Source organism: Hypanus sabinus, chromosome 13, assembly GCF_030144855.1.
Source record: "Hypanus sabinus isolate sHypSab1 chromosome 13, sHypSab1.hap1, whole genome shotgun sequence".
In the NCBI taxonomy this organism is placed as follows: Eukaryota; Metazoa; Chordata; class Chondrichthyes; order Myliobatiformes; family Dasyatidae; genus Hypanus; species Hypanus sabinus.
In genome coordinates this window covers 107,080,232-107,143,052 of record NC_082718.1, presented here as the reverse complement: position 1 = coordinate 107,143,052, position 62,821 = coordinate 107,080,232, and the positions used below count along the sequence as shown (strand labels likewise).

At 41.3% G+C, this 62,821-nt stretch overlaps 2 protein-coding genes across 5 annotated transcripts; both read right to left on the bottom strand.

Moving 5' to 3' along the window:
• Positions 1-2,121: 2,121 nt before the first annotated feature.
• Positions 2,122-34,366, bottom strand: LOC132404254 (solute carrier family 2, facilitated glucose transporter member 11-like). Of its 4 annotated transcripts, XM_059988376.1 has the most exons (13): positions 34,177-34,366; positions 29,431-29,564; positions 28,953-29,051; positions 28,707-28,867; positions 26,273-26,397; positions 24,904-25,033; positions 21,491-21,639; positions 19,603-19,790; positions 10,838-10,948; positions 8,453-8,554; positions 4,800-4,875; positions 3,877-4,004; positions 2,457-3,636 (listed from the first exon to the last, which is right to left on the bottom strand). In XM_059988376.1, the coding sequence occupies exons 3-13, from the start codon at positions 28,953-28,955 to the stop codon at positions 3,340-3,342; spliced, it is 1,470 nt and encodes a 489-aa protein (XP_059844359.1). In that variant the 5' UTR covers positions 28,956-29,051; positions 29,431-29,564; positions 34,177-34,366; the 3' UTR covers positions 2,457-3,339. The 4 variants fall into 4 exon arrangements, 3 of the variants coding, with proteins under 3 accessions (XP_059844360.1, XP_059844359.1, XP_059844358.1); XM_059988377.1 differs by lacking the exons at positions 2,457-3,636; positions 29,431-29,564 and adding an exon at positions 2,122-2,450 and having other exon boundaries at positions 34,177-34,365; XM_059988375.1 differs by lacking the exon at positions 29,431-29,564.
• An 18,057-nt stretch (positions 34,367-52,423) lies between these two features.
• LOC132403421 (phospholipase A2, minor isoenzyme-like) lies at positions 52,424-57,754 on the bottom strand. Its single transcript, XM_059986827.1, has 4 exons — positions 57,721-57,754; positions 57,465-57,624; positions 56,658-56,782; positions 52,424-52,539 (listed from the first exon to the last, which is right to left on the bottom strand). The coding sequence occupies exons 1-4, from the start codon at positions 57,752-57,754 to the stop codon at positions 52,424-52,426; spliced, it is 435 nt and encodes a 144-aa protein (XP_059842810.1).
• Positions 57,755-62,821: the final 5,067 nt, after the last annotated feature.

Below are 62,821 nucleotides of genomic sequence, written 5' to 3'. Positions count from 1 at the left end.
TTACTGCCTCTCCAGCATCATTTTACAGAGGTCTGACATCCACTCTTGTCTCTCTTTTACTCTTTAAATATCTGAAAAAAAATGTTGGTATTCTCTTTTATATTATTGGCAAGTTTACCTTCATATTTCACCTTTTCTTTCCTTAGTACTTTCTAGTTGCCATTTGTTTGTTTTTAAACGCATCCCAATCCTTAAGTTTCCCTCTAATTTTTGTTCTTTATATGCCCTCTCTTTTGCTTCTATGCTGCCTTTCACTTCCCTTGTCACCAATGGTTGCCTCATCTTCCCTTCAGAATGCTCTTTCTTCTTTGGGATGTATCTATCCTGTGACTTCTGAATTGTTCCCAGAAACTCCAGCTGTTGCTGCTCCGCTGTCATCCCTCCTAATGTCCCCTTCCAATCAATTTTGTCCAGCTCTTTGCTAATGTCTCTGTAGTTCCCTTCAGTCCACTGTAATAGTGATACATCAGATTTTAGCATTTCCTTCTCAGAGTGTAGGCTGAATTCAATCACATTAAGGTCATTAACTCCTAAGGGTCCCTTTACCTTATCCTCCCTAATGAAATCTGGTTCATTGCACAACACTGAATCCAGGGTTACCTTTAACTAGTGGGTTCAACTGCAATTCACAGGCTTTCAGCAAATTCCCCTCTTGGGATCCAGCACCAACCTGATTTCCACGATCTACCTGCCTATTGAAATCCCCCAAGGCTATCATGACATTGCCTTTTTACATTCAGTCACTTTTATGGATTTAGTTTAATTTGTTAGCAACAGAACCACCACACCCCCTCTGCCTAACCGTCAACCCTTATGAGTCCTGACGAAGGGTCTCGGCCCAAAACATTGACCGCTCATTTCTACGGATGTTGCCTGACCTGCTGAGTTCCTCCAGCTTTTTGTATGTGTTGCGTATCCTTATGATACACTGTTTATCCTTGGATGTTGAGCACCCAACTGTGATCTTCTTTCAGCAACAACTCAGTGATGCTCACAACATCATCCTGCCAATTTCTAACTGCAAGACAATTTTTAATTTGTTCTGGGGACTTTTGTAACCTCTCCTGCACTCTCCTTCCCTTTTATTTAATCTCATTTTTCCAAACTGTTGAACTGTTGATCCTTTTATTCAGTTTAAAGGTACTCTCCAGCCCTTCCCACCGACTGCAATATCGCTCTATCATCTGCCTGTTCTTCCTCACAGTCTCACTACACACGGCATCTACTTGTAAACTGACTGTTCCATCCTCAGCCCTATCTCTCTAGTTCACATCCCTCTGCCAAATTAGTTTATACCCTCCCCAACAACTCAAGCAAATCTACTCACAATGATATTGATTCTTCTCAAGTTCAGGTGCAACCCATCCTTTAGCACAGGTCATACCTTCCCTAGATGAGATCCTTACGTTCCAGAAATCTGAAACCCTGCCCCGTGCACCAGTTCCTCAGCCACACATTCATCTGCCAAGTCGTCCTATTCTTACCCTCACTGGCACAAGTTGCAGGTCACAAACCAGAGATGACTCCCTTGAGCTGCTGCTTTTCAGCTTTCAACCACGCTCCCTGTATTCTCTTTTCAGATCCTCATCCCTTTTCTGACCTGTGTTGTTGGTATCAATAAGTACCATGGCTTCTGGCTGTTTTCCCTCCCCTTTTAGAACACTGTGGACCCAATCCAAGACACCCCTGACCCTGGCACCTGTACCCCTGCTTGTCCACTGTACAGCTAAGTCACTCACAGAACCATGGACTCTGCATGTGCACAGTGAACATCCATTTCAGCCCACAAGAGATTACCACTGTTATTTTATTAGGATTCCCTAATCTGCCCTCCAGCTTGAAGCTCAGATCATTAACAATGTCAACTGTGTCAGAAGTTCTTGGGCCCATTGCTGTAAGTGGAGCATAGATCACTGATGACCTTCCATCTCCATCATCCTCTGTTCTGAGCCAGTTTCTCAAAGGTGTCTGAAGATACCAGAATCAGATTTGCAAAGTGGAGATTTTTTTTTTATTATTGAACTAAATGGTTACATTTTGTTGATCATTTTGCATAATTAATGTTCTCCTCAACCAGTCCTGAAGCGACAGCTTCCTAACATCAACGTGGAAAAAATGCAAAACATTTCAATATTCATTTATTTTCTCCCATGCAAGTGAAGAAAAGCAGACATTAAAAAGAAAAAAGAGGCTAGTTGACAAAGGGTGTTACACCATGATACAATTAATACAGTTATCTGTTTTGTGCTCATGACGTTATTTTTCTCTCTTGGCTTTCAGGAACTTGCTGATGATTCTTCCAGTTGAGTCTTAAAGTTGCGCTTGTGAAATATCTGAGAAATTTCCAGAAAGGTTTTCCCTTTTGTTTCTGGCAGGAAACATCCAATGAAAATAGCTGCAAATAAGCTGAATGAAAGAAATGGCATATAGCAGAAACTGCCCAGACCTTCCTGAAAGACAGTAAGACAGAGTCAGTGCCCTTTGGTAGTGTACTGTTTAAATGCATTTGCCATTACATATTTGACTTGCAATGTCCATACTTTCAACTAATCTTAAACACAAGAGATTCCACAATGCTGGAAATCTGGAGCAACACACACAAAATGCTGGAGGAACTCACCAGGTTAGGTGGCATCTACAGCATAGAGAGGAATAACGGGTCAACGTTTCAGGCCGAGACTATTTATTCCTTTCTATCGATGTTTCCTAAGTTTCTCTAGCATTTTGTGTGTTACATATCTAATCTTGTTCCACATCTCCTAAAGATAATTGGTTTGAAATGTTTATGTTTTTCACTTTCCGTGGATGCTGCCTGACGTGCTGAGATCTTGGAACACTCTGTTTATTTTTTCATATTTCATGTTATTCTTCAAGTGCAACTTCAAAGTTCTTGCCTGGACCCTCAGCAGAAGCTGATAGAGCTTCCAGTACAACACTCGCAAGTTGGTTGACCTCGGCTTATAGTTGAGTGGAAGCTGACATGTCAACTGTGATTTACTCCATATGGTCTACAGGTGATGAAATTGAACTGGCTGCCACTTCCATGCTGGAAGATGTGGCTCTGAATTCTACACAACACCATGTACATGCTAGGATCTGGACTCTGTCCACATTTACACTGCAGTCCTGCTTTATAGCATTGTGCATACTCATCTGTGGTCTATTTCTTCAGTCTCAAAAGTCCTCTATGGTAGGACTTTTGTGTAGCTCTGCCCTCTTGCAAAGCCTGAGCTAACCTTTCTGTTGTTATGGCTTCTGACCTGCTGATGGCTGGAGACTGTGTGTGCCAGTCCCACTGCCAGACAAGTCTCTACAATATGCAAGATCCCTGTATTTCAACTAGTGACTAAGAGTGTGACACTGGGTGACCAGTTGCCAGTGACTGGGTGAGTCTTCAATAGAATGGCAACTGGGTGAGTCTTCAATGGAATGGTGACTGGGTGAGTCTTCAATAGAATGGTGACTGGGTGAGTCTTCAATGGAATGGTGACTGGGTGAGTCTTCAATACAATGGTGACTGGGTGAGTCTTCAATAGAATGGTGACTGGGTGAATCTTCAATGGAATGGTGACTGGGTGAATCTTCAATCCTCCAGAGTGTGTGTGGGAAGGTGGAAGGTGCAGATTTAAACTGTGCCTATGGGTAGTAAGAACAGAACTAAGGAGAGGTGGACATCATTAAAGCATGTCACTTCAGCAAAACTTCCAACAGAGTGAATCAATAATACAGCTCACAAAGTACAAGATAGAAAAAATTCAAATTAGTGAATAATTATATGCAAGAAACTTCCAAAAAGGACATGTGCTGCAACCTAGAATATTTAACAAAATCTCTATAGTTTGTGCCAGAAAATTCAATTGCATTCAGGAAACTTACAACAAGAAATGGAAAAGCCAGACCAACTATAATGAGGTTTATCCAGAACAGGGAGCCAATGATCATGTAGGCGGCTGGCCGTGCAGTCTGGTCAAAGATTTCCATCGGGATGACTGCAGACACACCAGCTAAGATATGGAAAAGAAAAAGAATTTACAAGTTGAGTGGAACTAAAATACATGATATTGAAATATAGTGAAACATTCTTCATGGATAGTCAACGGGGAAGAGTACACCTTGCAAACTATATTTTTACAACTGAACGTACTGTATGTATATTGGACGTGGAACTGCATCAAATGGGGCAAGGACAGCATTATAGTTGTGAAGTAAAGTGGGTTGGAATGGCAGATGCAATATGAGGATGTCTCTAACCCTGGGTTCTACTGGAATATGGGAGTCTAGTGAAAATAAGCAAGTCCACTTGGGGCTACACAACTGAAAAACCCATTTTCCACACATGTTTAACTTCCAACTGCTCCATGCCCCTCCTGTTTCTGGGAAGTTCAAAGCACCTGTTTCACTTTTCTTAGGCACTTCTCATCCCTCCAGCTGACATGAAGTTCAACAATGTCCCTTGGTGATCTGGCTATTCCCGTTTATATCTTTCTTGAACCATTCATTTTATTTCTACCCCATTTTAGGCATCTAATCTTTTGCCATCTTCACTATTATAGTTTAATTCCTTTCATGCTATATCTTTACCCTTGTTTAGAGCTTGTCTTACTTACTGTTATGATGAAGATCATCAAGTAGAAACATTAATTCTGTTTCTCGGTCACTTTCTCTCCACAGACGCTGCCTGACCCAGTGAATACTCCCAGCATTTTTTAGCTTCTACATCAGATATTTTGTAATTGCCTTGTTCTCTTTTGATTTTGTTTCTCTCTGTGTAAGATAAAAAGTTTAATAGCAATAATAACCTGGGCCAATTCCAAAGCCTAAGATCGATGCAAAGATACAGGCCATGCTGAGGAACGGCGCCCAGCTGATCTTGTCCTAGGTCAGTAAAGAGGGAGAATCGATTAGACAGGTAAGGCACAGTACTCTTCCAAATTGTGACATCTTGTCAAGATTAGTAAGGCTAATTTGATACTCATCTCGCAATTCAAAAGTCATGCTTTACTTGTCACTTCATGTCAAAACGGCAAACCAGAGCTCTACGTTGCAGCATAGTCCATTATTCCTCCCAATCGAAACATACATGGTTGCAGATTTTTAACCTCAATGTAAATTGGCTAACTAATATATATTGTATCTTGTATGTCTCACTTAAATCAATCCAGCAACTCAAGCACAACATCTTCCACTGAGAACAAATCACAAACCTGGCCTTGGATCTGATTGTTCCTCAGGGTGGATTATAAAAGTTTATGCTATGCTCAGCACTATACAAGTCCATCAATATTTTGGTCTGTCAATGCCCACTTTTACACACAGCAATAACTGTCTGCATTTATGTATTTAACACTTCACTGGGGCCATTATGAAACAGAAAAAGTTGACTACAAATGATCGAAGGAAGTATTAAGGCAGGTGATGAAATCTTTGGTCAAAGAGCATCTTGATGGATGGCAGAAAGAAACAGAAGATTTGAGGAGCTTATTTCATATAAAGAACATCATTTAATATAAATACCAGTAGTGGAAAAGTTAAATCCAGAGCTGAGCTAACAGGCTGAATTAAAGGATCCCCAATTTCCAAGAGATTTACAGGACTGTGAAAGGTTAAAGATAGAGGGGAACTCAAGGTCATGTAGGGATTTCAAAGTAAGGATGAAAATTTTAGAATGTATATAAGGCTTAACTTGGTGCTGGTGCATGTCAGTACCAAGAGCAATGGATGGGTGGCACAGTGGGAGTAACAATATTGGCATGGTGTTTTTTTAATGACCTTAGAGAATAGAAGAATAAAGGTCAGTCAGGATTATATTGTAATAATAGAGCCTACAATTCACTATACTTTAATGAGAGTTTTATCAGCAGCTTAAAGTAAATTAGGCAGTGAAATAAAGATCAAGAATAGGCCATTCAATTTGTCACACCGATTCCTTTGAGTATTTTATCCCTTCCATTCTAGTTTTTAACTTCACTCCCCTCCCCCCACCCAATAGCTATTGTTCTGACAACCCGTAGGGAAATGTGGCCCACTTTGGGTAAAATTATTTTTGATGATCAAATAGGATTTTTAAAGGGTCGTTATTCCTTTTCAGATGTTCGGAGATTATTTAATATTATATATTCATCTTCTTTTAAAATTCCACAATGCGTCATCTCTTTGGATGCTGAAAAAGCGTTTGATCAAGTCGAATGAGACCATTCATAAGATTTTTCTTTATGCTGATGATTTACTGGTTTATATATCTAATCCTGAGGACTCTATCCCTGCCTTGCTAAAATTATTCAATGAATTTGGAGATTTTTCAGGATGTAAAATTAATTTTAATAAAAGTGAACTGTTTCCTTTAAATGAATCTGTTTCTATATATGATAATTCTCCTTTCAAAGTTATGGATTCCTTTAGATATCTAGGCATTATAATCACTAAAAAATATAAGGATCTTTATAAAGGTAATTTTGTTCCCTCAGTAGATTCTATGAAATATTTATTTAGCAGATGGAACCCACTTACGTTTTCCCTTGCTGGCCGCATCCATATAGTCAAAATGCTGATTTTACCAAAATTCTTATATTTATTTCAGAATATCCGTTTTTTTGACTAAGAAGTTTTTTGATCGAATTGATTCTATTATCTCATCTTTTATTTGGAATGATAAAAGACCAAGAATTGCTAAATGCCACTTACAAAAATTGAAAAAGGACAGAGGTCATGCTTTGCCTAATTTAAGAATGTATTACTGGGCTGTTAATGTGCAATGTATGTCCTTTTGGTTATACTGGGTTGATAAGAATGAGCGGCCAATTTGGGTACATTTGGAATTGAAAGCTGTGAAACAGTTTTATTTAACCTCGTTATTGGGAGCTGCTCTACCTATACAATTAGCTAAAGTTGCTAATTTAAATTTTATACCCTGTGATTAAGTATTCTTTACAAATTTGGCTCCAGTTCTGTAATTATTTTAAACTTAAAAACTTTAAACTTTGTAATTTAATTTATTAAAACTTTTTTAAGCCTTCTTTGAGTGATCCAATTTTTTCATTTTGAAAAACTAAAGGTATTAATTCTTTTTTTGGATCTATTTAAAGAAGATAGACTGATGTCTTTTGAACAATTAAGTTGATAAATACTCTCTTTCATATTCACACTTCTTACAATATCTTCAAGTTAGACATTTCTTACAAAAATATTTAAGTAATTTTCCTTGCATATTATAGGCCGACCTGTTGGATACTATTGAGTATGAACCCTTTGATGAAGGGTTCCATTGGAAGAATTTAAAATTTATTATTACAATGGGATAAGTGCCCTTTTCTTTAAGATTAAACAAGATTGGGAAAAGGAACTTAATCTGACTTTTATAATGGAGGACTGGATGCAGATCTTGAAGTTGGTTAACTCTTCCTCGATTTGTGTTAGCCATTCATTGATTCATTTTAAAATTGTACATCGTTTCTATTTGACGAAGGAGAGATTGTCTAAAATGAATAGTCTAAAATAAAATGCTGATAGTCATTGTGATAGATGTAAAACTGAGACAGCTACACTGACACACATGTTTTGGTCTTGTTCTATACTGGAACAGTTTTGGAAGTCAGTTTTTTCTACAATTTCTAAAGCACTTAAAATTAATTTACAACCTAACAAATGAACTGTGCTCTTTGGAATAATTCCTCAAAAATATCTGTGGTATTTCTTTGTGTGACCAACATGTTATTGCGTTTGTTACATTGACAGCTAGTAGGTCCATTCTGTTGAAGTGGAAGGATACGTTGGCTCCCACTCTGTCACAATGGTTCTCTCAAGTGACGTTATGTCTTAGTTTGGAGAAAATTAGAAGTTGAACTTTCAAACCTATGTTTGATTTTGAGAAAAGATGGGGTTCACTTGCTTATTATTACCATTTGAGTTAATTGATAGATTTCCTCCACGATCTAATTGTACATTTTGGTATAATTTTTCTTGCTGGCAGTTTGATGTTTATCTTTAGAAGCTTTTTGTATGATGCATGGTTCCGGGGTTGAACACCTAATGGGTTCTTTTCTTTTTCCCATTTTTTTCTTGCTTCAATAGGGTTTTTTTTTTCTTCTCTTTTTTTTTGTGTCACCGTATTTTTCAATCCTTAATATTGTTTTGTTTCTCTTTTGATACATTGTAAGTGTTACTTACTTCAATGTACACTTGTTATTTTGGATAATAATAATAATAATAATAATAATAATAAGATTTGAAAAGGAAAGGAAATGTGGCCCATTGATAGGTTGGAGTTTTAACCTATCATCCAAGAGCACAAAATTGAGCAAAGGTTCCCATAGTTGGGAATTCTTAAAACATGACCTTCATATGTATATGAACACACCAGATAAATGTGTTCCAGTTAGTGGAAACTTAACAGGAAAACAGTTGAAATGCAACATGACTTGTCCCTTTTACCAGTGTGGAAGAAGCTATGACATACCTGAAGAGTCAAGGAGATGGTGAACAATATTCCGCAAGTAGCCATCAGACTATAACCTCCCATAAGCAGCACCTTGCGTCCAGTCCGGTCAATGAACAGATTCTAACGGAGGAAAATTAATGTTGTCATTGGTTGCTGCTTGAACTGATCACCCTTCGAAGGCTTACCATGCAGATCAAGGCATCAGTGTGCAATGCACGAGGGGATCTGAAGAGCACAGAACTACAGTTACAGTAAAAGTTTTCATAATTCAGAGGATTGACAGGAACTACTTAAAGCTCTTTAAAAGTTGTTTTTCTAGTGTTTCCAGTTGCAACAGCCAGAGATTGGAGAGAAAGAGTCATCAGTATTTTGGCAGGCACAGTTCGAAGATGCGATATGGAATAAACAGGACAATCCTTGAGGATTCATGTGCATGTATCTCTGATATGTGACATTTCTACAACTGTACCACGGAGAGCATACTGACTAGTTACATCTCCGGTTTAGCATGGAAGCCCTGGTAAAAAAAACTGCAGAGGGTTGTGAACTCAGCCAACATGGCACTTGCCTCCCCACCATCGAGGGTATCTCCAATAGCGATGCCTCAGGATCCTCACCATCCAGGACCTGTCCTCTTCTCATTGCTATCATGAGGGAAAAGGGTCTGGAAGGAGTCTGAGATAAACACTCAATGTTACAGGAACAGTTTCTTTCCAGCTGCCATCAGATTTCTAAACAGACTATGAACACATACCCCATTTTCGGTTTCAATAGATACATTTAATGTCAGAGAAATGTATGCAATATACATCCTGAAATTCTTTCTCCTCGCAAACATCCACGAAAACAGAGGAGTGCCCCGTACTTCCATATTTATTTTTTTAAATATTTCTTATTATAACTTATTGTTTTTTATCTATTGCACTATACTGCTGCCAGAAAACACCAAATTTCATGGAATATGTGAATGATAATAAAGCTGATTCAGATTCTAAGGTATTAGGATATATTAAATGGATATTTTCTTCATGGATCTTAGTAAGGTATTTGAGAAGGTCCCTCATGGACGCTCATCCAGAAGATTGAGATATGTAGGATAAATGAAAATATTTAAAGAGGAGTTAATAAAACATACAAGATCTTAGGCTTTGTCATACATGAACAAGGCAAAGTTCTTCAGAAACAGAATACCATACTGATGCTGAAAATCCAAAATAAAAGCAGAAAATGTTGAAAATACTCAACAGGTTTTAGGAGAGGAAGAAGCAGCTTCGTAATTGTTCAAATTGAAATGAGGGAAGACAGAAATCAACCAAGTTTGTTGAAGAGAAAGGTGGACGCTAATGAAGTGAATATCTGTTATAAGCTGGAAAGCAAGAGAGACAGAACAGCACGAGTCACGAAATAAATCCCATCGACCTCCACTCTCTACCTTCTATGGGCAAGCTGATCCTAAATTTGAGGGACAGAACAAATAAAGTGGCGAGTGGGGATGTTAAAGGCTTGTTAATTCTAGAAGATGTGTCTGGAGAGACCTCTTTCTGCCTTATTTGGGAGAGTGAGAGAGCCAGTGGTATGTCGAATGCCGGGTGAACAATGTAGTCTTTGGGGTAACTACAAGTCTGTGTCTTTCCTGTTGCTTTGCTCACGCTTGAGTGCCGGGTGCCGATGCTTTTTTTTTCCTGGTGGGGGGGGGGGGGATTGTTCTTGCTGCCGCTTATGCGCGGGAGGGAGGGTAGTGGGAGGGAGGAACTTTTGTGGTTCTACCATTTAACTGTCATTCATTCTTTGGGGCACTCCTCTGTTTTTGGGGATGTCTGTGAAAAGAAGCATTTCAGGATGTATGGTGTATACATTTTTCTGACATTAATGTACCTTTGAAACCTTTGGAAGTGGATTTGTAAGAAGAAGTGAGTGAAAATAGCCATTTGTTTCAGTTGATCAGAGGAATTTCTAAGCCATTATGTTTCACTTAGTAGGAAATATTGTCTTCCTTCAAGGCATAGTGCCATGTACAGGCTGGGTTGTCAGACTCATAATTGCTCTAGTGGTCTCCAAATTAGGTATTTTGATGTATAATATTTAATCTGCTCAGGTCTCTAGTATATTTTAAAATATTTTATCCAGCCCATGTTGATGTTATCCAGCATGTATCTCACCTCTGCACTATCTTTAAGCAGCATGAATCAACCTGTGTATAATTTTAGTGACAGGGAGAATCAATGACTTATGTAAATTCAGAGGACACTGTGGAAAGATGGCAGAACAGCCAACACTGGTGCAACTCAGTCCTGCGATTAAAGTCAAAAAAATGTGAGAGTTGGAAATTAGATTTGATGGAGATTGTCATAACCTAACAACAGAATTGTGAGGAAAATTGGTTCATAGTGAAAGAGTACGTACACTTGTCAATGAGGTAGTGAACTCACAGCACCCAGTTCCAATGGTGACATACTGGATCCTTTCATCAGGAATTCCTGCAGCACGGAACACATATACAGCGTAGTAATACATCTGTCCGAAAAAAAAAGAAATTAGACTCTGAATCCAGCAAAATATAGACTGAATAATGCATTGGACAGGCAGTAAATTCATGTAATTTAGTTTTCTTTACAAAAATACATTTATTATAAATTCAATCATGGCAATGCTATTACACAATCACATTATGAACAAAAAACAGACAGGTCATGTCTAACAGACTTAACAAACACATTCCTCTCCTCATCGAGGATGGGAACCCACATGTGCTCTTGGTGAGATGCGAACTCACAGCCTCAGCATTTCTCCATAATGTGCTGTGTGCTGATTGTGCCACTGGTAACCAATTCAGGTTGTGACAGTGAAGTGGGGGAGTCAGTTATTCCATTGTTTAACTCTACAATCTACAGCACCTAACCACTGGTTGTTTGAGTCTGTGTGAATGTTCCAGACAGTGTGACTGACCATGAAGCATTGTGAGTGCAACAACATTGTGCAGGTCCACACAGCAGCTAACCTGGAGGTTGAACGGATGTCTCAGTAAAGCATTTGGTGGGAACAGTATGAAATAAGGGTTCAAGCCTTTCAGTAACCACCATCCCCCAACCCCATTCAAGACCATATATTTTGGAGATATACCTCAAGAATGGTTGAAAAGAGATAAATATTTAATGAATATACTGTTGGTGGCTGGTAAAAAGACTCTTACTAGGAAATGGTTATCACAGGAGAGCCCAACTTTAAATGCATGGATTGAAATTACAATGGACACCTACAAAATGGAGAAGATAACAGCATCTGTTAATCATAAGCTGGAACAATTTGATTCATACAGGGAAAAATGGTTTAACTACATAATGCCTCATAGGCCTGATTTTATTCTCACAAATCAATGAATCTGTTGTAAAACAAAAAGATCACTCCCTACTTGTACATAGCTCTTTCCTTTTGCTTGTTTTTTTTTCTTTCCACTCTTTTCTATGAGTGTATACCTCAGATAAATACTTTGTGGAGATTTGTGATATATATGATTATATGATATATATGTACAATGTCAGAAATACGTCTTATGGAAATGTTTGTTTGATGATGAACTTCAATAAAAAAATACATTACTAAAAAAGATGGTGACTGTTCTCTTGCTTGCAATGTCAATCAATCTCTGTCTTGGATGTATTAAGTGTCCAAGCCTTCACAGACCTCTTGGGTGGGGAATTATGAAAGTTTAATATGTCCATTCTACTGGAAAAGGGGAATAAATGAGATGGGGCTTGGAAATACAAGATTTATAACATCTGAAAAAGACAAAATAAACACCTGTGGTACTGGGACAATAGATGTAAGTGACCATGCACCTATATATTTATCTGTTGATTTTGACCTACAACCAAAGAATACTATTTGGAAACTAAATTCAAGTCTACTCAATGATCAGTACTTTAAGGAACAAATTAAAAAAGAAATTGGTCTCTACTTAGAATTTAACGATAATGGCGAGGTTTCACCTCCCATTTTATGGGATACTCTGAAGACTGTCTTAAGAGGGAAAATTATAGTGATATCTTCATATAAGAAAAAAATAAGGAATAAAACATTAGAGGAATTACAAAATAGGCTGAAGGAACTAAAGAAAAAATACAAATTGAATTTGGCACAGGATACATTAGGGGAAATTAAAAGAATTAGGAATGAAATTAATAGTTTGGCTACGCAAGAAATCAGGAAAAATTTAATGTTTCTGAAACAGAGACATTATGAAAGTGGATCAAAATCTATGAAAATACTGGCGTGGAAACTGAAAAAAAGGATAGCAGAAAATACAATTCATAGAATTAGGGACCCAAGAACGAAAATGATAAAAAAAAAGCTAAGTGAAATTCAATAAACTTTTGAAGTGTTTTACAAAACTCTACATTCCAAAGTTCCAGGGGGAAGCATAACCCAAATTGACACCTTCTTGAATTCTCTAGATTTACCCACTTTAAGAAAAGAACAAAATAGAACGATGACTGCTGACATAACTGAAGTTGAATTAAAAGCTGCAATTAATAGGCTTAAATTAAGCAAGTCACCAGGATCAGATGGGTATATGGCAGAGTGGTACAAAGAATTTAAAAATGAGTTATTCCTGTTTTACTCCCCACACTGAACTGGGCTCTAAAAAAGGCACAAATGCCACCCAGTTGGAAGGAAGCGAAAATCTCAGCTATATGGAAAGAAGGCAAGGATAAAATAGAATGTGGCTCATTTAGAGCAATATCTGTTCTTAATGTAGATAATGGATTATTTACCTCCATCATGGCCAAACGATTAGAGGAGTTTCTACCCATACTGATATGTAACAATCAGACAGGTTTTATACGACAACACCAGACACAAGACAATATACAAAGGACACTTCACATTATGGATCATATACAAAAAAATAAAATTGAAGCAATAGTGATAAGCATGGACACTGAAAAGGTATTTGATTCAGTTAATTGGAATTTTCTTTACAGAGTTTTACATAGATTTGGTTTCCAAGACACAATTATTAAAACTATACAGACACTATATGACAACCCTACTGTTCGGATTAAAATCAATGGATATTTATCAAATAGCCTTACCCTAGAAAGGGGCATGAGACAGGGTTGTGCATGGTCACTGCTACTTTTCGTGTTATATCTAGAACCATTAGCTCAATACATCAGACAAAATGAAGATATCTGGGGAATTACTATTAAAGGGACAGAGCTTAAATTGGCTTGTTATGCGGATGACATTTTGGTCTATCTAGGGCAACCAACATACTCTTTACCTAAATTGATGCAATCCTTTGAACAATATGAACAATCAGGATAGAAGATCAACATAGATAAAACCCAATTACTTTCATATTACTATAGCCCACCAAGAGAAATTGAAAGTAGATATCCCTGGGCATGGCACACAGAGTCTATCAAATATTTAGGCATCATTATGCCAAAAGATTTGAAAAAATTATCAGAATATAATTATCAGCCTTTATATAAAAATTAAGGAAGATATGGCAAGATGGAACCTGACTCCTTTTTTCAGTCTCAGTTCAAGGATTGAGTCTATTAAAATGAATATACTGCCCAGACTGTTATATCTCTTTCAGACCCTACCAATAATCAAAATCAATTCAATGAATGGAACAGGATGTTATCAAGGTATATTTGGCAGGGTAAAAGGCCTAGAGTTTGTCTCAAAACTTTGCAATTAGCAAAGGAAAAGGGGGGATGGGGCCTACCTTCTCTTAGAGATTACTATTTTGCAGCACAGCCGAGAGCTGTGATATGTTGGTGCAACCCATCATATGACGCTCAATGGAAAAACATTGAGGAGTGGGTACTTCCCATCTCCATACAAGCAATTTTGGTTGGTAACAACTTGCAAAGATACATAAATACTATTGATAACCCATGGGTGAAATTGACTCTTAAAATATGGAAAACTACTATAAAAGAATATAATCTAGAGGGAGATATTGCAATTCTTAAATGGTGTGCATATGACTCGGATTTTACACCAAATAAATTGGATGCTAGATTTAAGGACTGGACAGCTAAAGGAATAACAGTTCTTTGCAACATAATGAAAGAAGGAACACTGTCTAGTTTTGAAATGCTTAAAGAGAAACACTAATTAGAAAAACAAGATTTTTATCAGTATTTACAGATGTGACAATATGTTAATAAGATGCTTAAAATGTAACCAAGGCAAGTACATGCTTGATAGAGCTATTTAGAAAAGCATATAATTCAGATAACGGTAGTAGAATCATTTCAAGCATGTATAAGGGACTGTCAAATCTTAAACCACATTCAACTTCATAGATTAAAACAAAATGAGGGAAGGAAGGAGGGATAATTATATCTGAGGAAGAATGGACAACAATATGGAGATATCAATGGAAGTGTACCAGTTCACAGAAATGGAGGGCGTTTGGATGGAAAAACTTGATAAGATATTTTATTACATCCTCTCAGGAATCCCATTATGATAGTAACCTCCCTGTTTGCTGGAGAAATTGTGGAAATCAAAATGCAAATCATTATTATATTTTTTGGGACTTCCCTCTTATCAAAGACTATTGGAGGGGGATACACAACGCCCTACAAGACATCTTTAAATGTGAAATACCCTTAGAGAGTAAGACCATATACTTTGGGTATAAACCTCAGGAATGGATGAAAAGAAATGAATATTTAATAAATATACTTCTGGTGGCTGGTAAAAAAAACTCTTACTAGGAAATGGTTATCACAGGAGAGCCCAACTTTAAATGCTTGGATGGACGTTACAATGGACATTTACAAAATGGAGAAGATAACAGCATCTGTTAATCATAAGCTGGAACAATTTGATTCATACTTGGAAAAATGGTTCAACTACATAATGCCTCATAGGCCTGATTTTATTCTCACAAATCAATGAATCTGTTGTAAAACAAAAAGATCACTCCCTACTTGTACATAGTTCTTTCCTTTTGCTTGTTTTTTTATTCTTTCCACTCTTTTCTATGAGTGTATACCTCAGACAAATACTTTGTGGAGATTTGTGATATATATGATTATATGATATATATGTACAATGTCTGAAATACATCTTATGGAAATGTTTGTTTGATGATGAACTTCAATAAAAAACAAATTACAAAAAAAAGGAAATACAAGATCTAGTGGTTAACTTCCTGGTTCAGTAATCCAGCAGCCTAGATGAATGACCTGTAGGCACAAATCCAGTCTTTCGGGCTGGAGAACACAGAACTATGGGGCACAGCCTGATGGAATGCCAGATAGAGGAAATGTCTTCATTCAGAGACAGGTGGATCTGTGCAATTCTCCAGCACAGAGGCAGCAGAAACAAACTCATCAAGGCACTATGTTTAACATTAAAATAGAAGAAGGTACACAGAGGGGGGCATGTGTATTGTTGTGGAGTGAGAACAGGGTGCAGATGTCTATTACCTACTCCTGCTCTTAATTACTTCATATCTGTCTTCAAATGCCATTGTAGCTGGGAAATCTAAAGCATTTACCTAAATTAATCTGGAACTAAAACCTGGAATCAGAATTGCCAAACAAGAAACTAAAGATAAGTGAGATCAGCTTTATTTGTCAAGTGTATATCGAAACATACTGTAAAATATATCTTTTCCATCAAATCAGGTCAGTGAGGATTATGCTGGGAAGCCCACAAGTGTCGCTGAGCTCCCAGCGCCATGCCCACAACTCACTAGCCCTACTTTGTACATCTCCGGAAAGTGAGAGGAAACCGGAGCACTGTAAGAGAAGTTTGTGGTCACAGGGAGAACGAACAAACTCCTCACAGCTGGTGGCAGGAACTGAACTCAGATCTTACAACAGGCCACTGTAAGAGATTGTGCTAAACACTACACTACCCTGCCATCCCAGAACTACTGGATTATCACAAAGCCAAGGGGTCATGGATACCTCATTCCCTGTTCCCACCTTCTCCCCATATTTCTTAATCCCTTTTCATATTAAACGTATTCAAGAAGTTGGATGTTTTTCATGATGATTTGTTCTCTACTACCTTGCCTGAAACTGTACTTCAGTCCCACAACAACCACAACCCCACACAACATGCTGGAGGGACCGGCAGGTCAGGAAGCATCTATGGAAATGAGTAGATAGTTGACGTTTCGGGCCGTGACCCTTTGACTCATAGATAGTGTAGCATGCTACTCAATTCAAAGATAATTTCGGATGTGGAAAGACAATCAAAGCCACAACTCAGCTCTTAAGAACTTCTGGTCTATCTTAGAGAGTTGAAGTGACAGTTTAGAAGAACCATCATCTTTGGATAAGCTGACAAGGTTTATCCATTCTTTCAAGAGGAATGAAACAGGAAGCAGTGGGTTGCTGGCTGAGTTCTATGAGGCTGCATGCCTCCAGTCTGCTGGACGTGTAGACCTCCATGTGTCCATGGCTAAGAGTATCACCTACAAAGGACGGGGAGGAAATCAGGAATGGGTGAATCACCTCACTTCAGAGATTACAAGGTTCTGTTCCAGCCATTGTCATTCGAGTCAAGTCTGTCCTTGGGCTTTGTCAGGAGTGGAGAAATTAAACAATCACCATATACCCTTCTTGAGTCCATGACACCCACTTACACCCATGTGACCAATTAACCTACTCCTGGAACGTGGGAGGAAACCATAGAACCCAGAGGAAACCCTCACGGTCACGGGGGAGAACGTACAAACTCCTTACAGACAACAGAGGGAATTGGACCCAAGTCGTGGGCGGTAGTGATTAGCATCATAGCATTACACTAATTACAATGCTACCGTGCTGCCCCCTCCCAGCAGATCGTGCAGGCCAAGCCATTGGGTATATTTAAAGCAGAGTTTGATAGGTTCTTAATTGGTAAAGGTATCAAAGGTTATGTAGAAGAGGCAGGATAATGGGGTTGAGATGGTAAATGAGTCAGCCATGGTCAAATGACAGACCAGACTCAATGTGCCCAATTGCCTAACTCTGCTTCCATGGTCTGAAGGTTCATGGAAAAAAAACATTAAACTATCAGACATAAGAGCAGAATTAGGCCATTTGGCCCATTGACTCTGCTCCACCATTTCATCATGGCTGATCCAATGCTCCTCTCAATTCCAATCTCCTGCCTTCTCCCCATATCCCTTCTCGCCCTGACCAGTCCAGAATCTATCAACCTCTGCCTTAAGAGTACGTAAAGACTTGTCCCCCACAGCCACATGTGGCAAAAAATTCCATAGATTCACTACTCTTTCACTAAAGAAATTCTTGCTCATCTCTGTTCTAAAAGAACACAGCTCTATTCTGAGGCTATGTCCTCTAGTCTTAGACTCTCCCAACATAAGGAACATCTTCTCCACATCCACTTTATCAAAGCCTTTTACAATTTGATATGTTTCGATGAGATCATCCCTCATTCTTCTGAATTCTAGTGAATACAGGCCCTAAGCCATCAAATGCTTTTCATATGACAAGCCATTCAATCCAGGAATCATTTTTGTGAACCTCCTTTGAATCCTCTTCAGTTTCAGCACATTATTTCAAAAACAAGGGGCCCAAAACTGCTCACAATACTCCAAGTGAGGCCCAAATAAAGTCTCAACATTACATCCTTGCTTTTATATTCTAGTCCTCTTGAAATGAAATGCAAAACTTAAGCGATATAAAAGAGAATCAAGGCTCTTGTGAGAATGAGGAACTGAAGGAATTAACTATTACTGGAAAATAGACTAGAAAAGCTGGTGAGCTTGGAAGCTGATAAGTCCCAAGGACCTGATGATTCACAACACAGAGTTTTTAATGAGATGGCCATGCAGATGGCCAGGCCTCTAAAACTCTAGAACTGTTCATGTGGATTGGGGGTAGCACATGTGTTCCCACTATTAAGGAAAGAAGAGAGATATAGAGAACAAAAACAGGAAACTATCAGTCTGTATATTGACAGAGATATTAACTGAGTGGCAGGTAAAGAACAGTAGGACTGAACAGAGTTAACAGGGATTTATGGAAGGGAAATAATGTTTTAGCAATCCATTGGAGTTCTTTGCAGATGTGAACATAGAACAGTACAGAAACAGGAACAGGCCATTCGGCCCACAATGTTGTGCCGAACCAGCTAAAAATCAAATCAAAAACACCCAAACACTAATCCCTCTTCTCCCTACACAATGCCCATACCCTGCACCTTCCTTACATCCACGTGTCTACCAAACATCTCTTAAAAGCCTCAAACATTTTTTCCTCTGCCTCCACACCAGACAGCACATTCCAGGTATTCACGATTCTCTGAGTAAAAAACTTACTCCTCACATCCCCCTTGAACCTACCCCCTCTCACCTTCAATGCTTGCCCTCTGGTATTGGACAGTTCAACCCTGGGAAACAGATACTCTTTGTCCACTATGCCTCTCATAATCTTGTAAACCTCTATCAGATCTACCCCCCCCCCCACCTTCTGCTGCAGAGAAAACAGCCCAAGTTTATCCAGCCTCTTGTGATAGCACGTGCCCTCTAAACCGGGCAGCATCCTGTAGTTGTGTGTCCAGAGCTGTATGATTAGAATGGATGAAGGAAGGTGCTTTGGGGCTAATGATGGAATGCAGAGACGAGGGAGAAGTAGTGTGCAGCATAGCAGCAGCCTGCTGAACTCAGGTTCAGGTTGCCTCGAGCACCAGTGCACAGTGTAGATCCTTCTGTTCAGCCCCTAAGGCCCATCCCACCGGAGTAATCCCATCAATCTCATTCCTGACCTCGGAGAGGCACGGCACAGCAGACGCTGGAACCCGAAGCTGCAAGCAAGCCGCTGGAGGAGCTCTGCGGATCTGAGGCAAAGAGGGATTGTCAATGTTTCTTGAGGCAGGGTTTTCATCTGAAGTATCGTCAGCTCCCTTCCTTCCATGGGTGCTGTTGTACCCACTGAGTTCCTCAGCAGATCATTGGTTACTCCCATCTCACTCTTTTCTCCTTGCTCTCTCTCACAATCACAGTTTTCAGCCCTTTAATTATTCTAGCCTAACTAGAGGAAATTAAGTTGCCAGCACCTCTTTAGGTTTCAGGAGGGAGCAAACTGCACACAAACAGCAGCTGAGGTGAGGGCTGTACTCATACTGCCAGAGCTTTGGGGCAGCCACACTGCAGTGACTAGCTTAATCCTACTTACAGCATCGTTGCCACATAACTGGAAGGCGCTGCCCAGCAGAAAGGTTATGATCATCTGCCACCGGACGGCTCCATCCTGGAACAGCTCCCAGATTCTCTTTGTACTTTGACCTTCAAGCACAGCCTGCTCTTCCAGCATTTCGTCCATTTCTGCGGTGATGTCGATATTACCGTGCAGCCTTTTCAGAGCTGAGAAAACAGAAAGGGTGACGCCATTGGTTACCAGATCGATAATGATTCAGCTCCTCCTTTCCACTACACTGTGACCATCTAAATCTTTAAAAATATGAAGATCTTGGTGACAAAATAAACATCTGCTGTCTGAAGTGAGTTCATTAGGAGGCAACCCCCTTGAAAACCCCTGTACGAATGAACATTACGATCCACAGCAGAGCAAGCTATTGGGATTGTGTGGGGTGGTGGGGGGTGGGGGGGGGTTGGTGGAGAAGGACTCACACTAGATTATTGAGAGAATAAATCAGATTTATGGATGTCTGTTTCAGATTCAGATATATTTATCACTTGTACAGTGAAATGTGTCATTTGCATTGACAACCAACAGACCTAGGGATGTGCAGGTTGCAGCCCTAAGTATGGCCACACATTCCAGCGTCAACATAGCATGTCTACAATGTTCAACAGAACAACACAGAGCACAACAAGCAACAAAACAAGCCCCTTTCCTACCTCCCACTCACCCACCCACACGGACTGTTCCACTCTAGCGGAGGACTCGAGTCTCCAGACTTCAGCCATCAGGCATTGAATTCTGGACTTCCAATTGACCTATGGGCTCGATCTTTAGCATTGGCCCCTGGACAAGCCAATGATGAAACTCAAACTCTGGGCACACTGATCGCCTCGCCCTTGTGCCTCCTGCTCACACCGACATCCACTCCCATAGATCTACGACATTCCGACATCCACAGATGTCCAATGCTCCGGCAGAGAACGCAGAGACACAGGATGTTCTTCACCTCGCATCCACGTTCCTGGCCTTCTGGCCAATGCGGATTATTATTTAAAATGCCCGCATTTCTCTAAGTATGAGCTCTTCATGCAGCCTAGAGGCAGGGTGAAGAATGCTTTGTCAATGTTCAGTGGAGTCGGGAACTGTTAGGTGCCTGGAACTGGAGATGGTTCCTTGATTGCCATTACTGTGTCATAAGTCGTATTATTGAAGCTCTCTGTTCAAAGTGAGATAGCCACGTTTCACTTCGTTGTGCTAGGTACTAACCAGCTGCTCTCCGTAAGGAGTTTGTGTGTTCTTCCCACGGGCAGCGTGGCTTTCATCTGACTGCTCCAGTTTTCTCCCACAGTCCAAAGACATAGCACTTGGTTGGTTATTTGCTCATTGTAAATTGTGCTGTGACTAGGGTTAAATCAGGGGTTGCTGGGTGGCGTCTGTCTTTCAATTAATAAATAAATAAAAATGATTTACAAATTCTCAAGATTCCCAAGCCTTCGTATAACAAAGGCAAAATCTTCACTTTGAGAGCGCTGAACTCAACTCTTCCATGCAGCAAAAACAAAAGGAACTCCACTCCCTCCAGCCGGGTACGTCCAAAGCCAGGGAATGGAAATGGTGAATCCCCAGAATCGTGACAGCAGCGGCTACAGTGAGTGTCCTCAGCACCTGAAGGATGTGATGAGGACAGAGGAAGGAGAAAAGGAGAGAGTGGATAGGAGAGGAGGGTGAAGGAAAGTGTAGTGAGCACAGATGGAGGAATGGAACGTGAATGGGGAACCCACTGATGGAAAAGAGAAAGTGAGAATGCTTTTCCATTCACTTGAGAACATTAACTGCCTCTGGGTCTATTAATGTCTTTTCCCTCTTGCCTTCCCACAGTCAACAAGAAGAATTACCTGCCTCCCTAGGCACCGCTTACCCTTCATGCAGGAGTTCTTATCTTTCCGGTCGATGAGCAGATACCTGGGACTCTCCGGGCACCATGGAAGCATGGCGAGCTGGATCAGGGCTGGTACGGCACAGGATGCCAGCAGCAGGGGCCACCATTCATCCGAGCCCAAAATCTCTCTGCAAGTCACATCACAACACACATTCACTTGTGTTCACCTTTTGAATTGTGTGTATACTGAGACGGAACAACAGCGGAACGCTGTTCCTGCGACTGTTCCTCAGTTGCCAGAGATTTACTTAAAAATGTATATTGGATCTGAACGGTATAAATGACCCAAACAATATTACTTCATGCTTTGACAATAATCATTAAAGTCTCCCTATTGCCTACCTCTTGCGCTACTATGAACTTCTCTGTTTTTTTGCACAAATGCTTTGCACACTCTTTTCTTCATGTCTTGAATAGTTATGTACTATTGTCTGAATCCCTGTGCCTGTGATTCTGCTACAAACAGGTTTCCCACTGTAATTGTAATCCCACCATACCTGTGCATGTGAAAATAAACTTGACTCAACTTGACAGTTTGGCCTTCAATACCTGGTATCAAGGAGAGGGTGTAGTTAAGCTCCAGATACCATGACGATATGATGCGACTTGGGATAAATGTAGGGTACTTTCCTTCGTTAATGTCACCATATAAATGCTGGCAAATTATTGTTGGTGGGACAGATGATTACATTGAGGATTATGGGTCCATGTGAGGAGGAGACTGGGTTATTTAGGATAATGAAAGAGCAGATTATTATTTGAATGGTAAAAAAAAGGGACTTGAGAGTGCTTGTGCATGAATCACAAAAGGTGGGTTAATGGGATGTTGGCCTTCATTGTCAGAGGGATTGAATTTAAGAGCAGGGAGGTCATGCTGCAGCTGTAAGGGGTGCTGGCAAGCCCGCACCTGGAGTACTGCGTGCAATTCTGGTCTCATTACTTGAGGAAGGATATACTAACTTTGGAGGCAGTGCAGAGGAGGTTCACCAGGTTGATTCCAGAGATGAGGGGGTTAGACTATGAGGAGAGATTGAGTCGCCTGGGACTGTACTCACTGGAATTCAGAGGAATGAGAGGAGATCTTATAGAAATATATAAAATGATGAAAGGAATAGATAGATAGAGGTAGGAAAGTTGTTTCCACTGGTAGGTGAGACTAGAACTAGGGGACATAGCCTCAAGATTCAGCACAGTAGATTTAGGATGGAGATGAGGAGGAACTGCTTTTCCCAGAGGGTGGTGAATATCTGGAATTCTCTGCCCAATGAAGCAGTGGAGGCTACCTCAATAAGTATATTTAAGACAAGGTGGGATAGATTTTTGCATAGATGGGGAATTAGGGGTTATGGGGAAATGGCAGGTAGGTGGAGATGAGTCCATGGCCAGATCAGCCATGATCTTATTGAATGGTGGGGCAGGCTCGACGGGCCAGATGGCCTACTCCTGTTCCTATTTCTTATGTTCATATACATATCTAGGGTTGTAGGGAACCAAAGAATAAATCCACAGAATAATTAAAAAGTGGGTTCACAAGCTACGCAGGGCCAGTGACTAGGAGAGCAGTATTGGTGGAACGGTGGAGGAGTCGAATTATTGTGTGCAAGTGTGTCAGGTTGTGACGATCACGGGACTGCGGCATGGGTGGGTGCAGGCACAGGAGGGACGGATTGCAGAGACAAAGTAATCCCTGGGTGGGCTCCAACTGGCTTTTCTGTAGGGCTGGGGATTTCAGGATGAGCCCAAGATATTGTGGTGCTGATGTGCCAGCTCCGCTGGAATTGGGACCTGGAGGGAATCTTGGATGGAGGTTGAGTCCAAGGGGCTGTCAGGTGTGTACCAGAGGTGAAGAACTATGGGGCCTAAGTGAGTGTTACCTTGGAGAGGAGGCAAGTAGGGTAGGAGAGCCAGCTAATGGTTCATAGCCCTCGCATTGTCTGTGAGGTGTGTACTGGGAGTTACAGAGAAAGATTTGAAGCACAGCCCTGGTCTGCGAGTGTTGGACTGCTCTGATGCTTTGAGCTGCTTCTCTGAACTGATTCTAAGACATGCAGATGAGCTTTCAAGGCCTCGTGCTCTCAGTACAATTGTTATTTTCACAGTTTCTCTTCTTTTGGGCATTATTGTCTGTCAGTCTTTGTTTATGTACAGTTTTGTAGTAACATCCTATTGTATTTCCTGCAATAAAATTAATCTCAGGGTAGTATATGGTGACCTATGTACTTTGAAGCTTGAGGTGTTTGAGAGAACGGAAGGCTGACCTCACATGAGGTGCAGCACATAGAATACGGGACAGAAGTTCCCGTCCAAGCGGATGGAGGTCTGGGAATACTGAACAATACGGGTCAGGCTGACCTCTTGGTGGGACAAGGGTGTTTGGGAGTCTCACATGCTAAGAGAAGGTGGGCAGGTCTGGCTATTGGGTTTAGTAATCAAGGTGGTAACAAGTAGAAGGGTGGGCACAATGCGGAGTGCACATCAAATTTAATGTCTACTTCAAGTCAAGTCAAGCTTACTGTCACTTAACTGTAGTACGTGTATAATGTATATATAATTATATAATGTATATGGAAATGAGACAATACTTTCCAAAGCAGGGTGTAAAGCACAGTAGTATGCAAAACACACAATAGCTTATGAAGGTAAGGATAAAATCTACAGACGAATCATGCATAAATAATGAACTAAGGTGCATAAATTAAATGCTGTAAGGTACAGAACAGATTAGCCAGTGGCACTTCGAATACAATGCAACAGGGAGTTCAGAAGCCTAACGGCCCGGGTGAAGAAACTGTTTCTCATCCTGACCGTTCTTGTTTTTATGCATCAGAGTCTCCTGCCTGATGGTAGACAGTCAAAGAGGATGCTGGATGGACGGGTGGGATCCTTAATAATACTAAAGACCCTGCGTACACAGCGCTCCTGATAAATGTCCTTGATGGATGTAGGGAGACACCTATGATCCTCTCAGCTGTCCTCACAGTCCTTTTTAGGGACTTCCAGTCCAATGCTCGGCTGCTCCCATACCAGATGGAGATGCAACTTGTCAGGATCAAGAACTTGTCTCAATGGTGCTCCTGCAAAATGCACCTAAAACGGGAGCACAGTTAAGATGGTGAAGATTTCATTATGTGTGTGATCTTGCTGTAGTGCAGTTATAGGATGTTGCGCCGACCTTTTAACCTATTCTCATGTCTAACTAACCCTTCCCTCAAATAGCCTTCTATTTTTCTATCATCCGTGTGCCTGTCTAAGAGTTTCTTAAATGCCCCTAATGTATTTGCCTCTGTCAAAAATGACCTTGATTTTGTCTCCTACGTCTCGATATAATTGTCTAGTCTGAAACATCTACCCAACACGCAGGGATGGAAGAAACATAAAACCCTAGAACCCACCTCAGTCCTATGAACTGTCCCACCACCAATCCTCCTGCAGTAAATGGAGCAAACGAGAGGGCCACTGTGCCACGGATCTCCTTTGGAGCACTTTCACCAAGGTACAAGGGATTAATGTTAAATCCCACACCTGAAGAGCAAAGGGGAATGAAAATACTATTCAGTCATACACTTATTGAATGTTTATCACATTTGACATTCAACTTGCAAGTTCGTGTACTTGGTATTAGGTGCAGCACTGAAATTTTGGCATTGCATTATAAAGATCCATACCATGCAAAGAAGCCACACAGTGCATACAACCAATGAGCCCCCCTTCTTTGCTCTTCCCCGAGGGAATTCAATCCCTTGCATTGAATAAGCAAAAAAGACCGTGCCAGCTTGAGCATTCACTCGGAAGATGGATTGCCAAATCATCAAGGATATTCTGTAAGGTTAGTCAGTTGAAAGGAAAAGATCTATGGGGAGCTCAGTTTTACGACGATTTGTAAAGGAAATTGGAACTCTCGACATTGATTCTGACAAGGGTGAAAATGGAGTTAATGGCAACAGGGAATGGATAGGAAGGATAAAAAATGAGTTAAGAATAATTACAGGAGTAGGGGTTACCAGCCGTTTGTGGACTTTGAGGTCTGCTTTTATTGGAGTCACTCTGCTCTTCAAGACCAAGGTGAGTCCTTTCTGCATCAGTTGTGCCTGTCACAATTCTTTGAAGTAATGATCAGTCAATGTACATATATTTCCACCTTAATTACATTTGTAAATAAAACAGAACGTAATAACCTGAGAATATTTTACAGGACAAGATCCTACTTTATCTTATGATCAGACTGTGTCGATACAGTACATGAGTGAACATGGAGTAAAATGGCTGAATGTACAGAGTAACACATTTTAAACTACTGAATCATATGTGGTATTTGTACCTGATACTTGTGTACATTAAAGAGTTCTGTAACAAGTGAGAGATTACTTCAGACAGTGTGTATTAAAAACAGGGTGGTATCCCCACTGGACAAGGCCAGAATGGGAACTTATTGTTATTTTTTATTTAGTTAGAGATACAGCACAGTAGCGGTCCCTTCTTGTCTAGGAGCCCACACTGCTCAATTACACCCATATGACCCATTAACCCAGCATCCATATGGCTTTGGAATGTGGAAGGGATCCGGAGCATCTAGAGGAATGAACAATCTCTGCATTCATAAGCAGAATGCACAGACTCCTCACAGACAGTGACTGGAGTTGAACCTGGGTCACTGGCACCAGAATAGCATTAAGCTAAGTGCAACGCTATCGTTTCTCCCCAATATGTTATGCCATTTTCCAAGGCCATTTCCTACTCCCTGCTTTGAAAGAAAATAGATACCTGAGTTTACTCCAGAAAAGAATCTTCCAATTATGATCATCTCAAAAGATTTGGCTGTTCTGCTCAGACCCATCAGCAACGCACCAACGAGCACAAAAACATTGCTCAGTAGCAGTGAATTCCTCCTGTGTAGGAAAAATCTGACAGTCAGACAGTATCACGCGATGTCCATATTTTCATAACAATGTAATTATGAGATCTAATCTGATCTGGATTTGAACGTACAAAGTCAGAAAAGTGCTCTGAACAAGTTTATATACCAGTGCATCCGAGTGCATTTGGGTGTATCACAGCTCAGTGACCACAAGAAACTGCAGAGAGTTGTGCGTTATTGGGTTTGCTGACTGTGAAGTTCAAACCTGAAGTGAAGACCTTGAGCCCTATCGGATATAAATGGCCACGAGTACTCTCACTGAAGGGAGATCCCACTGCAACTACCCGAACTTCAAAGAATAGTTCACTTCCCTGTTTATTCTCCATGCTGAGTTTAGCTGCCAATACCCACTAGTCGAATGGTGGGTCCCCTCTCCCTACCAGCTGAAGATACTTCCGGCTAACAAAGCAGGTTAAAACATATTCAGTGATACATGTTTAAATCCAAGTAATTTTCTTAACACATTTAAAGCTCAGAGATGATTTCTATCTTAAACATTTCCAAACTATGAACCATTTCTAAAACACAAAGCACATAGCATTTCTAAATCATAAAAGCTAAAGGATTTCCAAAACACACGTACAATTCCTATAAACTAAAATGACAGACCACGGTACAGACAAACAAGTTGCCCGATGCAGAAACCAAAGCTGAAGGAATGGATTCCGGTTCACCCTGTGTTTCTTTGACATTTCCTCTTCATGTTCCTGACCACGTTCCTGATAAGACTGAACTGCTTTCTACATTTAAATCCTTTTCTCCACTTGGGTGATTTCTTTTAACACAAATGGTCTAAAACCATCTTAGAGGTATGGATCTCAATTAATACTGAAAATGCTCTGAAGCTAACATTCTTGAGTACATAAAATCTTTGAATTATAGACACATCAGTTTTAGATAAGCTAAATTGTATTAGCCATCTATTTTGCAAGCTAAGCAATATAAAAGTCAGGTTGTTTGTTTGAAACAGCCAAATTAAACAGCCCATTATCTTATATTACACCTTGAGCAGTAATAAAGCAGGTACCTTGAGCTACCAATGTGCTACATAGACAGAGCTTGTTTGTAAAGCCCAGGCATTCTCTCTTCTCCCATCTTCATCAGACACAAGGTACAAAGTCGGAAAGTATGTGCCACCAGGCTCAAGAACAGCTTCTGTCCCACCGAATGGTTCCCTAGTTCGACAAGGTAGACTCGTGACCTCACAGTCTACCTCATCTACCTGCTACCTGCATGGAACATTCTCTGTAACACTTCATTCCGCATTCTGTTATTGTTTTAATCTGTGCTACCTCAATGGACTATTGTTAATGAATTGATCTGTATGAATGGTATGCAAGGCAAGTTTTTCACTATATCTTGATAATGTGACAATAATAAACCAATTTCCCAAGTTAACTTTGCATCATTCCATAACCTGCAAGTATATCGGTTCCTCTACCTTCTCATAATTATTGAGAGGCCTGTAGTCTAACTCCATTGGTAACCCCAATGATTCCACATTTAAACTTTGCCATTTTTAAATTTAACAATTTAAGAGAACGTTTAGTGAAATTCTCAGCAATAAATATTTTAATATCTCGGAGCCTGTATGATTAGAAAAGGATGTTTTCTCATTGACCAATTTAACCTTATCAGCTGATAGAACAACAGCCAAATTAACCTCGGATCCCAGAAGTCAAAATTTAATCAGATGTCATCTTACCAGAATTCCAGATTTCAGGAAATTGAAAGAATGGGGCAGGAGGTTAATGAAGGGGAGAGTGACAGAGGATGGATGGATGGAGGGAGTAGATGGGAAAGGAAAGAAGGGATAGCTGGAGGAAGAGCATTGGGAAGGGTGAGGATGCAAATGCAGGATGGAAGATGAGGAAGCTAGGTTGACAGGACTAATGATATAGGGAAATAATGAAGAGAAAGGTAATAGGTGGAAAATCAAAAAGGGAATTGAGATAAAGTGTGGCAGCACACTGGAAGTGGAGAATTCAGAGGGAGATGGAAACACTGAAGAGGGGGAAAAGACAGAGGATTGCAGTCGAGAGGATCACATTGTAAAGATGGAAGAAGGAGGATAGAAGATAGAGTAAGGGTGAATGGAGAAAAGGATGCAGTGAGGAGATATCATGGTGGGAGAAAGATGCAGGAGTGAAATCAAATCTTTGTTTGGGAGTTGGAAATTACAAATAACCGCAACAAGTCTTAACCCCTAATAAATGCAAATAGAAGTGGATATATCTGGATATCAGAATTCAACAAGCACATTTTTTTCATGATTCACACCTTCCAAATATTACAGCCATGGGTCCAGCAATAAGAGCCCCAACCAGTCCTCCAACAGAATAAGTGGCCACGATAAGGGTCCAGAAGAATGTAATGACTCTGTTCTCCAGCTGTGTGTTGTAGCGTTCAATCCAGGTCTCATTGATGAACTTCTGGACAAACTGATTAAAAGTTACAGATTTAGTTTTGGTTCTACAAATCTAGAGAAAACCAATGTTCTTTTGTTGACCATAACTGTGAACTCACCATTGTTGGTGCATTAATGATTGTCAGGTTCAAACCATACTGGAAGGTGCCACCAATACTGGCAGCAAAGATGGTCAAGAGGAGACCTCGAATCTGCAGCTAAAGGAACAAAAAGAAAGCAAGGAGGATTATTTTTTGTAGGCACCATTTATACTGAAAGGAAGATAAAAGCAGACATTCATACAAGGCTTTCACATCCTAAAACGAACAGCCAATGTTTTACTGCAGATACAACCAAGAAATTCAATCATTTTTCTGTTTTGTTGGGCAAACTTCATTTGTCTGAATTTTATAGTAATTTGTTGATGCTATTCAGGAGCGACTCGCTTTTACATTATGGAATTCTTTTCAACACCGTTTATTCCAATATTGTATCGTTCAGCTGATTGCTGATCTGAGAAATCCAAGTGTTCAGGAAGGCAATTGCTTTGATAGGATTGGGAAGGATATTTCAGTTGTATGAAATCATGAGGTTTACCTAAATGGAACTTGGAGCTTTGAGCAGCAGCAAATCGGAGGTGATAAGCCTGAGAAAACAGTTCACTTAGGTTCACCGAATCAGTGACTAGGCAGTATGGAGCTTTGAGCAGCAGCGAATTGAAGATCGGAAGCCTGGAATGACATAGTTCACTCAGATTTGCAATTGAATAGAAAAAGTAGCAAATTGTGTCAGTTTCGTGCTTTGTTCAGATGCCAATCAGAATTTGGGATTGATTGGCAACATCAAATTACAGAAAGGCAGAGGCAAGCAGAGCAACCATTGTTGGAGAGGTCAGTGTTGGAGTGGAGATTTTTTAGGCTTTAATTCTTTGAGGCTTCAGTGAGAGAAGGCAAAAAAGCTGTAGGTAAAGTTCCCCTACCTCCACAGTTTATTGTTCTTCCTACTTCATATTTGATCAATTAGAACAGGATAGTGAAAATGCTCTTCTTGGGGGATGTGGGAAGACAGGAAGACCTTCAGTATCTCTGACCACTATGCCTGTAAGAAGTGCATCCAGTTGTGGCTTCTAACCATGCGTATTAAGGAGTTGGTGCTGGAACTGGATGGACTCTAGATGATGCAGAGGAGAGGATGAGGGGGTGATAGATAAGGCATATAGAGAGGTGCAGAATACAGGAAGCTGGGTGACTGTCAGGAAGGGGAAAGGGATTAAACAGCCAATGCAGAACACTCAAGTGGCCATTCCCCTCAACAACAGATATACCACTATGGATACTGTTGTGGGGGTGGGGGGGGGAGGTGGGGAATAGCCTAGTAGAGGAAAGTAACAGAAGTTGGCTCTCTGGCTTTGAATTTGACTCTGAGATTCAGAAGTGGAAGGAGGAGAAGAGGTGAGCTGTGGTGAAAGGGATTTGTTAGGGGAGCAGAAAGGAGGTTCTGTGGACAAGAACAAAATTCCCAGATGGGATGTTGCCTCTAGGGTGCCAAGGTCCATGATATCTCAGATTGAGTCCTCAGTAATCTTAAGTGGGAGGGTGAACAGCCAGAGTCCTATAGTCCTTAAGTAAATTTTTCTCCTACCTATCTGTTCCTGCTATGCTCCTCCTTTTGATTCTTAACCAGGGCCTCAATTTCTCTTGAAAACCAAGGTTCCATGCACATCTTTACTTTTTATTCTGACATGCACATACAAGATCTGTACTCTCAAAATTTCACTTTTGAAGGCCTCCCACTTTCCAAGAGTGTCTTTGCTAGAAAATAGCCTGTCCCAATCCACACTTGCCAGATAATTTCTGATAGATAGATAAATAAATAGATACTTTATTCATCCCCAAGGGGAAATACAACATTTTTCCAGTGTCCCATACACTTATTCTAGCAAAACTAATTACATAAGTATTTAACTCAATATAAATATGATATGCATCTAAAATCACCCTCCCAAAAAGCATTAATAAATAGCTTTTAAAAAGTTCTTAAATAGTTTACTAAAGTGCATTGAGTGGTAACTTAAGCTCAGTCCTAACCCCGGCACTTTAACATGTCTTGCCCCTGGTGGTTGAATTGTAGAGCCGAATGGCGTTGGGGAGTAATGATCTCTTCATCCTGTCTGAGGAGCAATGTATTGACAGCAACCTGCCGCTGAAGTTTGATACCATCAAACTTGGACTTTCTCCGATTTAGAATCGCAATCCATGGACCAAACTTACCTTCTTGCATATTTACTTTGAAAGTAACGATGTGCATGGAACCTTGGTTTTCAAGAGAAATTGAGGCTCTGGTTAAGAATCAAAAGGAGGAGCATAGCAGGAACAGATAGGTAGGAGAAAAATTTACTTACGGACTATAGGAAATACAAGCGAATACGTATGAAAGAAATTAGGAGGGCTGAAAGAAGGGATGAAGTTGCTCCAGAGACAAGGTGAAGCAGAACCTTAAGGGATTCTACAGTTATGTTAAGAGCAAAAGGGTTACAAGGGACAAAATTGGTCCACTGAAAAAATCAGAATGGTAATCTATATATGGAGCCAAAAGAGATGGGGAAGATATTAAATGATGTTTTTTTACATCTGTGTATACCCAGGAGATAGACACAGAGTTTAAAGAAGTGAGGCAAAGTGATATCAACTTCATGGAGCCTGTACAGATTACAGAGGAGGAGGTGTTTTGTTGTCCTGAGGCAAATCAAGATGGATAAATCCCCAGGCCCTGACAACCTGCTCCCTCGGACCCTGTGGGAGGCAAGTGCAGATATTGCCAGGGCCATAGCAGAGATATTTAAATCATCCTTATTTACAGGTAAGTACTGAAGGATTGGAGTGTAGTCAACATTGTTCCACTGCTTAAGAAAAGCTCTAAAAATAAATCAAGAAGTTATAAACTGTTGCGCCTGACATCAGTCATGGGAAAGTTATTGGAAGATACTCTAAGGGAGCAAATGCAAAATTATTTAGACAGACATGGACTGATTAAGGATAGTTAGCATGGCCTTGTGCATGGCTGGTCATGTCTAAACAATCTTACAGAGATTTTTGAGAAAGTTATCAGGAAAGTTGATGAAGACAAGGCAGTGGATATTGTCTAAATGGACTTTAGCAAAGCATTTGATAAGGTCCCACATGGGAGGTTGGTCAAGAAGGTTTAGATGCTCAGCATTCAAGGTGAGGTAGTAAATTTGATTAGACATTGGTTTGTGGGAGAAACCTGAGATTTGTTGTAGATTGTTGCCTCTCTGACTGGAGATCTGTGACTTGTGGAACACCGCAGAAATTGGTGCTGGATCTGTTGTTGTGTGTCATCTACATCAAAGATCTGTATGATAATGTGGTTAACCGGATCAGCAAATTTGCATATGGCACCAAGATTGGGGGTGTAGTGGACAGCAAGGAAGGCTATCGTGGCTTGCAGAGGGATCTGGATAGCTGGAAAAATGGGCTGAAAGATGGCAGCTAGAATTTAATGCGGACAATTGTGAGATGTAGCACTTCAGTAGGACCAACCAGGGTAGGTCTTACATAGTGAACAGTAGGGCACTGAGGAGTATGGTAGAACAAAGGGATCTGGGAATACAGGCCCATAATTCCTTGAAAGTGGCATCATGGGTAGATGGGGTCATAAAAAAAAAGCCTTCATAAATCAAAGTGTTGAGTACAGGAGATGGGATGTTATGTTGAAGTTGTGCAAGACATTGGTGAGGCCTAACTTAGAGTATTGTGTGCAGTTTTGGTCACCTATCTACTAGAAAGATGTAAATATGGTTGAAAGAGTTCAAAGAAAACTTACAAGGATGTTGCCAGGTCCGTAGAACCGGAGTTATAAGGAAAGATTGAATAGGATAAGACTTTATTCCTTGGGACAGAGAAGATTAAGAAGAGATTTCATAGAGGCATACAAATAATGAAGGGTAAATGCAAGAAGGCTTTTTCCACTGAGATTGGGTGGGACTACAACCAAAGGTCATGAGTTATGGGTGAAAGATGAACAGAGGGGTATCCTTTTAAAACAGCTGAGGAGGAATTTCTTTAGTCAGACAGTGGCAAACCTGTGGAGTTCTTTGCCACAAGCAGCTGTGGAGGCCAAGTCTTTACGTTTATTTAAAGCAGAGGTTAATAGATTCTTGATTGTTCAGGGCATGGAGGGATTCAGGGAGAAGGCAGGAGACTGGGGCTGAGAGGAAAATTGGATCAGCCATGATGAAATGGTTATTACTCATGTTTCTATTTATTTTGTTTCCTTTGATTTTGTAATATATGAAAGAATTGTAAAGAAAAATCTGCATTTTCTAGAAATCTAAAATAAAACAAAATATGCAACAGTTCAGGCAGAGTATGTGAAGAGATAGGCAGTGTTAATGTTAACAGAGTTGACACTTTTAAACCAGCTTATAAAGTCTCTGAGACTATTATAACATTGAGGCGTATCTTTCAATGATCTGCGGAAGGTTATTGCTAGCACTGTTTTTTTTTGCAGTAAATAGCCAGACTGGGTTTGGCACCTGTGCAGCTTGTATTGTGCTGTCTATTATTTAGCAGGAGCTTCCACCAAGATGCCAATGTTCCCATTAATCTCAATGTCTCAATGGAATCATTGGTCTTGTGCTAGAGGACAGTCTTCATGGCCAGTGATTCAATCAGATGTACAGTACATAAGTGGAACTCAGCAAAAGCAAATCCATGTTAATTTTTTGCTTTCAATACTGAACTTTCCCGGTTATTTATCTGCTTTCACACAAAGAAATTTACCAACTTTCTTCCAGTGTGTCTTACTGTCTGACGCCAAACCAATATATCAAAAGTCACAACTCAGGTCACCAGGCTTCCTTACGTTTCCTTACATCGCAATGCAACAACAACAACTTTCATTGATATATTGCTTTCAACTTAGTTAACACATCTGAATATTTCCAATGTGATATGCTCTTATTTCATTCCTGGAATTTTAGGCTTATTTTCAAAGTCATCAGCAAAAATGTAACATTGCAAGGTTTCAAGTTATTTTCCTTAAAACACGAATTCTTTTAAGAGTCATTAAGGATGTGACATCATGAAGATGCCCATATCAGAATTGACCAGTAAGTTAGTAGAAATCTGCCTTGAATGGAAAAGTAAATTGGAAAGTAACAGATGTTTATATACAGAGACATTCACAGCTGATTAAAACCCTCAGCTTCACAGAGCTGTGAACAGTGGCTGGGAACACATTGCGCCCATTTCCAATCAGGATTTTATTCAATAGAATACAAGATGCTACTTCAACTGAAGGAAGGTACATATCAGATCTTACCAACTTGCTCAGCATTTGTGATGTCCAAGTTTTCAGTCTGTACGTTACTTTAGTGGTAGCTGGGTTCTCCCAATTACTTCTGAAAATACTCAACAGAAAACGGACAAATGAGTCCAGATGTAACTATTCACGGGCAATTAATTTATGGTAACTTTGTACACCAGAGATGCCAATGGATTGATGGAGTTCATTATTGCTCTGGAGTTTTAAGTTGCCTGTTGTCAGAAAGCCAGCATCATTAATCACTGACAGACCACCTTTACAAACAAGCCAACCAAAACTGAACTCAAAGCAATACCTAACTCCAGGAATTCAAGGAAATGAAATGAAGGTGTCCGAAATGTGCTGTTGATTGACCTGGAAAATCCAAATGACTTTTATGTCATAAAATCAGCCAAGCCACATCCTTATAGTCGGCTTTAATGCAATAACAGTCAGTCCTCATAACTGGTGGAATGTTCTCACCGTCTGAAGAATGAGCAAGTGATTTAAACGGTATTCACAGAGCATAACCATGTTATTTCTCATTCCTTCTATACATATATTTTACTATTAATGTTTCACATCATTCATTGATAGAAAGCACAACACTTCTCAAATCTCCACTGTCACTCATTGACAGAAAACCCCTACCAGCATCTAACGTCCTATTCTTCCCACGTTTCTCAAAATATGAAGATCCAAGGACATTTGTCACAGTGTCTAAAGAACAGAACAGTTCAACACTAGACGCAAGTTGTACGAATAGAATTAGGCCATTTGACCCACCAAGTCTGCTCCACAATTCACCTTTTCTTTGAGTAAAGATACTGATTTATGTGGCATTCTGACAATGACAGATGAACCAAGCATCCTCATTCAAGCAAAAGGTGATTTACCTGTTCCATAAAGACAAAACAACATATCAATATTAGCTTATTATTGATGCATATACTAAGATGCTGGTGGTGTGATGGCATCTGCACTGGACTTCGAGGAGAGTGGTCCTGGGTTTGAATCCTACCGGCTCTTTGCACATGCTGGGTTGAGAGCATTGAGCTAGCAACTCAGTCTCAAAAAACAGGCGATTGGTGAAGAAATGGCTAGGTTGCCACTGGAGGTGCCGCAGGAAGGTATTTATTATTATAGCACAGTGAAAAGCTTCTGCTTGCATGCTGTCAAATCAGATCCTACCATATATACGAATATCGAGGACTGGTGAAGTTTGCTGATGATACTAAGCTGGGTGGCAGTGTGACAAGTGATGAGGATGTTAGGAGAATTCAGGGTGACTTGGATAGGCTGGATGAGCGGGCAGATACTTGGCAGATGACGTTTAATGTGAATAAGTGTGAGGTTATCCACTTTGGGAGTAAGAACAGGAAGGCAGATTATTATCTGAATGGTGTAAAGTTAGGTAAGGGAGAAATACAAAGAGATCTAGGAGTCCTTGTTCATCAGTCACTGAAGGTGAATGAGCAAGTGCAGCAGGCAGTGAAGAAGGCTAATGGAATGTTGGCCTTTATTACAAAGGGAATTGAGTACAAGAGCAAGGAAATCGTCTTGCATTTGTACAGAGCCCTGGTGAGACCATACCTGGAGTATTGTGTACAGTTTTGGTCTCCAGGCTTAAGGAAGGACATCCTGGCTGTAGAGAAAGTGCAGCGTAGATTCACAAGGTTAATTCCTGGGATGTCAGGACTGTCTTACGCAGGAACTGCCATTCTTTGTGGAGTACTGATTGATGCTTTCTCCAAACCAGCTAGCGTTATTTGTTAAATACATATAGAAACCTAGCATTTGGCTGGAGGGAAGAATCTTCCACTTGCATCATTGGCCACAAAACCTTAAAGTTAAAAGTGTCCTTAAAGTGTGTATGATTGTACTCTATGTGTTTAACCTCTGAGAAAAAGTCACATTGTGTGTTTTGAATTTATTTTAATTGGGTGAATCTTTCCTGAGTTTCAAGAATGTGTTTTGGCAGCTTCTGAGATCCTGTGGTTCATAGAGGAAGTGAGAGTGAGAGAGACAACAAAGGGAGAAAAAGGGGTTGTAAATCCAAAATGAGAATTCACTGTCTGTGTTCTCACTCTCTAACTACTCCCCTTCACTCATTAACAGGATAACTTTATGTTACTTATTCTCATGCTCATCCTATTAGGGACATAACCCTTCCCCACTGACCCTGCATCTTAACAAGCTTCTTTTCTTATGGGAGGGCTTTGACCTGAAATATTATCTTTGTTACTCCTCCCCTGGATGTAGCCCAGCCTGCTAAGAATTTCCAACATTTTAGATTTGAGGAAAGTGAGTGAGAGTTAATTAACTCTGAGAGAGGTGTTGAACTTAACTCCACCTACTGTGGAATCAGCTCTGACTGGAAAAATCACTTGCTATTTTATCTGTAATTACTTTACAGGGATTTTGAAGAAGTATCTACGTAGATTCATCTTTTTAATAATGTTCTTCATTTCCTTTGTAAGATATCTGAATTAATGTTGGTTGAAGTTAGAACTTCAATTCCACAATAACACATTTTGGCTAAATAAGGAGAAACACAGGAAGCATTCCCAATATGAGTCACCAGTATTTGTTATAGGTTCATACAGCATGGAAAGGTTCCTGATTAGTCAGGTTGTCAAAGGTTACGGGGATAAGACAGGACAAAGGGGTTGAGAGGGATAATAAATCAGTCATGATGCAATGGCAGAACAGATGTAATGGCAAGAATGGCCTAATTCTGCTCCTTGGTCTTATGGCCCAACTCATCCATGTTGTCCTGTGTAAATGTCTTTAAGATGTTGTGATTGTACCCATTGTCACAACTTCTTCTGGCAGATCATTCCATACCCACCATCCACTGTGTTAAACTTCCTCCTCTAGTCTTTTATTTTGTGCCCCTCTCACCTTTAACCATCTGTATGTCCTCCAGTTTTAGACACTCCTATCCTGGGAAGAAGGCTGTAACTATTTGCCCAATCTATGCCTTTCACGTGTAACAAACCTACATAGGTATACCCCTAAGCCTCAAATACTCCTTGCAGAAAAATTCCAGCTTATCTTATTTCTCTTTCTCATAATTTTTTCTACACCTTTTCCAATTTATCAACATCCTCCCTCAAACTAGGTGACTAGAACTGCACATGGTATTTGAAGTGTAGTCTTAGCAATGTCTTCAACAACTGGGACATGTGTCGAGCATCTTTTCGCTACATGTTATAACAAACAACAGGTTAACTCAGAGTGGATCAATCATATGCACATTTATTTTTTTGCTACAAGGGAAAGTGACCATGGCACAAGGGCCAGTACGAGCTTGGATAAAACAGACCACATAATCACTCATTTATACTCAAGTGTTAAGTTAAATTCAAGGACCTTCAGCTTAATCAGTACTTCCAGCATTCTTCCAATAACGCATCTGCTTGTCTTTCTGTAGTTTGTCAAATACTCAAGGTCCATCGCCATAATGTTGCATGAACACTATTAGCTAAGCACTCTGGTACAATACAGGTTCCACTTTGTTACTAAGTTGCCATTTTGTTATTACAGGTAGAGTACCTTTCCACATCCCCTTTTTGTCCTTTCATGATGACAGTACACCTCACAAATATTGTAATTGAAATATGTATATATGTATATAAAGCAATGATAGAGTTTCAAATCCCAATTCAAAATTCCTTTTTCATCCATCCACTTCAATAAGTACCCATTCCTTTCTTTAATATCCTCTCCTTCACCCTGTTATCTCACACAAAAATTGTAAAAGAATAACACATTTTCCTTGGGATGATTTCCTTCAATAAACATTTAGCTCGTGCATCATTCCTTTAACAAGGAACTGCTTCAACCCATCATGAAAAGAACATCAATAATGACCAATACATATTTATATCCTTCACATGAAGGTAATTCTATAAAAATCCATCTGTAAATTCATGAAAGGTCTATCAGAGCATGGTGTATGAGATCCTTCCAACTTCACTAGTTTCCCTGGAGTCTGTGAAATATGTATCATGCATTATTCATAAACTTGACTTGCAGCATTCGATAAACCAGGGGCATGCCTTGTTTGATTTATATGATCTATCAAACCCCTCTTCAGCCTCCAGGGAAAAATTTCCAGCTGAGTCATAATAAGCCATACAGTGAAGATAACAGTGTCATGTACTGAGTTACAGATCTAAACAGAATCTAGAGAATTCTCCAGAGGCTTTCAAGGTACTCTCATAAAAATGTTCCAAACTCCTTGATAAACGGTTAATGAGTAACTGCACTTATACTAAATAGATTGACTACTACTGAACAGTATAGCCACAATAGCTCCCTGGTAAACACACATTAAGTCCCTCAGGAGTGTAGGTCATAGTATTTTACACAATAAATCTCTTCCACATAGGTTCACAAGCACATCCAGAGAAAGTAGAAAGGTACGATCTGTGGTGAACTACATATACCTGTCTGGACACGCCCCCCCCCCCCCCCCCGCTGACTGCTCCCGTGGCTCCTCCCACAGACCCCGGTATAAAGGTGATTGGAGGCACAGACCCTTCCTCAGTCTCCAGGCTGTTGTGTGATGGTCACTTGCTGCTTGTGCTTTCTTCCAGCTAATAAAAGCCTACCTTAACCCACGTCTCAGAGTTATTGATGATGCATCACGATCTAACCCTGGTGCCCTATGCTAAAATCCACCAGTCTGATTTCAAGACATTAGGAGTCTGTCCACTGTTTGGGAAGGACAGGATGCAATTCAGGACAAAGGACATTTGCAATAATACAAATTGTAGGTTCCATAACCTGCTTTTTCAGCAGTCCTGAATATTGTTCCATTTTCTATGCTATCCTCTGTATATATTCTTCTACAGAATCACCTCAACCTTCTTGTGTCCCCATAATCTCAGACAAAATTAGCCCTTTTTGGAAAGGCAGCATGTAATGCACCATACATATTTTTATTAAAAACACCCTTCGGTTCCCCATCCATAATTCTTCCACTGATCCCTTGCCTTAATTATTAAACATATACCATGATGGTGTCCCCTTATTTGGGGCAGGGAAGGACTCCTTTATCCTACTATTACCAATTTCTGGTCTCTCTTTCTCATCCTACTTACAGTATTTACTCTTTCTTTTGTTCACTACAGCGTCCTGTCGGGATTAAAGTTATGAGCTCAATGTCCACCAAACCCACTCTTACTTGCTCTTTCTACTGGTACCACTGTGTCCCTAACATCAGATCTCACCATACAGATTCACTGCATCCCTGATATTCTTACCATTCATATTTGATGTGTCTTTGAAGCCATAGGTGTCTGTAACAATCTTACTGGTAAAAGCTGGTGCATCCCTGACTCCAGAGGTGTCCCTGACACTCTGAACTGTCAAAACTGATCAATAATCGATAGGCTCCAAGTCCTTGGCCTCAAAACCTCCTTGTGCAGTTGGATCCTGGATGTCCTCACTTGCAGACACCAGTCAGTTTGGATTGGTTACTACATTTCCTCCATGATCTCCATCAGCACAGGTACACCACAAGGCTGTGTGCTTAGCCCCCGGTCTACTCGCTTTACATTATGACTGTGGGCTAAGAACAGCTCCAATGCCATATTCAAGTTTGCTGATGATAGCCTGAATTACATGTGGCGATGAATCAGCATACAGGAGGGGGAATAAAAATCTGGCTGAGTGGTGCCATAACAACAACCTCTCACTCAACATCAGCGAGACCACGGAGCTGATTATAGATTTCAGAAGGAATATTGGGTGATTGTGAACAGGTTTGGGTCCCTTATCTTAGCAAGGATGCATTGAAACTGGAAAAGGTTCAAAAGAGGTTCACGAAAGCGTTTCCAGGTCTGAATGGCTGGTCATAAGAAGAGCCTTTGAATGGTGCTATAAACAAAACACATCCATTGTGTGGCATACAGTATGTGTCTGAAGAGAATGCATGTAGTAACACAAGGCTTGGGTCTCAGATTGAAAAGTGCAGAGAAGGAGAATCCTTATTTTCTTCTATGTTTCAGAGAGAAAATAAGCAGGTGAGTATCAAAGGGAAGTGGTTTGGAAGGATGCAGAGAGGGTGGTACCTCCATTGACCATTGTTACTGTGTAGTCGCCCCAATACAAGCAGAAGTAAAATGAGAGCCCAACACTTCTGTGTCTGTGTATTGGGAACACAGAGTGACCAGTCAGTAAACATGCAGGGTGTCTGTCAGTGTCGGTGTATTGGGAACACAGTGACCAGTCAGTAAACATGCAGGGTGTCCGTCTGTGTCTGTGTATTGGGAACACAGTGACCAGTCAGTAAACATGCAGGGTGTCCGTCTGTGTCTGTGTATTGGGAACACAGTGACCAGTCAGTAAACATGCAGGGTGTCCGTCTGTGTCTGTGTATTGGGTACACAGTGACCAGTCAGTAAACATGCAGGGTGTCCGTCTGTGTCTGTGTATTGGGAACACAGAGTGACCAGTCAGTAAACATGCAGGGTGTCCGTCTGTGTTGTGTATTGGGAACACAGTGACCAATCAGTAAACATGCAGGGTGTCCGTCTGTGTCTGTGTATTGGGAACACAGTGACCAGTCAGTAAACATGCAGGGTGTCTGTCTGTGTCTGTGTATTGGGAACACAGTGACCAGTCAGTAAACATGCAGGGTGTCCGTCTGTGTCTGTGTATTGGGTACACAGAGTGACCAGTCAGTAAACATGCAGGGTGTCCGTCTGTGTCTGTGTATTGGGAACACAGTGACCAGTCAGTAAACATGCAGGGTGTACGTCTGTGTCTGTGTATTGGGAACACAATGACCAGTCAGTAAACATGCAGGGTGTCCGTCTGTGTCTGTGTATTGGGAACACAGAGTGACCAGTCAGTAAACATGCAGGGTGTACGTCTGTGTCTGTGTATTGGGAACACAATGACCAGTCAGTAAACATGCAGGGTGTCCGTCTGTGTCTGTGTATTGGGAACACAGTGACCAGTCAGTAAACATGCAGGGTGACCGTCTGTGTCTGTATATTGGGAACACAGAGTGACCAGTCAGTGAACATGCAGGGTGTCCGTCTGTGTCGGTGTATTGGGAACACAGAGTGACCAGTCAGTAAACATGCAGGGTGACTGTCTGTGTCTGTGTATTGGGAACACAGTGACCAGTCAGTAAACATGCAGGGTGTCCGTCTGTGTCTGTGTATTGGGAACACAGTGACCAGTCAGTAAACATGCAGGGTGTCCATCTGTGTCTGTGTATTGAGAACACAGAGTGACCAGTCAGTAAACATGCAGGGTGTCCGTCTGTGTCTGTGTATTGTGAACACAGTGACCAGTCATGCTGAGTAACAGGTCTCAATTTGTGGACTTTTGTCAAATAGGCCATCGTGGGAGTTCACTCAGCAGGATTCTTCCAAAAGAGAACTCTGTGTGTGTGTGTGTGTGTGTGTGTGTGTGTGTGTGTGTGTGTGTGTGTGTGTGTGTGTGTGTGTGTGTGTGTGTGTGCGTGTGTGCGTGTGTGCGTGTGTGCGTGTGTGTGTGTGTGTGTTAGTGAGGAACAGGGTGAAGAAAGCATGAATTTTCTCTGCACACTTGTGTAATCCTTGTGCATCAGTGTTGTGGCCATGGTAAGAGATACTTGGTGTGAAGAATTCGACTTGTGACATCGTGTTCTGAGCCCATAACCTTCCAATCATTTTAACACGGTTTGAGATTCTGGAGATGTTCCTTGTCATCCTCACGGGTAACAATGATATCATCCAGGTACCACTGAGGGCCTGGGCAGCCTTGCATCACCTGGTCCATCGCTTTCTGCCAGAGTGCAGGTGCAGATGCTACTCCAAAAATAAACCTATTATAGCGATAAAGTCCTTTGTGAGTGTTTATGACAAGAAACTCTTCATTTCTAAGCAGGCCTCAGCTGTCCATTTCACTGAAGTGTTTCCCTCCAAAAAGGTTTACATAGATATTCTCTACCCTGGACAGAGGGTTTTGATCTTCTTTCAATATTGGGTTGAGGGTGACCTTAAAATCACCACAGATACTGACCGGCCCGTCCTTCCTGGTTACAGGGACCACTGGTATTGCCCGTGGGCTCCACTCAGCCTTGCAAAGAATTCTTTCAGCCTCCATGTGATCGAGCTCACTGGCTACTTTATCACAGATGGTATCAGGAACCGGACAGGCTTTGTAAAACTTGGGTGTGGCATTTCCATTTAACACTATTTTACCCTTGATATGTTTGAGTTTTGCATTGCCATCCTGGAACACTGCCGTGGCACCATCCGGTACCTTTCTTAATTTGCATTCCGTTGACTCCATGACAGGGGATGTGACATGCAAATGGTGGATGGATCTCCAATCAAGTTCTAGTTGTCTCAGCTAGTTATGGCCCCACAATTCTGGCTGTACTGTTTTTACCAAATACAAGTCCAATGAGGCTGGTTGGTTGTGTATTTCATTGTTACAAATGCCATTCACACAGGAGTTATCTTTTCTCTATATAAGTCCTTAGATGGATATCTGCAGGCTTCAGTTTGGTATCTTTGTTTCTATTGATGCAGCAATTTCAACTGCTCTTTTAAATGTCAGTTAAAAGCCATTTTTGAATGCTTTCTTGCAAGACTCCACAAGCTAAGTGATCTCTCAGTGCATCATTAACCCTATCACTGAATTGACAATGTTCAGACAACTTCTTCCATTCAGCCAGGTAAGTTGAAGTGACCTCCCCTTCCTTTTAATTCCACCTATGGAACCAAACTTGTTCTGCAATTGACAATGGCTTTGGTTCTAATTGTTCCTGCATTACATTCATGCTATCAGCAAAGCTCATTTCGGCTGATTTGTTTGGATCTGTTAAACTTCTAATCAAACTTCTAATCAAACTGTATGATTTTCTACCTATTGCACTCAGTAACACTGGCACTCATTTCTCATTGGCTATTTCATTTGATTCAGATTACTGCTCAGTTCGTTCAGTCGACATTCATCATCTAGTTATCTGTTGTGCAACCGAGTGCTTCTATCTTTCCGATGTAGCTAGTCATTTCTGCTTTTTAAAATTTATTATTATCATCACCTGGTAGTCATTGTTTATGTTCACTCATTGCTTGTTAATTTTGTCCATTTGCTGCTTTTGTTAACTCAAACCTTTACTTCTTGATCAGTTCAGCCAGCCCTCTGGCAATGAACTCAATTTACACAAGAGTCAACTCTTTCCAATTAATAGGGAAGCACAAGCATTAATATTTCGTGAACTCCCTTTTAAAGTTGTTAATAATCACTTTACTTACCTTGTATTACAGTAACAAAGAATTTGAAGGATCTTTTTCGTGAAAATTTTACCAATCTTTTGAACTCTACAAAACAGAGTTTGACACAATGGTCACCCTTATCTATGTCTCTGGTAGGTCGAATTAATGTTATTAAAATGTATATCCTGCCTAAATTTTTATGCGTATTTCAATCTATTCCAATTTTCATTTCTAAAGCTTTCTTTGATTCCTTAGATTCTATTATTTCGTCCTATCTATGGAAGGGCAAATGTTCAGACTTAATAAAGCTTACCTCCAAAAACCTAAAAAAGAAGGTGGCATGGCTTTACCTAACTTCCGTTTATACTATTGGGCAGATAATGTTTGCTGTCTTACTTTCTGGTCCTGATTTCATAACCAGTCTGATTGTCCTAAATGGGTGACAATGGAGTTGAACTCCTCTAAGGATCTCTGTATTCCTGCACTCTTTGGATCTGCACTCCCTTGTCACTTGTCTAATTGTTAATCCTCTTATTAGACAAACTCTGAGAATATGGGCTCAGTTTAGAAAATTTAATGGTCTTCATGGTTTCTCTCTCTCTAGTCCTATCTTGCATAATCATCTTTTCTTACATTCTATTCAAGATTCAACATTTCATGATTGGTATAGAATGGGCAACAGGCACTTTGAAGATCTTTTCATAGATAATTGTTTTGCAACTTTCCAACAACTTTCTGCAAAGTTTTATCTACCTAAAACCCATTTCCTTAGAAACCTTCAAATGAGACATTTCATTAATCCTTTATTATCCAATTTTCCTGCGATGCCTGAGAAAAATGTAATGGACCTGTTTCTTTCTATTAATCCATTGGGCAAAGGCTTAATATCTTTTATTCATGATAAATTAGTGACCCTAAGGCGTGCCCCCTTTAATAAAATTAGAACTGCTTGGGAGCATGATTTAAATATTGACGTACAAAAAAGCTGGATGAAAGGTTTTGACCAGAAACGTTGACTGCTTCTTTTAACGGATGCTGCCCGACCTGCTGAGTTCATCCAGCTTTTTTGTTCATCTTGATTTGACCACAGCATCTCCAGTGTATTTTGTGATTTAAATATTTCTTTATCTGATGCGGTTTGGGGCTTAATTCTCAAGTCAGTTAATTCAACTTCTTTATGTGCTTGCCAATCTCTTTTACAGCTTAAGGTTGCACCTAGGGCTCACATGTCCAAAACTAAATTTCCCAGTTTTATCCTGACATTAGTCCTGTTTGTGACAAGTGTAAAGGGGGCGAGGCTTCTCTTATCCATATGTACTGGGCCTGTCCTAGTCTAGAGAAATTTTGGAGAGAAGTTTTTTTAGCTTTATCCCGTATTCTTAATTGCCACTTAGAACCTAATCCACTGATTGTTCTTTTTGGTACCTTGGGTGAGGCAGATATACATTTGAGTCTGACTAAACGTCAAACATTATCTTTTGCCTCTCTTTTGGCTGGGCGCTTAATGCTTCTTAGGTGGAGGGACGTTGCCCCACCCACCCATGCTCAATGGCTTAACGATATTATGTCCTGTTTAGACCTTGAAAAAATTTACTACTCTCTTCTCAACTTGGACATAAAGTTTCAAAAGATGTGGGGACCTTTTCTTGAATACCTTCACACCTCCTCTTCAGATTAAGTTTATTTTCTTTAATCCCTTACTTTCAGCTTTTTTTTTCTTTCTGTAAGTTCAATGGTTGTTCTTTTTGTTTGAAATTTCATTTTAGCTTTGGTAGGAGGCATTATTATTCTTTGTTTTTATTTATATTTACAGTTTTGGGGAGTTGAGTGCTTCAATTAATTTTTTTTTATATATCTTGTAATGGTTGGCCTGGAGTTTTTTTCCAGTGGGAGGGAGGGGTGGATACTAACTTTATATGATTTTATTCTGGGTGCTATTTCCTCATTGTTTTGAACTATATAATTGATATGTTTATCTTGCACTGTATTAATCTTCATTTTGCTATTAGGGTTAGAAATACTGTTCTAAAGTCCATGGACCAGGTTGACATGACCATGAGGAACATTTTTAAATACTGTTCTAAAGTCCATGGACCAGGTTGACATGACCATGAAGAACATTGTTAAATACTGTTCTAAAGTCCATGGACCAGGTTGACACAACCATAAGGAACATTGTTAAATACTGTTCTAAAGTCCATGGACCAGGTTGATATGACCATGAGATACATCGTTAAATACTGTTCTAAAGTCCATGCAGGCAACATTTGTCATCAATCTCCTACATCTCCTTGTTATAATATCGACACTAAGTCATGCTGACTATCACTAAACAAACTCTGTTTATCCAAATTCTTACATACGGAAGAGAATCCGAAGTGTTTCTGTAGATATATTAGGAGCAAAATGGTAAATAGGGACAATAATAGCATTTTTGTTCAACACTGGCTCATCCAATTACACCTCACCCCTCCTGTTGGCCAGTGTCTCTCCAGGCTGCCTCAGTAAACCTGTGGATCTGTGCTCATCCCCTCTACATTTATAGGTCACTGAATCACCACTGGCTGTTTGAAAGTCATAACCAGAAAATTTTAGGCAATAAAATTTAACAAAAGGATTGCTTATCCTGTGGTGTTCTACACTCACGTGGTGTTAATATATCACAGTAAAAGCAGACTGCTAGAGTCCTCTCCCCTTCTCTCTCCTCCTCCTACACACTCATCACCATCATGGGGGATAATCCATTGACAATGTATGTGAACCATGAGCTCCAGTCACTGACCAGCTCTCCCCTCCTGTCTGCAGTAAAACTGTAGCTCACAGATTATAACTGTCAGTACAATTTCACTGTCATAAATCATCGAACCTGCAGTTCTCCCTCTTTTCTAACACTCACACTCCCCAACCGTCCTCAGCAAACTGCACCACCCACTTCCCCTTCCGTCTCTGCTAACCATGCTTGAAGCAATCATTCAAGATTCAAGATCGATTGTCATTTCCAGTACACAAGTGATGTGTGAATCTTACCACATCACAATTACAACCCAGAACATTAAATGCTACTTCAGTATTTACAGAGGGTGACTGAAAATGTTTGGGTGTGATGAGAGTTTGATCAAATTACAAGTTCCCAAAGGGCATATGGGGGAAATATTAATGTGGAAAAGGGCATTCTTCAATAACTTACATCTGCAGAGAACAACAAAACTGTGTTTCCTCTCTACCTGCCTCTGTCTAAACGCATTCATTCATTCAGAAACGTAGAAAGCCATTGCCACACACTTTCCATGCAGTGTAAAGAGTCAGGAGATGATCTGAACTGAGCCAACCTGAGCAGGTTTGTATTAACATTGAACCTGGGGAGCTGGTTAGGAGCCTAACTATGGGATGTGGCTGCTGGGAACTGGGAAGTGTGGGGCTCAGACAGGAGCATCGAGAAGATTTCCTTGAAATCATGTGGGCACAACACACGGGAGAAGTGACCAGTGTTTACTTTTCCTGTACAGACAGGCAGGCAGGCGCTGCAAACCGAACATTACCCTCTGTACCGTCACTGGGTTACACTGAAGTCAACTGCGTCCCAGTACTGGCAAATATCATTACCCCCCATACCACCCCCACCCTCAGCAGGGCCACCTTCAGCCCCAGCTGCACCAGTCTGTGATCTGTCTATCGTGATCACTGCAGGACAGAAGGCATATCCTGATCACAGCTCACATCTCAGAAACCACCACTGGAGAGGCTCCAGCAATGTACCTTGTTCAGAACATGATGCAACAAATTCCCCAACAAAGACCACATCACAGACCCACTGGAACAGATTTCTGTCCTGAAAGGGACACCACACGGGAAAGGAATACACTGTCATGTTCTTCAACAACTCAAATCAACATCTCCTGTTCACCAAGGCCTTCTCATGGCCCCTTCTGGCTCTCCTAATTTCATTCTTAAGCTGCTTCTTACTAGACTCATAATCTTCTAGATCTCTATCATTACCTAGTTTTTTGAACCTTTCGCAACCTCTTCTTTTCTTCTTGACTAGAATTACAACAGCCTTTGTACACCACGGTTCCTGTACCCTCCCATCCTACACCTATCTCATTGGAACGTACCTATTGCAGAACTCCACGCAAATATCCCCTGAACATTTCTTCTGTATATTTTCCTGAGGACATCTGTTCCAATTTATGCTTCCAAGTTCCTGCCTGATAGCCTCATATTTCCCCTTACTCTAATTAAACACTTCGCTAACTTGTCTGTTCCTATCCCTCTCCAATGTTATGGTAAAGGAGATAGAATTGTGATCACCAACTCCAAAATGTTCTCCCACTAAGAGATCTGACACCTGACCAGGTTCATTTCCCAATACCAAATCAAGTACAGTCTCTCCTCTTGTAGGCTTATCTTCATATTGAGTCAAGAAACCTTCTTGAACACCAAACGAACTCCACCCCATTCAAATTCCTTGTTCTAGAGACATGCCAATTGATATTTGTGAAATTAAGATCTCCTAGCATGACAACCCTATTATTATTACACCTTTCCAGAATCTGTCTCCTTATCTGCTCCTTGATGTCCCTGTTACTATTGGATGATCTATAAAAAATACCCAGTAGAGTTATTGACTCCTTCCTGTTCCTAACTTCCACCCACAGAGACTTGTAGACAATCCCTCCATGTCTTCCTCCTTTTCTGCAGCCGGGACACTATCTCTGATCATCAATGTCACACCCTCACCTCTTTTGCATCCCTCCTTGTCCCCTGCCCTTTCTCAAACATCTAAAGCCTGGCACTTGAAGTAACCATTTCTGTCCCTGAGCCATCTAAGTCTCTGTAATGGACAGCACATCATAGCTCCAAGTACTGATCCACATGCTAAGATCATCTGCTTTATTTATCTAGGCTTTAGTAAGCCTAGCAATTATAGACCTGTCAGTTTGACATCAGTGGTGGGTAAATTAATAGAAAGTATTCTTAGAGATAGTGTTAATAATTATCTGGATAGTCAGGATCTGATTAGGAGTAGCCAGCATGGATTTGTGCGTGGAAGGTCATGTTTGACAAACCTTATTGAATTTTTTGAAGAAGTTACGAGGAATGTTGACGAGAGTAAGGCAGTGGATGTAGTCTATATGGACTTCAGCAAAGCCTTTGACAAAGTTCCACATGAAAGGTTAGTTAAGAAGGTTCAGTCTTTAGGTATTAATGCTGGAGTAATAAAATGGATTCAACAGTGGCTAGATGGGAGATGCCAGAGAGTAGTGGTGGATAATTGTTTATCAGGATGGAGGCCGGTGACTAGCGGGGTGCCTCAGGGATCTGTTTTGGGCCCAATGTTGTTTGTAATATACATAAATGATCTGGATGATGAGGTGGTAAATTGGATTAGTAAGTATGCCGATGATACTAAGGTAGGAGGTGTTGTGGATAATGAGGTGGGTTTTCAAAGCTTGCAGGGAGATTTATGCCGGTTAGAAGAATGGGCTGAATGTTGGCAGATGGAGTTTAATGCTGAGAAGTGTGAGGTTCTACATTTTGGCAGGAATAATCCAAATAGAACATACAGGGTAAATGGTAGGGCATTGAGGAATGCAGAGGAACAGAGAGATCTAGGAATAACAGTGCATAGTTCCCTGAAGGTGGAGTCTCATGTAGATAGGGTGGTGAAGAAGGCTTTTGGAACGCTGGCCTTCATAAATCAAAGCATTGAGTACAGAAGTTGGGATGTAATGTTAAAATTGTACAAGGCATTGGTAAGGCCAAATTTAGAATATTGTGTGCAGTTCTGGTCACCGAATTATAGGAAAGATATCAATAAATTAGAGAGAGTGCAGAGACGATTTACTAGGATGTTACCTGGGTTTCAGCACTTAAGTTACAGGGAAAGGTTGAACAAGTTAGGTCTCTATTCATTGGAGCGTAGAAGGTTGAGGGGGGATTTGATCGAGGTATTTAAAATTTTGAGAGGGATAGATAGAGTTGACGTGAATAGGCTGTTTCCATTGAGAGTAGGGGAGAGTCAAATGAGAGGACATGATTTGAGAGTTAGGGGGCAGAAGTTTAAGGGAAACACGAGGGGTATTTCTTTTCTCAGAGAGTGATAGCTCTGTGGAATGAGCTTCTTGTAGAAGTAGTAGAGGCCAGTTCAGTTGTGTCATTTAAGGTAAAATTGGATAGGTATATGGACAGGAAAGGAGTGGCGGGTTATGGGCTGAGTGCGGGTAGGTGGGACTAGGTGAGATTAAGAGTTCGGCATGGACTAGGAGGGCCGAGATGGCCTGTTTCCGTGCTGTGATTGTTATATGGTTATATGGTTATTCAAGGTCTGAGTGTGTCCCTTCTCTATCGCCTGCCTATCCTCCCTCTCACACTGTCTCCAAGCTTTCTCTATTTGTGAGCCAACTACCTCTTCCTCCATCTCTTCAGTTTGGTTCCCACCCCCCCCCCCCCCAGCAATCCTAGTTTAAACTCACCCCAGTAGCCTCAGCAAATATCACTGCCAGGAAATTGATCCCCCTGGGATTCAAGTGCAACCCATCCTTTTTGTCCAGGTCACTCCTGCATCAAAAGAAGTCCCAACGATCCAGAAATCTGAATCCCTGCCCCCTGCTCCAATCCCTCAGCCACACATTTATCCTCTACCTCACTCTATTCCTATACTCACTGTCACGTGGCACGGGCAGTCATCCCGAGATTACTACCTTTGTGGTCCTGCTTCTCAACTTCCTTCCTAACTCCCTGTAGTCTGCTCTCAGGATCTCCTCCCTTTTCCTGCCTATGTCACAGGTACCAATATGTACCAAGGTCTCTGGCTGTTCTCCTTCTCACATCAGGATATCAGGGATGCGATCAGAAACATCCCAGACCCTGGCACTTGGGAGGCAAACTACCATCTGTGCTTCTTTCATGCGTTCACAGAATCACCTGTCTGACCCCCTAACTGTAGAGAACCCTATCACCGCAGCCATCTTCTTCCTTTCCCTACCCATCTGAGCCAGAAGCGTGACCACTGTTACTTCCCACAGGTAGGCCGTTCCCCCCAGCAGTACTCAAACAGGAGCACTTACTGTTCAGGAAGACAGCCACAGGTGTACTCTCTAGCCTCGGACTCCTGCCCTTCTCTCCCCTGACTGTTACCCACTTATCTGTCTCCCATGGCCCTGCTTTGACCATCTGCCTATAACTCCTTTCTATGATCTCCTCACTCTCCCTGACCAGCCAAAGGTCATCGAGCTGCATCTCCAGTTCCCTAACCTGGTCTCTAAGGAGCTGCAGCTCGACACACCTGACGCAGATGTGGCCACCCGGAAGGCTGGGAGTCTCCCTGACTTCCCACATCTGACACCGAGCACAGAACACCAGACTCACACACATTCTTCCTGTCTCTATTCTACACAGGCAGCCTAACTCACTTTAACTCCTTATCGCCAAAGCCCAGTTCAGCCAAAGACTTCCTACTCTGTCTCCCTCTACTCTGTAATCCGCTCTATAAAGCTGTCTCCTTTTAAACTCTTCTCCCTATTCTCACTGGCTGATGACCACACGCGTGCACAGTCGTGCCCCGATCAAACAGCTGAAGAAATAACCCTTGAATGCTTGCTGTCTATTTTCTATCTTTTCTCTCATCTCTCTATCTGTATCTCTCTCCCACACCCTTTCCTTCCCTTCTTTCTTTTTCTCTTCATTTCTCTCCCTCTCCCTTTCCCTCTCTCTATTTGCAACTCCATCAATTGCACAGCAATCAGAAGCTACAACAGGAGTGAATCCTTGCACATGCTCTCGAAGTCACCTACTTCGGTTCTCTTCCATGAAAATACCAGGTGACAGATATCAGAAGCTTCAGGACCAGAATCAGGTTTAATATCACTGGCCTATGTGGTGAAATTTGATCACTTTGCAATGCAATACATGATAATTGATTATGGGAATTCGGGAATGGTGCGCTGACTTCAAAACAGGGCACCCTGCCTGGAATTTGGAAAGATGTCGATGTTTAACCTACTCCAGTGGGACAGACACCAGACTCATTGTGTTAAACAGCCTGACCACCTCCAACTGTCCCCGTTAAAGTTACGACATATGCCGGTGGATTTAACCTGATTCTGATTCTGACCCTGTAGTACAACCCCATTAATGTGATCACTGCCTTCTTACTTCTGGTTCAGTGTTAGAAATTCATTTGATACTCTACTTGTTGATAAGTGCATAGATGGTATTGGAATAGGTGAAGGTTTTGTCTGCGTTGTGCCCGTGGATGGAAACACTCCAAGAGAAGTCCCAGCCTGTGCTTCCCATCCTTTGACTGGTTTTCCCCGTTGTGGTTCATGTGGTGTGATACAAGAGTGAGACGCCAGGCACGTTTCAATGCTCTCAAATCAGGTTTAATTGATTATATAAGATACATGCCCACCACCTGAATATTATGAGTGCCACCAGCAATGTCATTGCAAACAATCTCCGAGTATAATCACAACAGGCTTTCAAAGTGCAGCTTCTAATCATTATTGTGTTTAGACGCCCTGTAAGGAACCAGCTAAGCATCTGATATGGGCCATCCCAAGGTTTGCATCACTTTGATGTGAACAGATTTTTCCTCAGGTTCCACAGCAGAGGCTTTAAGGAAAGCCTGGCTTGAGGGAATGATTATCATCTCAATTCAATTTATTCATCGTTGATCAATGGGATTCCCAGGTGCTGCAGCATTGATGTTTTAGTGAAAATACGGGCAAAGTGGACATGTTACATTCAGATTTTGGTTTATAAAGTAATGGGAAGAGACTTTGAAACCAGGATGTGCTTTCATTGGGAGAAAGATTAAAGTGATGAAGATCTTTATCTTTCTGAGTGGCACAAATAATGTAAGACAGGATAAGGAGTGTTGGATTTAAATCAGATTATTGATTATAGTAACATCGTTAATATGGAGATCAAAGAAGTTTGAGCTCCTGGAAATAAAATAGATGGCACAATTTGGAAGGAAAGTATTTGTTAGAGAAGGTCAAGGAAAATCATAACCACATGGTCAGATCGACCTATTTGCAGCGAGATTGACTGATGCCTTTATTCTGAGGGTTGTATTTTGCTTTCGAGAAGCAGATGGCCGCCTGTCGATCACATTCACAGATAAACTTCCCGCAGTGACTATTGCCTGAAAGGAAGCATATTCAAAATAATCCATTATGTTAAAGATATTTGGCTTGGATTATGAAAGAATGAAAGATATTTTTATATTTTAATATATTTTGATATTCCAGCTTCCATCTATATAGTATGTGCAATAACTTTATGTTAATGTTCTGTAAATAGCTTAAGTACGAATTGTAATTTAAAGTGAGCATATTTTAACCTCTCAGGTGAGGAGATTGTATGAGACAAAAGAGCTTGCAAGAACCCTATTTAATGTGATCAGAATTGTCCCGCAAATATCAGCTTAGAGATTTTATCTGGTCATGATTCCATTGGGAACTTGCTGCGAACAAACTGGTCACAGCATTTCCATTGCGTTCCGTAAAATGCTGAGGTAAAGTGACGCAAAAATATTCTTCCTTTTGTTCATCTGAATCTACTTTTTGTGGATTGAATTTCAAAACCACTGCAGGGATGACAGGGCAGATATGGAGAGGGTGTTTCCTGTACTGATGGGAAATAGAACCAGGGGTCACTGGCTCAGATTTAGGGTAGGCCACTTAGGGTTCAAACTGGGGGAAGGTCCCATGCCAAGAGGCTGTGGATGAGCAAGGTGTTGAGCAAGAAGATAAACCTATATCTTGACAAATAGTTGAGCAGGCTTTCAGAGCCAAATATTTACTCAATTTACTATTTCACATGTTTTTTGATGGTATCAGTGCTATCAGATGGTACTTACTCATCAATAGTGCTCAGTTCTTAATTTGCTCTCTGCACATGATCCAGCAATATCTGGGTCCTGACCACTAGCTGGTGAGTAACATTGATAACACACAGGTGTCAGACAATAACCACCTTCAAATAAGGAGCATAATTCAGCCATCTTCCACGTGCATAGGGTCATAAACATTTTGCAGCATAGAGCCAGGCTTTTCGACCCAGCTCATCCATGCTGTCTTTCTATGCTAACCCTTCTGCCTGCGCTTGACCAAATCCCTCTAAAGCTTTTCTTTCCAGGAAGCCTTCAAACTATCTTTGTAATATTGTAATTGTACCCATCTCCTTTGCACCTTCTACATACCCAGCAGCCTCTGTGCGAACAAGTTGTTGCTTTGAAATCTTTTTCCACTCCCACATTAAACCTAGACCTCTAGTTTTGGACTTTCCTACCTTGGAAAATGGCTGCGATTGTTTATTTTATCTATGCCTCTCATAAATTTATAAACCTCTGTAAGGAAACTCCTCAATCTGCTTAAAGCAGCTTAAAACTGTGCCCTCTCATGCTAGCCATTTCAGCCCTGGCAAAAAGCCTCTGATTATCCACACGATCAATGCCTCTCATCATCTTATACACCTCTATCAGATCACCTCTAATCCTCCGTCTCTCCAAGGAGAAAAGGCCGAGTTCACTCAACTATTCTCATAAGGCATGCTCCCCAATCCAGGCAACATTCCTGTAAATCTCCTCTGTACCCTTTCTATCAGTTCCACATCCTTCCTGTAGTGAGGCGATCAGAACTGAGCACAGTACTCCAAGTGGGGTATATATAACTGCAACATTACCTCTCGGCTCCTAACCTCAATCCCACGATTGATAAAGGCCAATCCACCATATGCTTTCTTAACCACATGTACAATGTCCTGTGTATGTTACTCAAAATGGGTTTTTTGGTTTGTTAAGAGTAGGAATGCTTCTTTGATAAGTGTTTCTCTCGCAGTTGTTTTGCTTTATACTTGTTGATATGGTAATTGTATTCATTTGTTAACCAATGGGGAATGTTATTTTGTCTTGTGAGGCTGGGAACTTGGGGGAGGGGTTTCTCGCGGGCTTTTGGGGAGTGCGCGGGAGGAAGACGTCGAGGAAGGTGGATGTGCGCTGCACTGCTCGGAAGACAACCGGGCGTGGTCCTAGGTGAGAGGACGTGGAGGTCGGAGGCAAGCGACGAGGGGTCGAATGGTTCGATGGTTGAGCTCCAACGATGTGCACTAAACTGACTGAACGCTGATAAGTTGGTGCCTTTTTGTTTTTTTCCCTTGCATATATATTGTATTGCCTAATACTCTTTTTATTTTAGTAAACTCTTTAAAGTGTTTTTCATAACGGTATTTGTTGTGGGTTTGATACTGTGGGCTGGCGCGAGGCATAAACTCGATTCTCACAGCACCTGCGTGTAGGGGAGGTGGGATTGTTGTGTGGCTGGATCTCCTTTTCCCCTGCCTAGACATATACCAGCCTGTTGGGTAAGTGTTACACACAGAAGGCAAGACAGCAGCTATATTTCATTTGGAGTTTGAGGAAATTCGGTTTTTCAACTAAAACACTCAAAAATTTCTCCAAGTGCACTGTGGAGAGTGTTCTGAATGGCTGTATCACTGCCTGGTATGCGGGAGATGGCTACGGCACAAGATCGAATTAAGTTGCAGAAACTTGTAAAATTAGCCAGTTCCATCATGTGTACCAGCCTCTGTAGTATCCAAGACATCTTCAAACACGATGCCTTCGGGAGGCGGCGTCCATTATTAAGGACCCGCATCACCCAGGACATGCCCTCTTCTCATTGTTACCATCAGGGAGGAGGTGCAGGAGCCTGAAGACAGACACTCATTGATTCAGCAATAGCTTCTTCCCCTCTGCCATATGATTTCTGAATGGACATTGAACTCATGAACACTCTCTCACTACTTCTTTATTTCTGTCATTTTAAACTACTTGTTTGAACTTGATTATTTAATAGACATGTATACAAAAGAAAAAGCACCTTGTGCTTTCCTGGCATATATGATGAATAAACTCTTCCTGAGCTTTCAGCTGGGTACCGGTATTGATTATCACTGATGTTTTGATGACATCAGTTATAATTGATAGCTGTACCTGGCTGGAAGCCCAGGAAGAGTTTATTAGACATAAATACTTAATGTTACTCAGTTTTTTCTCTATATTTATTTATCATGTATTGCATTGTACTGCTGCCGTAAAGTTAACGAATTTCACAACGTATGTTGCTGATATTAAATCTGATTCAGATTCAGATTCTAATTATTTTATTAGAACTCACTCACCTTGTGTCGCAGGTGTCTCGTTTGGGATCATGAGCATTGATCAGCTCTCCTTGCTTTTATCATTTTTATTCAGTTTGGGTAACTGAAGTAACACAGGATTTTCTATGTCTTTCATTGTAGTTGTTGACTTGGGGGGTATTGTTTTGCCTGGGCACTGGGGCTGTTCTGAATTCCCATCTGCTGCAGGGTGTATGTCAGGGGAACTGGCCAACCCCTCTTTGCTCGGTCATTGTGGTTCCTTGTCTGGTGAAACTCTGACCAAGTTCTTCTGTGTATCTGAGTGATTTCTGTTTGTCAGGATTCTGTACACTTTGCCTGAGTTCTTGGTAGTTTTCTTGGTTACTTTGTCTTAAATATTCTGTTTTGTTTGAATTGCCACAGTCTCTGTGATTCCTGCACTGGAGTTCGCCAGTGACCCTCACATATAATTGACCAAGATGCATTAACCAGTGATTACAAGAGCAGGTCACACGTTAAGCATCACATTAGAAATGATTGATGTCTTACTGCCTGGAGCCTTTCCACCATCAGCCAGGATTGGGATATTCCCCAGTCCCTGGATGAGTGCAGCTCCCAAACACAGAAGGAGCTCGTCATCACTAGTGACAAAGGAACTGATTTCATTGCAACTCTGTCTGCACAGATGGAATACAAAACATAGCTTTTCACTGTGGCCTGATACCTGCGACAATAATAAACCAAATGAAACGATCTCTACCAACATCTACCATCAGCATTCTGTGCTGTTGTATAATTCAGCAGCCAGTGTATCTCAGCTAAATCTCCCAGACCAATAACCTTTACCATCTAGAGGGACAGAGATCAGTTCACATACAGGTCTCTGCAAGTCTCACACCATCCAGACATGGAACATAACCTGTTCCTCCATCATCACTGAGTCTGAATGCTGGAGCTTCACCACAAGAGCATTGTGGGAGAACCGTCACCAGGGCGACTCCAGTGGTTCAAGATGGCAGCTCACCAGCACCTTCACAAAGGCAATGAGGGATGGACAAAAGATGCTGACAATGGAACCAAGGATAAAAGTAAGGCAATGAGGCACTCTCTGATCATACTCACTTTTGCATTCGATTTTCCCGTTTGTGCAACTGTACTTGTAATATATTATTTTGGGTGAGCTGAGAAATGTACACTTTTCTTTTTCCTTGGCATCACCATAACAGTTGTCGTGTGTCTGGCAGCAACTGTAAAATCACAGATCACACTTAATTAAAAACTCATGGACTAGAATTAACACAACACCGTTACTGCAGCCTCCAGTGTCACACACTTCCCATGTAGCGCTAAGAGTCAGCGGGTGACCTGAGCTGAGCCAAACTGAGCAGGCTCATATCGACCCAGGGAGCTGGGTAGGGGCTTCACTGTGGGACATGGAATCAGGATTTGTGGGGACTCAGGCAGGAATGTGGAAAAGAATTCCTCCAAGTGACGTGACCACAATAGACCTGAGAAGGTGACCAATGTTTATTTTTTTCCCTTGTTCTATGGATCGTGTGTTCACACCACCCAACAATAAGCAACAGATTGATCGACCAGCTGGTTCCCCTCTCTCCTTCCCTTCCTCACTCTCTCGGTAAGGTAGCCACTGTGTCATGGTTCTCTCTTGTGCTGCCATGATTGAACCCCTGTTGAATCCTCCAGAAGGACAGAGTCCTCCCTTGGGAGCAGCTGCCCTGTCCTTGGTGTGTTCCACTACACAGTCCTGACCTCCTGTACAGACTAACACCAAACACTACCCTCTCTACCATCACTGGGACTTCAGTGAAGATGCAATCCTGCTGCCTCTGACAATCAATGAGAACAGTTCTTTGTCCCTTGTCTCCAGTGGATGGTAACTGGCTCTGTGGAGACCTTCTGTCCACCTACCGGTCAAGCTCATCAACTGGTGTCCCAGATCCGCCAAGTCCACAGTAACAGCCGTAGTTGTTGAATCTCAGTAGTGGGATGACGCCTGGTATGGCACATTTAATCATTTTATTGAACTGATAAATGTTCCTGGACTCAATGGAAGTGCTCCCAGCACCAGCTACATCAGGAGGGAGAGGAACAGACAGACACAAACAGGTTAGAACATGAAGCAACCAACACGAGAACAAGGCTCACTTGAGGAGAGAATCCCTACCTGAGAGTAGAAGGAGGACAAACAGCCCCAGCATTGTCGTTTGCTCTTCCCCGTCCTGGAAATCACACTTGTGAGTTCAATCCCTGGATTATTTATTGGGAGCTGATAACATGGAGAAGATAGAGACAAACTCCCCTGTTGATACAGCTGGTCTCTATTTGTCTGGGTTGGAGAGACAGCCAATCCTGACAGCTTCCGGCTCTTCCCAGTGGGAGCAGGTGTGTGTGTGTGTGTGTGTGTGTGTGTGTGTGTGTGTGTGTGTGTGTGTGTGTGTGTGTGTGTGTGTGTGTGTGTGTGTGTGTGTGTGTGTGTGTGTGTGTGTGTGTGTGTGTGTGTGTGTGTGTGTGTGAATTTATGTGTGAGACTGTGTTCTATTATGAGTGAGTGTAACTAACCCAAATGTGGTTCATGATGGGTCTCACTGATTGAGACATAGACACTAAACAGAGACCATGACAGTGGGCGGTGGGCTGGAATTGTCACGGCATGGATTCTCGATAATCGGTATCACAATATGGGGAAGATGAGGTGACCACCTCTGAAAATGAGACGAGTCACTGTGGGACTTGCCCTACGAGTTCCATGAGGAGGTTTCAGAACCAGAGATTGGAAAACAATAAGACTGAAGACCACTGGAGTTTTGTCTGATTTGGGGTGTCCGGATGAGTCTGCAGGACTAATAACCTCCAGCATTCCTACAAACTTCAGACATTAAGATATGTGTCTGCGCCTCAGCCATTATGCAATCTTCTTTTTCTTCGATGTGTTAGATTCAATTCACTGAAAAATTCAGCTTTTAACGGTCTTCCATCATGTCGAATGATTCCTGGTGTAAAGCACCTGCATGACTTTTTGAGCTTTTCCCCCCATCAAAAGGACACAACTTTTTATTAGTTAGTTATCCATACTGATCAATTCAGAGGAATTGATATGAATTCCACTCCTGTCACGTACAGCTCCATAAATACAGATCCCCATACATACCGGATATTAATAAAATGCAAATCCCTCATCCTGCTGAAGAAGGTCTATAAACTCATTCCATGTAAATGCACACACCTGTTGAGCTTTATCTCACTGAATGTAAGTGAGTGGTTCTGACCAATAACAACCAGAATTTGTACTAAAACAACCCAAGTTGAAGTACTGGGCTTTTGGCTGACTGGTGAGAAAATGTTGATTTACAGTGGGATGAATGGGGGGGAAGGTGGGAGTTGTCGGGGTGTCGGGTTGGTGTTTGAGGTATTGGGTGCAACAGGTGATAAGCTTTATATCCTGCTTCACCCCAACTCCTGAGCACAATGTGAATCTCGACCAAATGGGTCAAACTTGTAAGAGGAATATTGTCACAGAATGGCAGCTGTAGTGATGACGGATTTTCTGTGCCCAAAAGGTTAAGCAACTTTCAAGTGTGAAAGGGGAGAGTCTTGGAGGGATGGAGAGGAGGGTGGTGCTCTTCCTGGGGATTGGTGACTCTGGTGGTCACCCCAGTGAATAAAGGAATCTCTTCAACCTTATTTCCTCCAGCTCCACTTTCCAGAGAGTGTTTGGGGACAGGTCCAACAAAAATTGCCCGCTGAAATCTAAATTGCACCCATGTCAGTAAATGCTCTAAACTTACTGATCAAAACTTGACCCTCACAATGTTTTTGCAAAAGTGAGGGAGGGTATGACAAAGGAGCAGTTTTACAGCCCTGTAGGGCATAAAGAGACTCATGGTGCTTCAGTCTTCCCATCCATTTAACATAGTATTAAGTGTCCTAATGTGTGACACCCTCACTCCACATCCTAGGACACGAGGAGGCAGAACTGAAACCATGTCAGGAGTGAATGTATGATATTGGGTATACCCATTTTATTGTCCTAAACTTAAGCCAAGATCTTAAGTCTTGTCTGTAGCTATTACATTTCAAAGTTCAAAGTATACATATGCCCCTATATATAAGCCTGAGATTCATTTTCTTGCGGGCATACTCAATAAATCCCACGACCATAATAGAATGAATGAAGGATTTCATCAAGCCCTTCACTGTGACGACATGTTTTGAGAGGTTGACCATGACACCTGACATATATACTGTACGACATATGTCAGTGATAATAAACCTGATTCTGATTCAAGAACTGCGAAGGAGCTCTGGAACCAACCCAAAATGTAATGGAGTTGCACCAACGGAGAGCTGACTGTGAGAACCCAGCGAGAGAGCTGCTTCACCTATCGGAACAGAAGACAGCTGTGGTAAGGGAGCCTCGACGGGCACAGTTTACTCCCAGGAAGACAAGATGGCGGGAGTGGAAACCAAATAACGACATCTGTGTCAGTGCTGACCTAGTGCAGTGCCATCAGGAACCGTAGATAGTGTAGCCACATGGATCAACCTTTTCCCAGTCCCACACACAGACCATCAGGTAGTGTAGCCACATGGTTCAACCTTTTCCCAGTCCCACACACAGACCATCAGGTAGTGTAGCCATATGGTTCAACCTTTTCCCAGTCCCACACACAGACCATCCGCTGACTATGAATGTTCACTTCATTCCTCCAGATTCTCCATTGCTGATGAGAAAGGTGGAATATAGCCTCAAGGATCAGGCAGACCAGGCCAGGTGAAGACCAGGAATGTGATGACATTATGTTGACCAAGGTGGCACAAGAAACAACAGGAGAAATATTCTCATGTGAGACACAACTCTGCTGATTCTTGAAGCAGCCCATCAAAGTGATTGGAATCAACTTGTCCATCCTGGATGGGAGAGCTGACTGATGCTGTGGAGCCCATTCAATTTTTCTGATCTGGATCACTGTAGACTGACACTTGAGTGCTGATGAACTGGATGTTCCACCATGGAAGTTATTAAGTCAGTGACTGTGGTTGTGTCATTCTTCCATGTCACTTCCCCTTGACACTCACAGAATTACTTCATCTGCAGTACATAGAAGGAAATGTGATTCTTCATTCCCTGCTGTTTTCATTTTATGATGCAGCTCTGGGCTTCCAAACCTCAGAATGGTTCCTTTCCCTACCCCAACCTACAACTGTATGTTTGACCCTGTTTGGGTGAGGTTCAAAGTTTCTACTTGGGAGTAGGGAACAGACAGCTGAACCTGAAATCTGCCAACCAACAGTTTCTGGCAACTCTTTCACAGCCCCCTCATTTGCCTTTTTATTCCATTATAATCTTTTGTTCTCAGGCCAGCAGATTATTGCTATCTGACAAAGACAGGAATTCAAATTGCATTTTTAGTCAGTGTTCCAGCTATTATTAGTGTTATTGCTTATTTGCATGTCATGTGTAAGACGTGATCACCAGACCTGTGCACTTGCATTGTACGAGACAAAGACTGCTCCTTACTGTATCTGAGTTAAAATAAGTCGTAGTTTTCCCAACAAACCCTTGCTCCAGAAGAGCAGTTTGAACAGGAGTATTGACCATTTATACTTGGTTCAGCTTGTCAGAAAGGGAAGATAAGCCCGTTCTTATTGAGGAAAACAGCATTTATGATTCCTCCTAATTGTCCCAAATTATTTGGCAAAATTATCAAAACAGTATTGCCTATTTTTAAAGCCTTGAGCCAATATTCCAAATCCATGTGAGTTTTACTATATCTTCCTGAATTGTATATGACCCAGTTCATGTTTTGCTTTTACCAACTATAATTCAGATAACTTACAAGGGATTGGAATAACATAGTTAAAGCGTCTCCACACTTCAGCTGATCGTGAGCAAAGCAACTTTGTGTAAGATAAAAAAAAGTAACTTTCCTTAGGTCACAGTCTATTTCATCAAACATGGAGTGAATTCAAAATCCCTATCTTGCTCTTCATCTCTGTTATTATCTGGTCTCTATCCAACCTTCATTCTCACTCTCACTGAATCACAGGATCTCAAAAGCTGCCAAGCCTCATGCAACATTTTTGAAACTCAGCCTCATCTGCTCTCTTTTCCCTCCACGATCACTCTCTCTCTCTTTCATTCTCTCTCTCAGTCTCACTCTTTCTCTCTTTTTCTCTCTCTCACTCTTTCTCTCTCTCTTTTTCTCACTCTCTTTCTCTCTCTCTCACTTTCTCTCTCTTTCACGCTCTCTCTACTCTCACCAAATCACAGAATCTCAAAATTTGGTAAATCTCTTTTGAAACTCATGGATCAGTCACCTAGTTTCTATCAATTCAGAAAATGTAAAAGGTGGTCAAGATCGTGCTGGTGTACATCGCTCCCATAGTCAACATCTTCCAGATGGCAAACAAAAAGCTTTTTTTTACTTCCTTTATGTCTGTTTTCACCATAAAGTATTTCTGGATGGATAGAGACTTTAACTTACAGTTTGGAATCCCCGAGAAGATTTCAGGAAGCGAGTGTGTGCTCTGATGGCCTAAATGCGAAGAAACTGAGACCGGGCGTGACTCCATTTCACCATTTAAAGTGTGAGTTAATGGCTGATTAAAGCGTAGGGGAAGACTAAGACAATGAGGCAAATGCAGAAGGCGAGCGAGAGTTTTGGCAATGACTGCCTGCCTTTTGGTCACTGCTGGAGGAGGGTTCTGTGCGGCTCGCTGTAGGCCCCTCTGCCTCGTCTGGTGTCCCTCTCCCTTGATGAGTGTTGGTGATATCGTCGGATGATATTGTGGTTCTGCGCTTGTTGATTAGACTATTGTGTTTGTGGACTACAGACTCCTTCAGGCTGATGGTTTTTATATTCTGTGCTTTTTTAGTGCTTTTCCCTTTTCCTATTTGTTGTGCGAGGGGAGGGCGATGTTCTGTAGTTTTTTGTGCGGGGGAAGGTTGTTTTTTTTTGGGGGGGGCTGATGTTCCTGTTCCATTTTATACGGGGTGGCTTTCTGGAGAAGATGAATCTCAGAGTTGTATACGGATGCATGAACCTTTGAGGTTCTGAGATTCATCTTCTCCAGGTAGCCACGAAGCAAAGAAAGAACGTGACAGTCATTCAGAGAGAAACATCAAACCCACGCCCCCGTACAAAAAAGAGTGGCATCCTTTTCAATTGAACAATTGAATCTTTGAATGTGACTTTCTCACATAAGGTTTAACAAATGGACAACAATAATAGATTAATCAAGGACACATTAAAACTGTAAGGAAT

Coding starts and splice junctions, on each gene's coding strand:
- LOC132404254 (XM_059988375.1), bottom strand. Junction 26,398..28,706: donor ATGGCTGTAATATTTGGAAG/GTGTGAATCATG, acceptor TTTCCTACACAG/GAGGAATTCACTGCTACTGA. Junction 21,640..24,903: donor GGACAGTTCATAGGACTGAG/GTGGGTTCTAGG, acceptor TGTGACTTGCAG/AGAGATTTTGGGCTCGGATG.
- LOC132403421 (XM_059986827.1), bottom strand. CDS start 57,754: ATGCTGGGGCTGTTTGTCCTCCTTCTACTCTCAG. Junction 56,783..57,464: donor CCAGTTGATGAGCTTGACCG/GTAGGTGGACAG, acceptor GTGATTTTACAG/TTGCTGCCAGACACACGACA. Junction 52,540..56,657: donor CGGGAAAATCGAATGCAAAA/GTGAGTATGATC, acceptor GCTTCCTTTCAG/GCAATAGTCACTGCGGGAAG.